Source organism: Amphiprion ocellaris, chromosome 3, assembly GCF_022539595.1.
Source record: "Amphiprion ocellaris isolate individual 3 ecotype Okinawa chromosome 3, ASM2253959v1, whole genome shotgun sequence".
Taxonomy (NCBI): Eukaryota; Metazoa; Chordata; class Actinopteri; family Pomacentridae; genus Amphiprion; species Amphiprion ocellaris.
Window position 1 is genome coordinate 30,658,733 of NC_072768.1, and position 59,787 is coordinate 30,718,519.

The 59,787-nt window shown below is 39.2% G+C and overlaps 3 protein-coding genes across 5 annotated transcripts; 1 reads left to right on the top strand and 2 right to left on the bottom strand.

Moving 5' to 3' along the window:
• Nucleotides 1–2,849: 2,849 nt before the first annotated feature.
• LOC111566196 (cytosolic 5'-nucleotidase 1B) lies at nucleotides 2,850–10,431 on the bottom strand. The gene is made up of 7 exons (XM_035946587.2): nucleotides 10,291–10,431; nucleotides 9,942–10,204; nucleotides 8,242–8,355; nucleotides 5,968–6,103; nucleotides 5,724–5,846; nucleotides 4,112–4,242; nucleotides 2,850–3,434 (listed from the first exon to the last, which is right to left on the bottom strand). Exons 2-7 carry the CDS (start codon nucleotides 9,975–9,977, stop codon nucleotides 3,189–3,191), a joined length of 786 nt encoding a protein of 261 aa, XP_035802480.2. The 5' UTR covers nucleotides 9,978–10,204; nucleotides 10,291–10,431; the 3' UTR covers nucleotides 2,850–3,188.
• Nucleotides 10,282–34,391, top strand: LOC111566195 (GRAM domain-containing protein 4-like). 2 transcript variants are annotated; one of them, XM_055009189.1, is made up of 20 exons: nucleotides 10,282–10,422; nucleotides 13,555–13,799; nucleotides 13,894–13,999; nucleotides 16,886–17,006; nucleotides 17,557–17,624; nucleotides 17,747–17,879; nucleotides 18,189–18,214; nucleotides 19,600–19,691; nucleotides 19,827–19,918; nucleotides 21,574–21,622; nucleotides 21,888–21,959; nucleotides 22,050–22,093; nucleotides 22,204–22,313; nucleotides 24,160–24,314; nucleotides 24,538–24,555; nucleotides 26,606–26,753; nucleotides 27,809–27,902; nucleotides 29,055–29,145; nucleotides 30,288–30,356; nucleotides 31,201–34,391. In XM_055009189.1, the coding sequence occupies exons 2-20, from the start codon at nucleotides 13,614–13,616 to the stop codon at nucleotides 31,309–31,311; spliced, it is 1,785 nt and encodes a 594-aa protein (XP_054865164.1). In that variant the 5' UTR covers nucleotides 10,282–10,422; nucleotides 13,555–13,613; the 3' UTR covers nucleotides 31,312–34,391. The 2 variants fall into 2 exon arrangements, with proteins under 2 accessions (XP_054865164.1, XP_023122436.1); XM_023266668.3 differs by lacking the exon at nucleotides 24,538–24,555.
• Nucleotides 34,392–38,940: 4,549 nt separating this feature from the next.
• On the bottom strand, nucleotides 38,941–54,620 carry cdhr5b (cadherin-related family member 5b). 2 transcript variants are annotated; one of them, XM_055009361.1, is made up of 16 exons: nucleotides 54,483–54,620; nucleotides 52,350–52,528; nucleotides 52,190–52,246; nucleotides 50,761–50,850; nucleotides 50,506–50,595; nucleotides 50,242–50,343; nucleotides 49,946–50,125; nucleotides 49,463–49,553; nucleotides 49,249–49,346; nucleotides 48,359–48,562; nucleotides 47,348–47,458; nucleotides 47,187–47,253; nucleotides 44,785–44,875; nucleotides 44,549–44,721; nucleotides 41,966–42,135; nucleotides 38,941–40,317 (listed from the first exon to the last, which is right to left on the bottom strand). In XM_055009361.1, exons 1-16 carry the CDS (start codon nucleotides 54,568–54,570, stop codon nucleotides 39,760–39,762), a joined length of 2,349 nt encoding a protein of 782 aa, XP_054865336.1. In that variant the 5' UTR covers nucleotides 54,571–54,620; the 3' UTR covers nucleotides 38,941–39,759. The 2 variants fall into 2 exon arrangements, with proteins under 2 accessions (XP_054865336.1, XP_023122440.2); XM_023266672.3 differs by lacking the exons at nucleotides 44,549–44,721; nucleotides 44,785–44,875.
• Between the last annotated feature and the right edge of the window lie 5,167 nt (nucleotides 54,621–59,787).

Sequence of the window (59,787 nt, forward strand, 5' to 3'; positions counted from 1 at the left end):
ACAATCCATTGCCTGCGTGCGACTTGTTTAGCAGCATTGCGGCTGGTGTGGGGTTCTTGTCTTGCAGTTCTCACCCCAGTGTCTCCTTGAGACCCACGTCGTTGCAGAGCAGCAAAAAAGTGCTGCACATTGTGTCCTTGAATTTCTGGTGAATCCAGCGTTCTTCGATACTGGGCACGCTGTTCATGTCTGCGATTTGCCCACATATCAGAGGAATTTCTGTTGGGCTGTTGGTTTCTACGACGGCTGAGATGGGACAGCTCGTCAGTCATTCTTCTCTTAAACAGAACGATGTGATTCTGTTCTTTATTTTCAGTTGCCCCATTGTCTTTTTTTGGCTTGGATCCATCCTCTTTTTCTTCATTTGTCATTTCAGTGTCTTCCACTGAATCAGAGATTTGGCGGTAGCGGGCAAGTAGTTCATACCTGCGATATTTACGCCGTGCTTGCAAATCCATGGAACCAATAGCTCTTCTATTGGCTCCTCTCATGTCTGGGTCTCCAGAGGTGCAGCTTCCTGGGTTGCTGCTCTGAGTTGTTCCAATGGTAGGTTTTGCCTTGGAAACATCGTCTTCCTCATCCAGTGAATCAGGGATTTTTCGGAAGTTGGCTAGCAGTTCATCTCTGCGATATTTACGTAGTGTCCACAAATCCATGGAGGTAATAGCTCTCCTGTGTGAGCCATTTGTCTCAGCAGCTTCAGAGGTGCAGCTGTTTGAGTCTCTTGTCTGAGCTGCTTCAGAGTCGGTTTGTGCCGCAGGTTTAACTTCTTCATCATCTTCCACTGACTCTGAGATTCTGCGGTAGCAGGCCAACAGCTGGTATCTTTGTTGTTTTGTAGCTTTGCTGAAGGTCAGAAATGACACAAGGCCCAAGTGATTAGATTTTGGCAGTGATGTGGCTTATATCAACTGATTTGTTAAAGATTTCTGTATCGCTGCCAGATAGCGGCAATAGTACAGTGTCACTGTAATTATGACTACCAGTGAACACTACGTTACCTACTGACAGTCACATGATTGCAATCCTAGTGCAAATCAACAGCTGTGGACCACGATTTTTTTTGAAGATTTCATCTGTCTGAAATCATACGACTGAGCAGCCTTGGCAGAGTACTGCGCTCTCTGAGTGCTTCTGTTTTGAAAATGTGGTAATGCTGCTGGTTAGCAGGGAAAATCTCAAGAGAAGTCGCTGTCTAATCATAGACTTTTAAAGTGCACTAACCTATCACCACAAATGAACCCCTGAACACTATCACTTTAAAACACACAACAAAAAGAACTGTGAAACAGACACAACTTGCTTCAGGTGTGAAAAAATATATTTACAACTGAGCCACATATTGACATCTTTCTGCAAAGACTAATGTTTTTTTGGGGGGGTTTTTTGTTTGTTTCTTGCTGTTTAGACTTCTTTGAGATTTTTATATTGATGTCTAATTTAATAATAAAAAACATATAATATGAAATATTTTATTAGTGGTTTTAATTGTGTTACTTTATTAATTAGTTGGGGCCATGATGGCAGATACACTCTTTCCACTCTCTTAAACATATAAAGACTAACCACCTGTTTATAAATAATTATTAAAGTGTTTCTATGAATGCAAAACAGACTGGTAGTTAAAAAAAATCTGGTATGGAATCAAAATATAATGGTTGGGTTAAAATAATACCCTGTTAAGGACTGGAATATGTCTGTAGCGACTCAAAACTTGAGTGTGCCTATGGCACATAATGGGGATATTTGTTTCAAAATGTAGAATATTGTCAGAATCAGTGGAAGACACTGATTTTGTGAGGAGAACCACAAGGTAAAATTAAAGCTGCAAGCAGCGTTGGTCGGGTCCTTGCATCCGAGTGGCCCAGCTGTCCCACGCATATCCACCAGGTGGCACTGCAACTGAGAGTGTATATCGGCCTCTAGATGTGATTGTGGCCGCCAGGTGGTGCTATCACTTTCACTGTATATTGGTCTGTGGAACTCATCAGGGCTGCACTCTGATCACACATGTAAAGTTTGAGGCAGATTGGAGCATGTACAGGCTAGTTAGACAGCACTTCCTGTTTCATGGGGAGACATCCAAAATGGCCACATTCCGCTGGTCACCATGGCCACACCCTCAGACTTTCGCGGAGCATTTTGATAACCTTTGATCAGCCATGACTGTCCATCCATGTCCATCCTGACCAAGTTTGAGCTCTCTCGTGGTTACGCTGTTTGAGTTAATAATTTTTGAAAATGTCCAAAAATGACAAAATATGAATCATATTTCAAAATGGCCGCATTCTGTGGCTCGCCATTTCCACGCCCTCAGACTTTTGCAGAGTGTTTTGATAACTTTTGATCAGCCATGATGGGAGTACATCCAGGCCAAATTTCAGCTCTGTTGGGGTTACGCTGTTTGAGCTCATAGATTTTGAAAAATGTCCAAAAATGACACAAAATTGTCCAAAATATGAGTCATAATTCAAAATGGCCGACTTCCTGTTGGATTATGGGTAATGATGCAAGAGGCTTTTTTGTGCGTCTTGACAAGTTAAATATGTGTACCGAATTTTGTAGCTCTAGGTCAAACACGGCCCGGGGGCTGAATTTTCTTAGTTTTCTAGGGGGCGCTATTGACGCACAAAACCTCAATCCCTACACTTTGCAAAACTAGTAATCAGTTCATACAGTTGGAAATAAAGTGAAATAAGAATAAAATAAACATATATATTAAAAAAAGCTACATATTTAACTGGCAAAACATTTTTTTAATGTTTGCAAAAACAGATGTCTTAAAATCTTGAATAAAATCTGAAATATTATTTTCGCATTTTTATTTAGAAACAAAAAAGCAAAACATGTAAGGAAAGCAACAAATACCTTTATTTAAACTAAACACACAAACTAATTCCAGTTTCTCCTTATATGCACAAACCAAAAGAAACCAATTCCATATCTGCCATCCCACCAATCACCAAACAAAGACAAAAAACAAAACCAAAAACGAATAAATCAAATTAAATGGCTGTCCCTCTCCGTTTCAGCAGTGCCCGGGGATCCTCTCTGGAGCCCTCACTGGCTCTTTAAGGCTGGATGAGATTTAAGACTTAGTTCAAACTGGTGTTAATCTCAATTCAGTCTGAGGACTCAGTCGCTTGTTTCAAAGACACTAAAAACTTGTTCCTCATGTCATCACATCATCAGTCTTCCAGGCCGCTGAAGCCGTCGCTGAGAAGAAAGTGAGGTCTGAGCACAGACAGGATGGGGCCCTGAGGTGCCCCGGCCAGGCAGTATGCTTCATCTGCACTTATACCAAGAGACCGCAATGTCTGCAGAGCACCACCACAGCTGTCCCGGCCACCACAAGACGTCATTAGGGTGATGCTGAGAGGGCTGTCGGACATACCGAACCTCTGCCGCATCTTTCCCAACCGAGCTGAGAAGCTCTGTGGAGAACAAACACATGAATTACCCTTTAAGGGCCCCACATTATGACAGTCAGAGAATGAATATCTTTTAGCGTTACGGTATCCACGGAGCTCTGATTTGTGAGCATAGAATTAAAGCTAATGGTACCTCTAGGCACATAAGCCACTAAGGGTTTTCTTATCATTGTTGAGATATTGCCATTATACATCAAATCAGCGTGCTGGATCTTTCGTGTTCACTCTTCCTGCCAGCAGCAAAACATCTCATGTGCTCTGAGACATTTTAGATTTAGCAGAAGCAGCTCTAGAAAGTAAATGACTCAGAGGAAGCTGCTTATTCTGAATGGCTCACCTGGAAGCAGCAGGCAGTGAGGGGACAGGATTATACAAAGTATGAGCTAGATATACTAGATATACAATATAACTATTGGTTGCATAGTTGGAATGCAAAAGTTCAGTAAAATTCTCACCGGCTTGAAAAGTGGAGGCTTGACAACTGGCAAAAGTAGATGTCTTTATATATATTAACTTTCATTTTACAACTCCATGTTTATAACATCCCCAGCAGACAAAAATAGCTGTTCACCAAAGGAGACCTAAACATTTAAATGTTTCAGCACACAGCTTTGGAAACATCCTCAGCTACAAAAAAACAACAACAAAAAAAAAAAAAGAGTAAAGAGTGCTGTTTGTACCTGAGCAGCCTGTCTGCTCGCTGGTGTTGGGTTGGTATCAGGTCTGATGACGGCGTCCCCACAGAGCAAAACTCTCAGCTGTTCAGATGGACATGAAGCTGTGTACTCATCCAGTAGCGCTGACAGAACACCTGGACCAATGACAAAGAGGACGATACACCCTCTGGCATCTCACTCACATGGATTTCTATCTATATGCACTGAATTCTGGTTAAACTGAGACCTTTTACGAGGAAGATATGACCAGCTCAATGGTGTCTTAAAAACACAAAGTCTGACATTTTGACACTGAGAAAGTTTTGAGATAAAGATCTTATATTCTGAGGATGAAGGACAGCTAAAATAGGCCCTCAACAATGGAATGAATTGCTGGACACCTTTATGCAGATATTCATGATTTCTGGAAGGAGACTGCTACTGACATCCTGACAGACAAGGAAAAGTAAATGAAGATCACAATGCAATCAGTAAAATGGCTGCTCCAGGCAGCAAATTTTTGTTTACTGTTGGCCAGATTTGAAAATGTACAAAATAATTTCTTTAAGAAAACACTTTTGAAAGCTGCAGGGAGCTTGGGTACATAATTCCTTTACAGTTGCCGTACAGGGTGCAAGGTCAGCACGATCCACAGAGCCACATTACTCAGAATGCAAAAGTTTGTAATAAACAAGAATTACCCTTCACGTTTTATTGTAACACTTTCATCTATTACATTATTAAATCTGTCTTACACTCCTTTGTGTGAAGATCCACTTTATAACCTTGTTAACATGTCCATATGTTTATTATATTCTGGAGACACATTATTAGTACAACAAGCAGTCAACACAATAGCTAAGTATTTCTGCCTTCAAACTGCAGTGTACAGATGACAGTCTAAAAAAACACAGATCTACGGGGTTTCTTATGTAGCAGACATGTAACAAAAATACTTTGAACATATATAGCTGAAGTACTCCAATATCACAATTTACCATCGTGTAGAGTAGATTCACAGTGTTTAAGTAAAGTTATAGGTGAGCTGGTGAGCTTGAGCTGCAATGGAAAAAAATTTTAAAATATATGACTTTTCTAAATAGAGATGAAGCTTTAAGGTTTTAATCAATGACTGGGGAGAATCTTTAATAGATCCACTTTATGCACTTTGTGTTTAGTGCTAGTTAGCAAATACTGACATGTTAACACACCAGACTAAGATCTAAATAAACATCAGTATTTTAGCATTGTCATTGTGACAATATTGGTATTGAAGACTTAGAATTTAGCACAAAGCTCCTTAGCCCAAGGACAACCTTATAGTGACGCTTCTAGCTAACTACCAGAGCTATCCTTTTATTATCTTTAAAAGATGACTATTACTAGCAATCAATTTCACTGATCCATTTAGAGATATTAAGCAGTCATTTTGAGTGCATGTTTTTCTGAGGAAAATGTGCTTCAGTGTACTTACAAGAAAATTTTATAGCAAGATTACATTTCAAACTGTTACCCCCATATTAAATCCTAAACCAAATTGGATATTCATTCTACAAGTGTTGCTAGCAGTAAAAACTCATCAGGCTTAGTCCCTCCCAGTTCACTTGTAATAGGTGAAAAGACAAAACATCCTGACCTTTTTGTGACGTCTGCGACACCTCATTTCTGTCTGTCGACAGAAAGAGCTGCACGTTATTTTTCAACAGACTCTCACTGAAATCCTCCTCAGTGGAAAAACAGAACCTACTGACTTCAAGACCTGCAACAGAGCAATGAAGACATCACAACAGGAAGGCAGTGCTGGCATCAACAAGATGACAACCCTAACCCCAATCAGCGGTAGACTGTTATCTGTATCCTGAAAGTTAAAGTTAGATTACCATAGTGTTTGGTGCTGCTGATAAGCTGGGAGCTCTGCTGCTGCTGCTGGCTGTCAGTGGTGATCAGGACAATGTCAAACAGCAGCGACTCAGCAGAATTTTCCTCCAGCAGACGTTCATTCACTTTCTGCAGCGCCTGTAGAGAACGACATGAATGTAATTTGAGGTCAGAATTTTTACAAACTTTTTAAATGTTTTTCTTTATTTCAAGAAATTAATTTCTCAGTATTGTTTCGTTTGACTACTCTATCAGCCAATCACATCATTTCCTACTGAAGACATAAAAACACCTCTCATATACAGTATACACATTTGCCTTAGAGAGTTGTCCTTTAACATCACTATTTGCAACATCATTGTGTTGTAGATTTCATTTTTAATCAATAAAATACACCAAGTAACACATGACAGTCAAAATAAGTCAAAATTGGTGTTAGAAATTCATCAAAAACCAAAAACTGAAATCTCTCATTTACAAAAGTATTCAGACTCATCACTGTGTCTCCAAGCTGTGGTCAGGTGAATTCTGTTGTAATAACAAATGTGATGGGTCCAAAAATTGTCCTAAAATAAGTCCTCTGCAGAGACTGGAGAATGTGCTTGAAGAACAACAATCCAAGAGGCACCTATAGTAAGACATGAAGCCACAACAACCAAATGACAGACTGTAGTTTACAAAACGACATCTAAAGAACTCCTTGAGCACAAAGAAGAAAGATTCTCTGATCTGATGAGACAAAATCAGAACTCTTTTGACAGACCTCCATCACCTATGAAGCATGGTGGTGGTAGCATCATGCTATGAGGATGTTTCTCAGCAGCAGGAACACGGAGACTGATTAGAATGGTACGAAGGGTGAACATAGCAAAATGCAGAGAGGTTCTTGAAGAAAATCTTCTCCAAGAAGCAGTGACCTGAGATTGGAGAATCACTTCACCCGTCAACAGGGCAATTAGCTGAAGCAAACGGCAAAGACTGCACTGATGCAGGAGTCAAAACGTGCATTTAGTTTACTTGGATTGCACACTTTCTGGTGGTTACTATCACTTCTAGTAATGGGCACAGGGGCTGTGGTTTCACATGATTTACTTGTTCATTTGTATGTAGCTATTCAGACAGGAGGGTGTGCAAGGCACCGATATTTTCTGGAGATTATCATGTTGTACATCAGTTATTCCAACAGAACTGTTAAGAGGATGAAACACATTTGGGCTTCAGTTGAATTCACAAGCATGTCACAGTAATAAGCCTTTTTAACCTCTAAGTGGCTTTTTATTCCCCCAATGGTAGTAGTCGCTACAACTAGGCTAGCTTCAGCACAAGTATCTGGTTGTCCTCAAACGGTCCAGCCAAAGCCCAGAGCTAAATTCCGCAGAACATCTGAGACATGAAAATTGACGTTCTGACACTCTGCACCCATCCAATCTGACAAACCTTGAGGGAATCCACCAGAAAAAGTGGGGTAAACCTACAACATCCAGGTGGGTAAAGCCTATAGAGACTAATCCATTCTCTAGACAAAAACTTGTAACTGTTACCAAAGGAGCTTCTACAACTACTGAATTAAGGGTATGAATACTTTCGCATATGAGAAATCTCAGTTTTAGATCGAATATATTTTCAGAAATATTAATAAAAGGTTTTCATTTTGCCATGGTGGGTTATGAAGTGTAGACTGCTGGGCAAAAATGGCAAGTTTATTCATTTTAAATTAAATTTATAATATAATAAAGTTTGCAGAACATGAATGGGCCTGAATACTGTCTGAACTGACAGAGGTTCCTTTTTAAAAACAAAAACTGATTCAGCAACTTTCTAAAAACAATGGACTACTGAAGGTTTTAGCCAAAGCTAGTCAAACAGGAAGAAATTTGTTGGGTAGCATTTTCAGGTGCAAACTAATCCATATTTGATGCTCTAGTGAGTATTTGGGGCAACAGGATGGTGTATGTAGGACTGAGCCAAAATTAAGTACAGTGTGTGTGTTCATTGTAATGACGGTACCTGTCACTCAGTGAAGCAATGTCACTGACTGATGTGTTTTAATAGGTTTTAGACAACAGTGGGGCTCTGTGGTTATCTGGCTGTGTCAACTTAAAACTTTTCACAACAGATGATAGGATTTAGTTGAACCATAGAGCCCATCTGGTATGAATTAATATCACTATTCTCACATACAGCCATCTATGTTTGTTAGTATTATTTTATCTAAACACAGGAAAAAGACACCACTTATTGACAGTTTTAATTTGATATCAGCATTGTATTCTGACCTGCAGCAGTGGAAAAGCCACTCCTTCTGCGTACACACCATCACCACCTCCTGCTCCTGGTTCAAACACTGCACGAGACGCTACTGCCACAACCACTGCATGGTCCGAATCTTTCTGCAGAGGAAACAGAACATCATCATCTGAACTGTATTTTTAAAATTCCATCTATAAATCAGACAAGAAGGCCTGTGGACATCTGGTCTGGAGAGAGTCCTGACCAAAAACTAGGAGGCTGTTTGGGTTGGAAGGAGTGCTCATAAATCTGAAAGTAGGTAAGGAACTCCTAAATAAAGTTATCAGAAAAATAAAATATACAGTATCTGCCTTGAAATGGAGATGGCCATGAATGAATGAAAGTAAGAGTCATTCCAGAATTTGAGAACATTTTATGACCCACCCATCAAATTTCACACAATCCATGTACAAAATACTAAAACATGCAGTTGTGTAAATTTACTTGTCCTGAGACCAAATCTTAAAAAATAAGGAGAAAGGAATGCTTGAAAGTATTTTGAAAAATACCAAATAAGTCTGGAGTTCCCCCTAAAATGCCATTTTTCTCTTGTCCCACCCCCTGATGACCAAACAGTTAAACTGAAATTTAAATCTCCTTTAATTGGCATTATTTTTTCATTGATGTTTCTTGTAATTGTGGGAGCATTTTTTTTTTTTAAATCAAGATAATATTTTAAATAATAATTAGTATGCATGGAACATGTGTCCCACAACATCCATGAAACCGTTAACAAAACCTTTTTAGCAGGTAGGAGAAGAAAACAGTTAATCACATGATACACTAGAATTTACATCATCAGTTTCCCAAAAGAATGGGTAGAGCAAATCTATGTCCTCCCTTCTATTTTTCATATTTTCATAACATTGTCAGCCTTGGTAGAATGTGTCACTCTACCTCATATTATCAGGATAAGACAAATTCTTTTTACTTTTTTCTTTACTTTTTTCCATCAGTCAGTTTGTCCTCTTGGTCAGCAGTAACAGCTAGCTCAATATCTAGCTTCTACTCCTGAGAAAAAGCTAACATTAGCATGGATTAGCAACCCTGTTACTGTGATTAGAGTAGGGTTAGCGAACAGCAAATAAAACATGTAATGAAAATTGTATCACTGATGTGTAAGCTGAGCTAATCAAGCCTTTGAAAGTTTATTACCGATTACTGATGAATATGTAGCAGAAAATTGTAAAAGAGAAGGTTTATTTTTTCAAAAATTTTGAAGCCCAAAAGTCCTCCAATTTTGCAATGACCTATAAAGTAGCAGATAATGGAAATACTCAGCGCTCATATGCTCTAGTCTGAATCTCTATAACAAAAATATGCAATGTCTGCATTGCCTCGTAAATGACGTAAGTTGTGTTTTCAAATCGTATTTGCTGGTCATCAATTTGGCACACGCCACACTCGTTTTAAATACTTTTTCATCAAGGTTGTTTCAATTTTGTCCCATTCTGACGGGACGTCAGGATGGGTTTGAAAAAGTTAACCGTTTCAAATATTGTGTAACACCACTGTCTCGAATTATAACAGTTGTGTGATCTTAGATTGACAATGAAGAAGATGACATTTAAATACAGAGTTGCCTGAATGCAGCCTAATTTAAACCACAGAAACAGTGGGACATTTCTCATATTGGCTGGGTGTGTTTTGCGACATTGCTGGATAACAAGCTTCAGGTGAGTCTTACCTGCTTTACATCAGTGTTCTGGACGGTGGAGACCATTTCCGCTGCACAGCTTAGGTTCTAACGGGTGACTTTACGGACCCTCCACCCACACTTAACAGTACCTACCTACCAAAAACACTGAAACTACTTTATAAAGTTCCTCCAGAAACAGGGCTATCTGTTTTGGTTCCGCCCTGAACCCCGACGTTCGCTTTAAGAGCGCAGCGTGATGGCGTCACTTCCTGGTCAGGCTGCCGCTGGTCCCCCGCCCACAGCACTGATTACTGTGTCAGGTGGAGAAACACGGTCAGTTTGGCCCCTAAAACCCCTACATCTGGATCAGCTGTTGGGACAGAGGACAGAGACAGACCTGGAACGTGTCTCAGAGGAGTCTGATCCAGCTTGGAGCAGCTCCGGAGCGGGTTTCACCCGGTTTCCAAAGGGCTTGGACCGCTCACAAAGACAGGAGGGGAAAGTTTCCTTCTTCATCTTTGGTTTCGCGGTGAGAAACTTCTCCTCTATTCCCTCTGTCCTTCCTTCTTCACCGCCGATGTCCACTTTGTGTTGATCAACTGAGGTGTCCAGGTGTGTTCAATCTGGACCCCGCGGACCAGCCGGGTTCTTGTAGGTCCTCCTTGAGGTCCTCAGGTGGGCTGTGGCTGATTGGCTGTATGCTGTTCAGGTGGGAGGGAATCTCTGAAAGTCTTAAGAAGCTTTGGAGCTGTGACCATTTGTTAATTAATCTACTAGTAGGTGGACGCTAATTTAACTCTCAACTATTTCACTAATTGAATAATCCCTGTTGTCATTTGCTCAGTAAAATGCCAAACATTTACTGTCAAGTGTGATGATTTGATGCATTTTTTTTTGGTTATACAATAGAAATATGACAGACATTATGACTATTTACTGAAATGTAATCAAGTAGTTAACAGAGACAATAACCAGCAGATTCATTAGTAATGGAGCTGATTGTTAGTTACAGCACCAAAAAACAAAAGAAGCATTTAATTGCATTTTCTCTATACAGGGATTGGAGGGAATTTTAAAATGTTGGTACCATCTTTTTGTGTTATTATGTATATTTATACTATTTACTTTCTATCTTTATTTGTAACATTTCCTTCCATGTGCTGCAGATGAAAATACAACTTGACAATCATTTATGGAGTTTATGAGCTATAATTAATGGATTTGTTGATGGCATTATGAAACCTTCTACTAATACTTTATAGATCAGTTGTGCACCACTGATGAGATGAACGTCTGAGCTGCCAAGTCGTGGAAAATCCTCCTTTTTATCTTTTTAATTTATTAGAGATCTCCTAAATCCAGTGTTTGACCACTTTTCTTATGGAAAATGGCTGTAAAGATTATATTAGAAATTGAGAAACCTCACACCCTTATTAATGTGTCACACTAACATATAGAACTGCAAACCTGACAACTTAGTAGAAAGTGTGAAACCTAGATTATTATTAATATTTTAGCACACCGTGTAGCCAAAATATGGCTACCCTGAATGCTTATTAATACATTATTGCTAATCTATAAAGCATTTGTTACTGATTTATTAACCATTAATGTAGCCATATTGATTACACATTAAAAACTAAAAAGTCATAAATCTGGTTTGCAGAGATCCTGAAGGATTATTCAGTTTTGTTTTAATCTGGTGGATTTCCCACAAATGTGTCAGTTATAGCTGTGTAGCTGTAGTTCCATATTGACATAATCTAAATCGCTGTTCTGGTTGGCTAATTTCTGTGTTTGCTTTTGATCAGACTCAAAAGCAAATTTTTAAAATTAGTCATGCAAAAGCTTGCTGGAAGGTGGAGAGTGGAAAGTTAGCACGACCTGTATGAAAAGTCACCACAGCCACATTAATGGGAAATACGCTTGGTTAAAATAAACCGTAATTCTTTTCTAAATGGGTCAATCCATTGATTTTCTGCTGCTTATCCAGGTCAGGTCACATAAGTTAGAAAACCTGGAAAAATGTGATATAATACAAAATAATTCCAGGCCTTACACCTCCTAGTTTTCCTTTTGTTTGAAAGGTATGGTATTTAATTCGATCTGAAATTAAAATACTTAAATTTCACTTTGTAAACCTTGGCCAAACCTTGGGGTGAACAACAGAAACAGAAGCAAACTGTTTCCTGAAATCAGACTAACAGTCAGTCAGTAAAATGATGATTTTGTAAGATAAGCAATTGGCTTAAAGTCTGTTTGTGTTCAGTTTTTCAGTCAGCAGTCTATCAGTTTAAAATAGCTCAGTAAATACTCCCATGTCCAGTCAACAGCAGTCAGTCTGGCTTTCTGCCAGTCACTAATCTGTCAGTCAGTGTCAGACAGTCAGTCTCATAGTACAGTAATCATTAGCAGCAGTCAGACCAGCCAGTGTCTTTATCTGCCTGCCTGTCAGTCAGTCAGTCCTACCTGTTCAGACAGTAACTCTCAGAAGCAGTCAGACCAGTCTGACGACTCACCTTTAGTCCTCTACAGGTAGCTGTGTACACTGCCAGGATTTCAGAGCAGCACTGTCGCTATTGTTGAGGACGTTCAATGCCATGAAGTCAAACTGTATTGAAGTGAATGAGGAAAAAGCTTACTTCTGGAACCCAGAGCTTCTGGTTTTACTTTTTTCTGTTTATTAAGGCGTAAAGCTGTAATTTGTAGCTTCTTTAACCCCTTGATGCCTGAATTTATTTAAAGTTAAATTTAAAAAAAAAAAAAAAAAATTGTGTGTTTTTGCCTTTCAGCTGATGCTAAAATAAGTGGAGATTGTTAATTTATCTATTACACATAGAACAGATGTATAACAATAACAGATATGTAATTAGGTCCCACTCAGACCGGTCCTATGAGAAACCAGTTCTTGCAAAAGGTTCCGAGGTACGTATTGAATAAGCACAAACCGGCATTGTAGGAATGGATACACTATCTCAGCTGCAGTCTGAATGAACGTGGTATGTTGCAAATTCACGACAATTGGCATCAAGGGGTTAATCTCACCTCAGTTCTGTCAGGCATCCTACCTGCCAACATTTTCCCAACAGAAGAACGATAGTCGCTGATGTGACACACATATGAACTGTTGTTTTCTGTTTCCACTAAGTTTTGTCAACTTTGCATTCTTCTTACTATGACTTGGAGTGGCAGAAGCTAGACATTGGTCAGTTCTTAGTCAACGTTGGTCTTAAGGTTTTAAAACTGACCTAGGTCTGAGGAAAACTGACGTCTTATGCAGTTGGTCAGTCAAAGCAAGAAAGTCACTATTTATGGTGGCAATAAAATCAGAATCTCATCAGTTTCTGACAGAATTTGTGTTAATTTCCTGCTAAGCACCAATCTTTCACACTACAGTAAAATTCAATATAGCCTTTTTAAATCTATTCAATGGTTGAGATATTTACCAAAAAACCAACACAATTGTTAGCTTCATTATGGAGTTAGAGAAAGAGAAAAGGCTTTTCCAAATGCAGAATTGAAAATGAAGAATTACATGCTGTAATAAGTGTGAATCAAAATAAAGACAATCCAGCCTGACTTATGTTCACCATGGAAACAGTCACTTTCAGTTTCCACCGTTTCTCAGTTTGTCTGTTTTCCTCGTCCTCTCTGCTTCTAGTCTCTGCAGCTCAGGCGTCGGTCATGTTCAGGTAGAGACCTGATTCAGTGGCGCCCACCATGCTGAAGCGTCTGGACAGGATCCGGTTCCGGGGCCAGAGACGGGATGAGTTCCTGGATCTGGCCGAGTCCCCCAACACCTCTGACACGGAGTGCAACGAGGAGGCCATGATGAAACCTCGCTTGTCCATGAGAGAGTCAGAGGAGCTGAGGGAGGTGGAGGGAGAGCAGCAGGGTGATGCTCAGGTGCAGATCCACACACAGGGAATCTTTATTTTTAATTTATCCTAATTTAACTAGTTCACTGTTTCTGACTGTGTTTATTGTTGTCGTCTCTAAGGCTGGTCCTGGATCATTTTCTGCAGCTCTCCAAGATGATTCAAGGACAGATTTGAATGAGGTCAAAGGTCACTTAGAAATTGCTTTGTTAGAGAAACACTTTTTGCGTGAGTATTCCGTCAATTTTATCTCCATATTTCTTAAGTTCTGTGCTCTCTGTGAATTTTTTGGGTGAAAAACAACCAATACAAATCACTTCAGCTTGGTCAGATTGTTACCAACCACTCAGACCCAGAGTCAGATTTCTGATTAGGTCCGTCTCCTCTTACTCAAGTGACTGTGACTTCTGATTGTTTTAGGCACACTGTCTTTCATGTTTTGCATTCAAAAAAGAAAATTCAAATAATCAAAGTACCTTTAAGCTGTGCAGAAAGTACTGATTAGATACTGAGTTATCACAGCTCCTCTGACATCAGTTCATCATCAGTCAAACATCCCACGGCGCAGTGACTGGCCTGGTAGTCTGTCAATATTTGCGCTTTTATGTAACACAGAGCTAATAATAACACTGCTGGCCTCATTTGACATACACGCAGACGTAGCATCAAATAAAGCAGCCATGTTTCCCTTTTCAATTAAAGTATTAATATTTTTGATAGAATGAAAGCTTCATGCCTGCATCTTTTAGTGCATCATCTCTGGTGCTAAGTTACCCACAGCGTCTAACTTGTCTACCTGATTTTTCTATGGTGAAAATTTTCAGCAGCCCTGAAGTTAAATGTATTAGTACAGGGATACAGGTTATAGTTAATTATTTAAAGTGTGAAGTAACAAGGTGACTTATACTTGAAAGTATATTTATAAATATTTATTTATACACAGAGTTGCTTCAGAAAGTATTCAGAATCTGTCACTTTATTGTGTTGTAGGTTTAATCTTAAATTGATAAAATTGACAGTTTGTCCCAGTAATCTACTCTCAATAAAACATGATGATGAGCTGATAATGTGTTTTATAGAATTTTTTGAACATTTAAGAAAGTCAAAAAGTGAAACTTTTCTCATGTTAAAGTTTCTGTATTTTGCTGTGGTACTCCAAACTATGGTCTGATGCATCCTGTTTGCTTTGATGATCTCTGAGATGCCTCAAGGGCTTGACTGAGCTTGATTAGCAAACCGAATTGATTGGCCATAATTCAGAATGGCACACACCTGTGTGTGTGTGTGTGTGTGTATAAGGTCCAGCAGTTCACACTGGATGTCTTGACAAAAACTAAACCACCAATTCCAGGGAACTCTATGGAGCAGGGATAAAATTTTGGTGATGCATGTATCAAGACAAGTTATAAAACCCTGTCAAATGCTTTGAACGTCCTCAGGAGAGCAGTGCTCACAGCAAGTGTGAAAAGTCTGGACCCATTAGCGCTCTTCCAAAAGCTGGGTGGCTGGCCAAACTGAGCAGCTATATGAGAAGGTCTTTGGTCAGAGAGGAGACCAAGAACCCAGCAGTCATTCATAACAGAGCTTCACATGTCCTCTGCAGATGACGAACTACCATCTCAGCAGGACTCTATCAGACAGGTCTTTATGGTGGAGCAGGCTGCTCTGAGGGATATGATGGACTGCTTTGAGTGAAGAACATTGCAGAGCATGAGGAAATAGATGCTCTATTCTCTAGTCTGATGAGGTGAAAACTGAATGCCCTGGGCAGAATCCCAAACATTGCTCATTACCTGCTGACACCTTTCCTCCAGTGAAGCATGGTGGTGGCAGCATCATGCTGTGGAAGGCCGTTTCATTGACAGGGACATGAAGACTGGTTACAACTGAGGGAACGATGAAAACACCCAAATATAGAGGTCTCTGAAAAAAAAACTGTTTCAGAGTGCAGAGACTAAGGTAAAGGTTTACCTTTCAGCATGGCAGTAAACAAGCAAGCCAAGACAACACTGGAGTGGCTTTAGGATAAGTCTCTGACTGCCTGTAAGTGACCTAGCCTAAGCTCAGACATAATCCTCATCTGTGAAGAGACCTGCAGATGGCAGTTCACAGAAAAATCACATATAATCTGACATACTGACAGAGAGAACATGTTTTTACTTTGTTAACGTGGGTTACTGACTGTAGATTGATTGGAAAAATGCCAAATCTACAGCACAATGAAGTGTGAAACAACTAAACAGGTCTGAGTACCTTCTGCAGCAACTATATGCTGACACTGATGAAAAAATGATCCTGCCACACAAAATGTAACAGTGAAACGGACTGAGTGAGTCTCCACGGGACTGCTCTGGATTAAGAAATATTTTGCTTTTCAACAACATTCAGACAATTTCTGCTTCTACATCAAGTTGAGAACCGATATAAAAACAGCTGCGGTGTAAATTGATTTTTGTCACACTGCCGTAGATAAAATCTCAAATTTTCTCCCACCTTTGTCACACCTGCACACTGTTTTTACACCACCAAACACATATATCAGTCTTCATTATTCAGTAAGTGATGAAACCAGAAATAAAATCCATCAGTGGTTTGACTGAGAGCAGAGGAGCTGAGTGTTCGTCTTGCTCATGATGGTCATTCGTCAAAGGCTTGATATGATTTATAATCTGTGTGTGATACAAAGGCTGATGCTGATTCTGAATTCATGCTCTCTGCAGCCAAGTTTTTTAACACAGCCTTTTACCAGCTTTTTGTTGCTGTGACAGTTCCTTTATAAAGAGGACCCTTCATAATGTAATGTCAGCATAGGTAACTGGCAGCAGAATCCACACATCAACTTTAGTAAAAAATCCATAATAGATGTGCTTTTAGACAGTGAATGATCTGCGTCGTTTGCTGTGCTGTGACATGGGATATTCTCAGCTTTGAACTTTATTCTTCCTTAGCTCAGGGAGATATTGTAGTTTTATTCCACTATTTATCTGACAAATTTATCATTTTTTTCAATTTATAGTAAGTAGTAAATATGGTGCCTTTTAAATTTGAAAGTACCAAATTATATATGAAGGCAGAGATCAGATTCTTATTATCTAACATATTTGTTTGTTACAGAGGAGGAGCTGAGGAAACTTAAAGAGGAGTCCAATGTGGATTCATTGAGGCAGGAGCTGGAGAAGGAGCGCTGCAGACGCACTGAGCTGGAGCAAAAGATGAATGATGCCCTCAGATCCAGGTGGGTTTACTGACTGTATGGAAAAGATGGCCAAACTGTCTGTTCCACCACTTGAAGCTCAGTGTGGCGGCTCTGGCCATCTGAGTGCCTGATTCCTCCTATCATCTGGAAAATCCAAAATGTGCACAGAGGTGGAATATAAGTAGTTCTGAGGTGGTTCATGCAGACATCTCTGGGTCACCCACCTGTCACTCAAGACATAATTGTGTGTAATTTGAATTTATAGTATAGTTTTAATAGATGATTTATAAAGAAATATTTTTTTGTACCAGGATATAAACATGTTTATTTCTGCTGTAACGTCAGACATTTTAACATTGCGGTCTATGGGGATTGATGTACTTCTGGAGCCTGCCTCAAGTGGACATTTGAGTTTTTGGCGCTTCTGTTTTGACTTAATTTTTAAGCCTCATAGGTTTAGACTTCGGTGGGTTAATTAAAAAACTTTAATTAATAAGCTGCTCTGTCTGAACCAGACTGGAGACTGTGGGAGAGAAGACAGATCCGCTTGTTCCAGTAAGTAACTGAACACATTTCTGTTTGTTAACAGACTTGAAGACTCACCCTCTCAGACACCTAAAGTCCAGCCCCCTCCTCCACCTGCAGGTGGCAGCACTGGTGAGCTACACCCTCTGACTCTGAAGTTTGTTCACCTCTGCTCTGTGCTCAAGAGAAATAGTTTGAAGAATAAAAATAGAATTAATTGAACTGTCTGTAATTTTGTCTTTTTCTCTCCTCAGACAAGCAGAAGGAGACTCTGTCTAACAGCTTCCTGAAATGGCTTTACGATCGATTTGGGGTTTATATAGAAGATTTCCGCTTCCAACCAGAGGAGACGACGGTGGAGACGGAGGAGCCACTGAGTGCCAAGAGGTGAGGAGGAATCCAGAAACTGTCTGTGCAGAGATTCTCCAGTACTCAGCAAAACAGTGATGTGAAGGAGCTTTGCTTAATGAGCTGCTGTTTGAAAACTCAGCCAGCAGACATGTTTACTATCACACTGACCACAAGTACCTAAATCATTAACCCTAAATCACCACCTTGTTCATGAATTCACTACTTTGTTCTTCTGTGGTAAGACAGTAAATAAATGTTGTAAAAGAAAAAATGGAGATTTGAAAAAAAGAAAAGATTTTAGATACAATCTGAAATCTAAAGGATTATCTGGTTTCTGATCCACAGACTGACTGAAAACATGAGACGACTCAGTGAGTATTTCTTGAGCAAATATAATGTGTGATGTTATCTGGAGGCAATGAGATGTACAGCTGGGTATCATTTGTGCAGCTATGGTTACAGATTGCATGTGGGAGATGATAGAAGCAAGTGGATACAGGTTGAAAGAGTTGGGATCTATGAATGGAACCTTGTGGGACTCCATGTAGCATGTCAAATCATATCACTAGAATCGGATTTCTGAATATCTGTCCATTTAAAAGCTAGTTAGTTACACAGTATGCCTGTAAGAGGGAGCGTTATTTTCTGAGCTTGTGGAGCTTTTCATACGCCACAGTATTAATAGTTTGAGTTTGGGGCAGAATACATGTTTCCTCTCAGTTTTATTATGAAAAGTTATGCACCTTCTTTACAATTTTTCTATAATGTGATGGGAGTATCACTTCGGACATCCCATGTTCCGATACAGCAGAAATACACTACCGTTCAAAAGTTTGGGGTCACCCAGGCAATGTCATGTTTTCCATGAAAACTCACACTTTTATTCATGTGCTAACATAATTGCACAAGGGTTTTCTAATCATCAACTGCCTTTCAACACCATTAGCTAACAAAATGTAGCATGAGAACACAGGAGTGATGGTTGCTGGAAATGGGCCTCAAGGTCAAGGTTAAGGTTTGCTTTATCTCCTCCCAGGTGAGACATTTGTTTTAGACAAAGCTAAAAACAGCTGCACAGCAACACATAAAACAGAACACATACTGCTAAAAATACATAAGATACATGACATACAATGAATAAGTTAAAATAATATTTTAAAAAAACCTAGAATACACACACACACACATACATACATACACACACACATACATACACACACACATACATACATACATACATACATACATACATACATACATACATACATACATACATACATACATGCACCCATACATCACTACGCACCCACCATTTGGCTGCCTCCCTTTGGTAGCTGCACCTAACTGCTCATTGTTGCCTCTGTACCCCGATGTAGAAATATTACATTAAAAATCAGCCGTTTCCAGCTAGAATAGTCATTTACCACATTTACAATGTCTAGACTGTATTTCTTATTCATTTAATGTTATCTTCATTGAAAAAAAGGCTTTTCTTTCAAAAATAAGATGTTTTTGAGTGACCCCGATCTTTTGAGTGGTAGTGTATGTAATTGGGAAAGACAAACCTGGACCAAATGCTCAGTGCTTTCTGCAATCATTTGGTCACATGCTTAACCCAGAAAAAGCACTTTAGTTGACTTATTTAACAGTTTTACCTCAAAACTTAAAAAAGGGACATCTGGACAGAGCTGATGTTTTTTGTCATGATATATTGTCCATCTGTGATTGGTCAGTCACTCTGCTGTCCTTTTTCCAGAACGAGGATTCAGACCTGTGACCAACTTCATGAGGAACCTCTCTGCCTTATCCAGCTGGTACTCCGTCTACACGTCAGCCATCGCCTTCATTGTGAGTCCACACAGGGACAGATGTTCAGCCATCAGGGTTCTTCTGAAAATGGATCTTAATACACCTACCAGTAATGGTTAAACATTTGTAGACATTCTGCCTCAGAAATACACTTCATGTGTGCGTCTTCCACAGGTATATATGTATGCAGCATGGCATGGCTGGGCCATCCCCATGTTCCTGTTCCTCGCCATCCTCCGTCTCTCCTTGAATTACCTCATTGCCAGGTCAGTGCAAGTTCTGACCACTTCCTGTCAGACAGCCACAATCAGAACCAGACTAAAGACAGGGATGTTACAGCCCTGTCTGACTGTAGATCAAGTCCACATTCAGATTCTTTGCTGTAATAATACAAAGCGCATCACTCTTGTTTAATCTTTTTTTAGCTCAAAGACTGCAAAACCCACTTTCGCTGCCTTGTTTCTGTTTGAAATCAGATAAAATTGGTGTCAAAGCAGTATTTGTACTACTGCTCTATTTAACTTGAAATGGGCAGTGGTTTATATCATCAGCTTATTCTCCAAATTCATTTGATACATAGTCTCCCTTGCTGCTTTGCCAAATCTGGTGCAAATGCAGTCTAGTCGTATTCTAAATTTTTTCTATATACAGTGTTCAAAAGTTACTTTGTTAGGTAGGCCTTTCTAGTTTTGCATTCAGTACCATCATAGCAAATCTAACAACAGATGCTGCTATATTGCTCTTGGCTTATCCTGTGTTAATTTGAGCTCACACCATTAGCCCATATTAACATTATGAAATACAATAAATGACTGTAAAGAGTTGTTGTACACTCGAGTAACGTTTTCTTCATGTCACCTCTCTCCTTTGCTCTCTTCTGGCCCATGTGTGTCTGTTTCATCCATACAGCAACGGAAACACACACAGTACTGAGAGCAGACGACAATGGAGGAGAGCAACAAAACAGCAATAGAAACTCTCACACTGAGCTTAAATAATAAAACATAAATAAAGCAAATACTTTCTGTTTTTTCAGACTCTGGCTTGAGCAGCACTTTTGCTTTATCAAGGCAGTGTCAGAGGTCACTCTCAGTCTGTCAAAGGTGGGGAGGACCAGCTGTTTCAGTGGGAGGAACACACTTGCACTAATGTGCACTAATATGCACACTCAGCTGGCCCAGTTGATATATAGAACAGAGACACGTATTACAACACACACAGAGGGAGTGCGGCTTTATTTTCTCCTCGGGACATCATTACTCCACTCTGTCTTTATATAGCAGATAGATGTTTGCTGCCATACTAAATACAGCAGGAATTTATTACATTCCTGCTGTATTTATGTTCAAAACTTTGTATATAGAAACTTGAAGTAGTTAAAGAGGATGTAATAAATTTTGAAAGTTAAATAAAATTAAAGGAGTAACATGCTTAAGTTAGGGGAAAAAATCTTTTCAAGAAGTGATTCATTTACAAAAAAGGGATTTGTTTAGTTATTTTGGTACTGACTGCTAGTTTTTGCATTTACAGAGTGAACCGGTGAGCAGTACACATGAACGATTCTAAAACACCTCATGACTCTGATCACTTTAGGTTCTGAATTTTGACAGTTTGACATATAAGTATTATGGCCAATTCCAGAGCACTGATTATCTCATAACAATGATGCGTGTTTACATACCTGAGCTACTTTCTCAAGGTTCAGATAGTTCTGTCCAGATGAGATCAATCAGAACATCTCACAAACAGAAAAGCTTGTTACTTTGTTACAAGACACTTTCAGGTCACAGCTGTTCTAGTGGCACGCAAAGGACCAACAGCATTCTAGGCATTGTTGGTCATAATATTTTGACTCAGTGTAGGTATGTAGTGAGTCTGAAATGATCTCATCTGTGCCTGTATGTTCTCATGATACTCTAAGGGGCTGGAGGATCCAGTGGAGCATCGTACCTGAGGTCTCGGAGCCAGTGGTGAGAAATCTCTTTACCTCTGCAGGATCTTTATTTTAAGTCCACTGTTTACTTTTCTGCATGAGAGTTTAGACTTAAGAAGGAGCCACATGAAACCCTATCTCCCAAATGGACAAACAGCTCCATCTGCTGGACAACTCACTGCATGTTCAGTAAAACAGAGGAATTATACTTAATTGTGTATTGCCAGGGTTTTCTATAATATCAGGTGTGATGTAGCTGGCCTCAGTGTTTTATATACTTACAGCTCTATCTTGATTACCAGGAGCCTCCGAAAGAAGACCTCACAGTGTCTGAGAAGTTCCAGCTGGTTCTGGATGTTGCTCAGAAAGCTCAGGTGAGACAAGATGGACATTCAGAGGCTTTAAGTCACAGCTGATATCTCTCATCACATTTTATTTAGTTTTTATTTATTACATTGCTGCAGAATCTGTTTGGGAAGATGGCCAACATCTTGGAGAAAATAAAGAAGTGAGTTTGCCACACACACTTCTTTCCAGTTTGAACTGATCAGAACTATCAGTTCTATGCACCAAGTTGCCTAAAACACTGTGTGTTTGTGTGTCTGTGTGTGGACGCAGTCTGTTCATGTGGGTTCAGCCGGAGTTGACTCAGAAGCTGTACGTTGGTCTGTGGGTGGCCTTCATATCCTCGTGCCTGCTGCCATTCAAACTGCTGGGATTCATCATAGGTACGTCATATATTAATATACAGTTTTTCGTTGTAGTGTGGCCCTCCAATGTAAAATCTCCATCAAACTACTACTACTAGGTATCTGCAAGAAAAAAACCAAACAAAATCGATGGTAGAAATGCAGCTGGGAGCTCTCCAATCATACAGACAGAAAATTCTACGTAAACATAAACTCCACACACTTTGTGAATCGGTGAGAGATCAATAAAGCTCTTAAAAATCATAGTTTATCTTATCTACTCTCAAAGAAATGAGACATCATACTTCCTTAACTTAGTTATGTCAATCGGTCTCATGAAACTAGGTTGAATAAATGGGAAAAAGACTAGTAAACTAATTATTACTACATCTTTTTAAGTAAATCTTAACAAACTGTCTTACTTAAATACTTCATCATACAGTTATGTTGATTTTACTAAAGACAGTTATGTTAAATGTAATGATTGTAATTGTCCTGATTTCAATAAACACAATTATTTTTAATGGAATAAATACAGTTATGCTGAATTGACTACACACAACTATTCTGAAGTTACGCAACACAAGCAAGTTGCATTTATATTGTAGTACTTCACTGACTGTACTAAACATGACTCCATCTTACTTGCTCTGTCAATGTGAGTAATTTTTTCGGGGTTTTTTTTGAGAAAAAAATTGAGAAAAAATAAAAAGACAAATGTACAAATACTGATCAAGCTTCAAAAACATTACTCTTGGTTCCTTTAAAGTGCACTACTCATGCATGAATATCATTGACTTTAAATGAAATAATAGCTGAAAATAGGGCTGCAGCAAATAGAAATTATTTTCATTATTGATTCGTTTTATTTTTTTGATTAGGCCATTAATCATTTTCAAAAAAACTGTGAAAAATGAGTAAAACTTTCCAGAATACAAGGTGGCATCCTCAGACTCCTGTTAAATTGACCGTCCAAAACACAGAGAGCACACTCAGCAAAGCATGACATTTTGTGGGTCGCTGCAGCCCGATTTGACTCCACCCAGTGAAATAAATGTGTGAGTTTTAAAATGATTTCAACACTAACAGTAAATGTAGATATTGTTAACAATAATCCCTGCAATAATATAAGCAAAAAAAATGTGTTTTTTTTAAATTTTATTTTTAAAATCTTGAATCCACTTGTTGTTCTTATCACACTGTTCTATAGTGTACAAGCTGATTTGTATTGTTTATATACGTGTTGCCTCACACCTCCACACTCTAAATAACATATGTAAAATGTCTTAAAAGCGTAGAACATGGATTTTATATGCCACGTTTCTGTTGTTGAAACATTTGCCTCGATATAGGCTGTGTGACTGCTTACGTCTTGCTTTAGATCTGTATTTTTTACATTTTGGCAAATTAGTACCATTGAATCTATGCTGAAGGAATTTTTAGCAGCTCCTGTTTCCTGTTTTAACATTGTACTGGCAAACATCACTGGATCACTGCAGAAAACCTTTAAACTCTGACGTTTTGTTATGATTTCTAAGTGGATTTACAGACATGCTTACCGATGACCAGATAACGCTACCAGTTTTTTTTTTTGGTCTCAGTGCATTCTATGAAAACCAAGTAGCAGGGACTTGCTAGATTATGTTTTCATGGAGGGATTTTTGACCATTTCTGTGGGAAGAAATACTCCAAAATACAATGACAGACTCACAGGCAGCTTTGACATATTATCATCTTGTTGCACGTCAGCAGATTGACACAGACAAAGTGATCATCTGACCGAAGTCATGTCTGTGCCCAATATCACACAAACTGTGGATGAATGTTACTGAGTGCAGGTTTAGCACTGCTGAGTAAATCTGACTCGAGTCTTTTTCCTTTTCAGGCGTGTATGCAGGTATCAAATTCTTCATCATCGATTTCATCTTCAAGAGTTGTCCCAAGCTGAGGCAGCGCTACGACACCCCCTACATCATCTGGACCAACTTACCCACCGACCTGCAGCTGAAGGAGCGTAGCAACACCACGCTGAGCAGACGGGTCAGTCCAAACCCTGAGACACATCCACACACAGCTAACAGAGCACAGCGCCAGTCTGAAGTCAATCAGTGTACTGTTCGATTCATCTGCGAGTTACATGACAGCAGGAATTCCTTCATGTGCATCTTTGCCAGCACATCAAACCAGCACAGACTGGATCAGTGTGTTACTGGCTCCAATTTCTTGGTTTGTCTGAGCTGATGTTGGTGTCTTTCTCTCTCAGCTGTCTGAGTGTGAACAGGTAGGATCCTGCTGTGTGTGTGTGTTTTATTTACAGTCACGGTGTGTGCTGTATTTAGAGATGTCATCAGCTGTGACTGACATCACTGAATGTAACCAATCAGCTGCTGTTTTACTTCTGACAGAATCAGTAGTGATTGTCTATCTGTCTGTCAGCTGTAGAGGAGACATCCCCACACCTCCTAGTCAGACTATCAGTACAACGTGTCCTGATCTCAATCCTGCTTCTCTTTAGATTGAAATGACCCCATGACCTTTCCTCGTGCTCCACCCTCAGGACAAACGTAGGTTAGATTTCTCCTGAATTTGTAGATTTTGATCAAATTTGCACAGATTTTTGCCTGTGTACATAGATGTTAGGATGCAGCTGTGGCAAGACCTGATGCCTAAGTCCAGGTAAGGTAGGATTCGATGAGTCAAGATTTGTCTTCTTGTTTTTATTGAAGATTTCCTTTAGCCCAATCAGTATTTAAGACTGATGACAACTGTATATTGATATTTACATTTAGTGCTAACACGAATCAAATCATGATTTGATTAGATAGTTTGCCAGCATTAATTTTCCTTGCACAATCCGTAATACATATAAATGTTTTGATAACATTTGTAACACATATGCACTGAACTGTACAGTTCACACTTGAAAATAAACTAGTCACTATGTCTGGTGGACAAAATGTTGGAGTCAGTAGAGCGCTAACGTATCTGATGACATATCTCACTCTTCAAGCTGTTTTCATTTTCATACATGATGTTCCTGACAATTCCGATTCATCCATAGATATTATATTCTTAATTTTTCATTTCGTCGCTAACCTAAAATTTTCTGGTTGGATTCTACTTTCATGCTCCTAAAAGTTTAAGTTTTTTGTCCTAAAACACATATTCACAAATAGAAGTAAATTGTCAGTAGAACAATTAAAAATCAGTCAGCCAGGGTTTATTTCTAATCCTATTGTAACAGTATTATAGAAAATTATCCATCTTGTTTTCAGGGTGGTGCATCCCCAAGTCTTCGGTCTGGTTCTCATTTTAATTCCCCTTTGACCTTTCTTCTATCACCACCTCAAGACAATATTTTTTTAAAACTGACATTTTTCAAGTTTATATCAGAACTTAATTTGTTTTGTTAATTTTCAGGTCAAGTTTTACGCCAATATTTTTCCCAAATGGAGGTTTTAAACTACATGTTTGTGCTGGTTCTGTTCTCCAGCACAGGACAAAGGTTACAGTTTCATCACAGAGAACATACACAGAAAACCATTACACTTTTTCAACGGTGAGTCGCTGCAGCCCAGTTTGACTCGTTCCAAAGTATGGAATCACCCAGGCAATTTCATGTTTTCCATGAAAACTTACACTTTTATTCATGTGCTAACATAACTGCACAGGGGTTTTCTAATCATCAATTAGCCTTTCAACACGATGAGCTAACACTGTGTACTGTTAGAACACAGGAGTGATGGTTGCTGGAAATGTTCCTCTGTATCTCTATGTTTATATTCCATTAAAAATCAGCCGTTTCCAGCAAGAATAGTCATTTACCACATTAACAATATCTAGACTGTATTTCTGATTCATTTAATGTCATCTTCACTGAAAAAAATGCTTTTCTTCCAAAAATAAGTACATTTCTAAGTGACCCCACACTTTTGAATGGTACTGTATCTGAGTTTTAAAATGAGGAACAAATCTTAGCACTAACAGTAAATGTAAATGTTGGCCAGCAGTAATCACTGCAGTCACAGAAGCAACTTCTTTCCTCCAGCCCACCCATGTTCAGGACAAAGGCAGCTTATACTGTCTGAGATAATCACTGCAGCGACATTACCAACAACACAGGAACGGCATAAAATCATAGTTATCATAAACACTGTGGCCCAGTTCGTCAAACAGCTGTGAACACACCCAGACAGATGAGTTGTCAACTCAGCTGTGTAATGCTACACTGCTACATTTGACTGCATTGATGCTAAGGATGCTACCACAGCAGCGCCTCTCCTCCTGCCGATGTGCTGATCTATCACCTGCTCCTTTGTCCACCTGCTCAGGTTCCTACGGCCGGGGGTCGAGGCAGCGTCACTGCAGCGGCTCCTCTGGGCGTCAGCCGGGACGAGGACGGGGGACGATACTACAGCACCAAGAGAGGAGCTTTTCACGAGGTGTTCAACCTGCCGGAGAGCGAGCGTCCTCTGACAGGTGTGTGGGGGAAGGGGGAGGCGGTGCTTGAAGTCAAAGAATTTAGTTTTTATCCTATCATCTTTGTCTTCTTGATTTAAGAGTCCTTTAAATGCAGTTTGACAACTCCAAGCAGCTGTCATGTATCTTTTACCCCTGAGCGGCTTCTGTCTAGACCTGATTGGTGGAGTGCTGATGAGACGGTTGTCTCTCAAGCTGGTTCTCCATCTCAGCTGAGGACTCCTGAAGCTCTGTTAGAGAGAACATTGGGATGTTGATCATCTCCCTGACAAAAGACCCTTCTTGCTTGGTTCCTTAGTTTGCCCGAATGACAGTCTCTAGCATGAGTTTAGATGGTTGAGGACATTCAGCCCAGTGTTCTTCTGAAAGCGCTCAAAGCTTCAGAAGTGGTGATGTCATTGTCTCGTTGTATGTCTTGCTATAGTTTTATCATAGAGGTTTGTAGAGACTTCCTTGGACTTTATGGCTTCAGTGAGAAGTGTGGGATTTTTTTTTTTTTGCTTTTTGGCTGTAGAGAGAGCGAGAAAAGTGGGGAAATAGAGAAGGGGAATGGCATACAGCAAAAGACTGGAAACTGTTAATTTTAATTAAACCTTTGATGCATAGTGAGGGTCAGGAGATACCCATTTTCCAGTGGATTTGGGTCACTTTTGACCCATATTCTGCATCATAAGGGTTAACAGCATTGTAAAGGGCGCAAAAATTGAATGGGTCTGAATGCTTTCCAAAGCAACAGCCTGTGTTGTATTTTAAATAATTAAGACAATTTCTCCATAATCAGAGTAACCTTTCAAGCTTTAGAGCGGAACTCCTGTCTCTTTAAAGTTGTCTGATATCATCAAGTTTCTATTATACATGGAACCTCTGTGGCAGCTTGATGTTTGAACCTGGTCCTGCTAGTAACAGTCAGCGTTGTAGCTGAGTGCAATATTTATTCAGTTAACGTGCTGTCTGGAGATTTATCTTCACTGTAAAGGTCTAAATGCTTTCCTAAGGTCTTCATATTGTCAGGAATTTAACTGTTAATATCGGGAGTGTTTTAATAATTGTTTCAGTGTGTGAGAACGGCTGGCGCTGCTGCCTCATCAACAGAGACAGGAGGACACCGACAGACTACATCCGCAACGGAGTGCTGTACGTCACTGAGAAGTAAGTCCCCCACACATTATGTGAAGTATTGCTTAGGAATGGTTAATGGAAATGGCAAAAACTAAGATTAAAAACACCCAAAAAAACTCTGCAATTCTTCAAAAAAGCTTGTTTGAAATGATAGGTGCCATTTTTGAAAATGCTAATGTGAATAGTGGAATTGCTGCACTCAGTATAGCAGAAATTAAGCAATAGGAATTCCTTTATTTGTGTACGCTGTTGGTTTTTCGTGGTTGCAGGTAAGGGTCTGCTGTCCACGAGTTATGAAAAACAGACTAAAAAGAAAGAAAATCAACTCCCTCTTCCTGTTGTAGACCTTATTAGACCTTGTAGTAGAGCTTGTAATAGGGCTGCCAGTAAACACAGTTTGAGATTGAGAAAAAGAAGTCTGGGAAGGAAAAATCCAATTTGTTGGAGTTTGTTGGAATATTGGTTAATTATTAAGTGGTTGCTCAGCGTGAATCCATGACGCTGAATAAAGCTAGAAATATACTGGTATGTAACAAAAGCCTCCCTGCTGATAGTGAAGACTGTAAAACATTATGACATACTGACAGGACTCTGAGCTTCCAAGAAGTAATTTAATGCTGTTATTAAAGGTGTTTATTAGCAGTTGCAGAGAAGAAATGATTGTGCACATGATGATACTGTATGCTAATAAATCCTTAAACTGAGGAATGAGGTGGTTGAAAAACTTCTTTAACAGAATTCTAAAGAAAATGTTAAAGCACTGATAGTTTAACATACAGTGCCGTGCAAAAGTATTTGCCCCCCTACAGAAATCTTCTATTTTTGCATATTTATCACACTTAAGGTTTCCAGATCATCAAATGAAATTTTCAGCTGTTGCCAAACACCTGGCTACATTTCAAATCATTTGCTTTTTCTTTCCAGTTGAAATACATACTGCAGCTGTCCTTATAAATACAGAATTAGAATTAGAATGGCTTCATTGTCATCATACATGGCATGACGAAAATATAAATAGCTTCCGCTGGACGGTGCACAACAAGCAATAACAGATAAATTATCAATGTTATGTTTGCTGCAGTATGCATACAATTGGGATATACTGCTTCATCTTAATATTTTGCTGTCTGGCATACTGCGGTTGTATGATAGGAGTTAACAGAGTCTTCTGTGTCTCCTCAGTTACCTGTGCTTTGAGAGCTCCAGCTCCAGGTCGGGATCCTCAAAGAGGAACAAAGTCATCAAATTGCTCGACATCACCGACATCCAGAAGGTATGTGTCGGCTGCAGGAAGATGATACTTTAAAAAAAGCGATATAACATTGTCATGTAACATTATATATTCCGTTGGATTTGCTCCTGCTGTTGATAATCATCAGGTAAAGTCTAATTTGTGTCCTGCTAGTTTCTGGATGTGATCTGTCATTGATTGTCTTTGAGGACTGACTTCCAAATTCTGAGACAATCCAGCTCCACTGCAGCAGCTACTATCATAGTCAATCCACAGCTCGGCAGCAAGTCCTTACACAATCGCTGTTCTTTTTATGTTCATACATTCAGATGAACAATTTCTTCTAATGCCTTGTTGGTTCAATTCATAGCCCTTTTAGTTCTCTGTAGTGTTTGATTGTCTATGCTGCTGTTATAAGACATGTGACACTTAAGTCATGGTGGTTTAACCTTTATGGGAAATTGTGTGTTTTAAAGATCACTAAGAGACAGAAGAGTAAAATACACAACAGTGTTATATAGTGTTTTAAAGGTACCTTTCTTGTGTAGACGTGTCAAATGAGCCACATGACCTAATGCTGAAAAAGTCTTTGTTGAAGGCAGGAATTTAATTTATTAGCGTAGTTACAAATGTGGTATTTTGAGCAAGAAAAGCACTCAGAGAGCGCAGTGCTCTGCCAAGGCTGCTCAGTCGTACGAATTCCGACAGATGAAACCTTTAAAAAATTAGCGGTCCGCAGCGGTTGATTTGTAGTAGGATTGCAATCGTGACTGTCAGCAGGCAGCTGATGTAGTGTTCTCTGTAGTCATAGTTACAGTGACGCCGTTCCGCTATCTCGCAATGATACAGAAATCTTTAAGAAATCTGTGGATCCAGACTATAAGCTGCATCACTGCCAAAATCTAATCACTTGGTCCCTGACCTTCCCTGAAAATTTCATCCTAATCTGTGAGTCCGTTTTTGAGTAATGTTGCTAACAGACAGACAAACAGACAAACCAGTGACAGTCATCACATAACTTCGCCGAGGCTCTGCCTTCTTGGCGGAGTAATAAGGCAGGCCCTGGAATTCTGGTTACACTTCAGCTGTCTCTTGTGTGGTGTTGTAATCTTCTGTAACGAAAGGTGATGCTGATTAATTAAAGTTAGTTTTAATGTGAACACTGTCTTCTCTGTCCCTCACAGTACAAAGTTTTGTCAGTGCTTCCAGGATCTGGGATGGGTATCTCCGTAGCAACGCCGTCCACCCAAAAGGTAAGAGCTCAGAGAATGGGGGCTTCAGAGACACAGTGGAAACAGCAGAGTCTTTAATTTGTAGTGCAACTAGTCAATACCACATGGAAAATCAGTCATATCTTCACGTAAACCTGGAAATACCCGAAATGTTTGAGGGTTTAGAAACATTTAAAACACAAATGAAGACGAAATATTTCAGTTCTCTATTTCTAGATCAGAAATTAAACTGAAGCAGATTGATGGCTTTGTTAAATGCTAGAAAAGGCTGAAAAAGTAATCAATACATTTAAAGATCAATACATCAAACTTTATTCTTTGAGACATAGAAAAGCATCGTCACCACAGATACAGAATTTGCTAAATATATAGCACAGGATTGCCGTCAACTGTTAAAAGAGGCTGTCTATCAGTGTTTTAGAGGAGGAGGATTTTCTTAGGAGGGAACTCTTGGAGTGGACTAGGACAGGGCAGCATTTCACAGTAGATGGTGGAAAAAAAGTTTGATTTGCTGATGAATTCCAATGCAGATTTGTGGCAGTAATAACAGAGGGCTGTGTGTAAGAAGACCAGCAAGAGAGAAAATGATAGCGCACTGAATCAAACTCACAATGAAACATGTTGGTGGTGACAGGCCAAATACTAAAAAAATATTTAGTCATCCGTTTATCTGTAAAAAAAAAAAATTTAAAAAAGGTCTAGAGGAGTAAAAAAGTACAGTAGTTATTGTTATTTTAAGTCACATAAAAGAGCATCTACCTAAAATTGTTCCTACTTGAGTAAAGTGTCCCTGCATTGACAAAAACTCCCTCTTTGTTGGTGTTGGATCTCGTGTTCTTCTCCTCTGTCTGCTCTGCTGTTACAGCCGATGGTGTTCGGAGCGATGATACACAGAGACGAGGCATTCGACGCCATCTACACTCAGTACATGAAGATTGTTACCATCGCTACAGCCACCAACCCAGAGACACAGTAACTCCTTCAGCAGAGGGCAGCTTTAACACAAACACTACAACTGCTACACTTCATTCACCAGTGGCGTCTTCAAACTGCTGCTGACTTCAGTTTCAGCTGCTGGTATCCTGATAGTAAATCAGCTGATTCCACCCAGACACTGATGTCTTGACAGAATCAACCAATCCAAAATCAATCGCTGTTCCTGAATAGTTTTACAGAAAACTGGACATCATGCTTGAGTGTTAGTTTACCGTCAGTTCACAGCTATAAGCTGGTGGTCAAACAACAGCCGGAACAAACAAAAAAGTAGTGTACTCTCCAGTTACATCTACTTTGCTCTTATTTGATTGATGATAATGCAACTCCGCTTTTTCTGTATCGATATTATATCAAATTAAAAGCTGCTCAGGGGGCTTACTTAGTGGGATTTAATCTGAGAAATTACCACCACTGCAGCTCATCAGTCAGCTATGTTACATGACTAGTTGCAGTGCGTGTAACTCCCACTGAGGTATTCTACACCAGAAAGTTAACTTCACAGTGTAGGTGTGCTGAAATGGTTACCGGACTAACCAAAATTTTGATAATATATCAACAATTTGGGTCACTTATCAGTCAAAAACTGAAATTATTATCTTCCTGCAGCTTTACCAATGTGAAGATTTGTTACTTTTCTCTGTTTTGTATATCACTGTAAGCTGAATATCTTTGGGTTTGGGACTATTGATCGCACAAAAATGAGTGAGAAACTGGAATGGACATTTTTCATTATTTTCTGATGTTAAATAAATAACTAAGCAATTAGTTGCAGCTTAACAGTCTACTGCACACATCACAGAGGTGTGAAACAGCAGCCCAGGACTGTACACTATAAACTATTATGCATTTCTGCCTACGTTGACGTAACCACTGGTGTTACTTCATAATCCTCTCGCAGATAGGCAGCCTAAAAGCTGGTATATTTCGGAAAATAATCATCACGGAAAGGCATTTTACATGTTTTTTGTCATTTTTCATAACAACAAAAAACATGAGAAACCAGATGAAAACCGAAGGACACAAAGATTTGTCTTGCTGTTGTCTTTTGTCAAAGATGCGTAACATTAATGGCGTGAGAATATCAAAAACAATTTACAACTAAATCAAAATGGAACTTAAAAGACCGATATAGTGAGAAATGTCCATCAGATGTTTTGTTTAGTTTGAAACACCAACTTATTCAGACCAGAAAGGAAAAAAAGCAGCATTTTCCTTATTTTAAAGAAGCTATAATTTTTTTTAACTTTCTGAAAATTCATGCCAAGAAATTCATATAAGGCAGAACATTTAATTAAATATTACACTCTTATTAGGTGAACATATTTAAACCTCATTAATGTACATTAGTGTCTTCAGGGAATTATACACCTTCATTATATGGCTCTGTATTGTATTACTGCAGCTACGCCTTACTGTCAGTTCATGTTACAGTGCATTTTTTATGTGATGGTCTAAAGTGTTTGTATTCTAAATGAATGTTTAACAACTATTGTATGTGAGACGTTTAATTAAGTGGAAACCACAAATTCCAGCTGATCTTTTATCTTATTTTTTCTCAGCTGAAGGGTGAAGCTGTAGCTAATGACACAGATATGAACTGTAAACCTTTTGACATTTTGTCTCATTTGTTTCTGCTTTCTCTTTAGTTTTCTTCTATAATCAGTATGCCACGGAAAACTAAAAAACAAAACACAAGCTACATATAATGTACTACCAGTCAAAAATTTGGACACACCTTCTCATTCAGTGGTTTTTATTGAATTATTTTGTACATAGTAAATCAATACTGAAGACATAAAAACTATAAATGAATACATATGGAATTATGTTGTAAACAAAAAAAAATAATCTTCAGTATTAATCTACAATATAGAAAATAATACAAATAAATAAAAAGCATTGAATGAGAAGGTGTGTCCAAACTTTTGACTGGTAGTGTATAACTATGGAATGCAACAGTCCGAAATGCACATTTTTTCTAGCTTTTTTCTAGCTTTAGCTTTCTTTCAGAATATGCCAAGAAGTAGTTTTCATATTTCTTTTTTTTAAGGCTATTGACTAAAACTAAAGTTTAAAAAGAAAAAAAAACTAACAAGGAAATACAATTTAGCTTGTGTTTATTCACTAGTTCATTTTATTCAGCCCAGAGGTTTCACTGAATAAAAATGAATCACAAAAATACTCATTGTTGCTCTCTGCAGGGTGGGTACTTCTGAGTAGCCTTTTAAAACACTGCTGTCTGCTGAGCGACATTTTTTCTGCCCTCACAACGTCCAATCTTCTCTTTTATTTGATGGCACAAATTAGCCAAATATTTTTTTGTCCATGACAAACATGCTATACAGGTTTGTCGGCTTTAAAATGGTGTCTCTGCTCCTGCCGACCTTTAACTGTGTTTTCTGTTCAGTGGAACATGTATCTGAAGTTGGTCACACCAGCGTTTATTACTTTTATTGCCCATCAGATTTCCTTGATTTCACTGACTGATTACAAATGTGACCTTTTTGATACTGATATTAAACCGTCCAAAGCGTGGCAAGTTGTTGTTTTATTTAAATCAATCTAATCATAGAGCTAAAGTAAGAATAATATTTTGTCTTTTTTTTCACATATAAAATTGCACATGAAGTCAACTGTTTGAATAAATTGTTCTATGTGATCAGCATATCTAAAGCTCTATCATTGCCAAATCTTTTCCTCTTTTGTAGTTTTTCCATTTTGTTTCTGGGCAAAAGGTTTTACTGTTCTCATTTTTGCAAAATTGATACCAGTTGATCATGCCACGTTGCCTCATTTAGCTATTTAGCCGTTGTGTGTTTTCTGACCTGTCTTTGCTTAATGCAACTCATTTTCTTTGTGGTTTCTCAGGTTTCATTTTTGTGTTGTGTCATCACTATCAACATTTCTCCGTTGAGTTATTGTGTCTTTTGGATGTGAGGGTTTTATTAAACGGTGTAATTGTACAAATATGTGTAAACTTTTTAAATGATGTTGTTTCTGTTGTTACAATGTGATGTACATTCTTTTTTTATTTAAGTAAAATCAAATATCCTGTGCTAACTGTATGTTGTTGTGTCTATGATAAAGACAAAATGTATATATATAGTAAATGTTTCTTTAATTATAGTTTCGCACAGCTGGACCTATCTCCACAGCACCGTGTCCAAGCTGGAGAATGGTCTGACTGCACCTGCTTATGTTTCTGCTTTTTTGGAAAGAATGCTCTGACTTGTTTGTATTTCTTTAAACCAATTGTAATCGTGCTCTGCAGAGCTAAGCCAAAGATACCTTAGTACCTCTGCAATATAGTGACAGGGGAGTTGTTTTGGGGCAGCATTTATGTGCAGAGAGATAGTGCTATCGTTATGATGACTAATTCACTGAAATGACCAAGCGGGCCTGCCTTGCTGCACAATTCTAATATATATATATAGATCTCTCTCTCTCTCTCTCTCTCTCTCTCTCTCTCTCTCTCTCTCTCTCTCTCTCTCTCTCTCTCTCTCTCTCTCTCTCTCTCTCTCTCTCTCTCTCTCTCTCTCTCTCTATATATATATATATATATATATATATAAAAAAATAAAAATTTACTGGGTTTTGCTTCTCAGAGGCTGTTGTTTCTGTTGTGAAGAGAATTTTGAAAATGGTTACAGTGCCTATAAAAAGTTCATTTTGAACCTCTGTCTATTTCTGAGGTCTGTAGTGCACTAAAAAAGTTGATTCAAAAAAATCAGCTGGTCCTGATAGTTTGGATCCATTTTTTTCTAATACTGGCTGCTGACTTCATTGCTGAGCCTTTAACTTGTATTTTTAATCTAAGCCTCAGGATAAACAAACGTCCTAAAGTTTGGAAATCCGCCTTTGTCCTCCCACTGCTAAAAGGAGGTGATCCCACAGTAGTGAATAATTACAGGCCTATTTCTAAATTATGTATTCTGGCCAAAGTATTTGAAAAATTGGTTTGTGATCAACTGAAGGAATTTTTAGAATCCAACAACATTCTTGACCCCCTTCAGTCAGGTTTTAGGAAGCAGCACAGCACTGCAACTGCTGCACTTAAAGTTTTAAATGATGTGTTTGAGGCACTGGACTCAAAAAGGTTTTGTGTTGCTCTGTTCATTGACCTATCCAAGGCATTTGACACTGTGGATCACAGTCTTCTGTTAGGAATTCTCCTCAAGACTGGCACCTTCAAACAAGCTGCCTCTCGGGTTGCAGATTATTTGGCAAGTAGGACACAGTGTGTTCAAATGGCTGGAGTTAGTTCTACCTTTCTTGAGGTCACAAAAGGTGTACCTCGGGCCTATTCAATTGGCGGCCCGCGGGCCCCTGACAACTGGCCCACCCCCCAATGACCCCTTTCCAACCATCTAAAGCAGCCCTATTCAACTAGCGGCCCGCGGGCCACATGCGTCCCGAAAGCAACCCTCGAGACGACAAGTTCTTACAAAAATTCCAACATTATTGCGAACATTGAATGCAACACTTGCCGTAACCTAGCAACTAACCCACAATGCATTGTGTTGAGGAGACGCGTTTGAAAAGTTAACATTAGCAGTTCTATACAGGCGAAAATAGCAGCATGTCTTTTTCTATCCTGAAACGACAACTCGGCGAGGAAAACCGTCGGTTTAATCCTGCGTGGACTGACAAGTATTTATTTATTTACCACCAAGTCCGAACGCCAAACCAATGCGTTTACTCTGCAACGAGTGCGTTGCAGCGCTGAAAGATTATAATGTCCGAAGACACCACATTGAAAAACATGCCGCGTTTCGGACAAACTTTCCCGAGGGATGTCATGAGAGAGCGGCTATAATTCAAAGTTTGACTGCATCTTACAACCGGAGCTGTACTACAATGAAGCGGACCTGCACAGCTCAGGAAAGGGCCACGAAAAAGAGGCCGTTCACAGACTCAGAAACTGTGAAGGACTGCATGTTGGCTGTCGTGGATGAAGTTTTAACGGACGATACAGTTAAGACGAGTGTGACATTGCTATCAAACAGGTCTGACACGTCAAACATTCTGGCCACAGATGTCTTCGAGACATGGTAAGTGCAACAAAGCAGCGTGCTGTAGCAGACACTAAAGGTAGTTTTATGTATTTATGTGACTATTTTATGTTCACTTATTATAAGTTTAATATTTAAGAAAGACATTTTGTTTTGACAGTTATTTCACTTAGTTGCACTTTATTATGCACTTTGATGTCAGCTTTATTTCATTTCAAAGGGATATCACTGTGCCTACTGTTTATTTTTTTATTATATGCACTGAAGATGCGACTGTCTCAGATGAGACCAAATATGGACAGGGACAAACTCTGTTTTTTGTTATTTCAAAAGAAGAAAAATGTCTCAAGTTCTGAAAAGTTACTGTTAACCAAGTTACTTTTTAATGCACTTTGAGATGTGACCAAAACAAAAGATGGTGTTTCTAATCGGCACTTAGTTTTTGTGTTCATATGCACCTTAACCTGTGCTTATATTTACCTATCAAAATGTGTTGAAGTTGTGTGTTTGAAATGTAAAATTTAAAGAAGCAGTATTTCAGCACAGGTTTAGTTTAAGTACTGCTCTTCTATTATGTTTATGTCCTTTTGGATGTGGCAATACGTTAATAAACATCCAGTGTCTTTGTTATCTGTTTGTGTTTATTTTAAATGGTTAACTTCGCTCACTGTCTGCTAAAAACGTCCGGCCCAGCTCATGTTCTTAATCTGAAAATCCGGCCCCAGTGAATTTTTAATTGAATAGCCCTGGTCTACATTAATAATCTGAGTGCAAACTTCCCAGATGCCTCATAACATCTTTATGGGGATGATTCTGTAATTTACTGCTGTTCACACTCGATTGCACAGGCAAACTGATGCTTTTTTTCAAATTATTCTGTTTGCTCGGAGGATATCCCCTCAATTAGAACTGGCCATGGTAAAACTTTAGAGCTGGTCACCAGTTACAAGTACCTGGGATTAACTATTGATAAAGATCTTTCTCTCAAAGTCCATGTCAAAAACTTGATTTCTAAATTAAAGGTGAAGCTCGGTTTCTACTATAGAAACAAATCATGTTTCTCACTCAGAGCTGGGAAGCTTCTGATGTCAGCTACTTTTTTGCCGATGCTTGACTATGGCAATGTTGTGTATATGTGTGCTTCAACCAGCTGCCTACAGTCCTCGACTCCTATCTACCACTGAGCTCTGAGGTTTATCACTGGTTGTAGCCGCCTCACTGTGAATTGTATGCTCAAGCTGGCATGCCTTCCTTGAATGTAAGGCGAGATACACATTGGATGACTCTGGTTTACAAGGCACTTCTTGGCTTGGGTCCCACTGATTTGTGCACTCTTCTTCAGAGAACTGGAAGCCGTTATGCCCTACGATCTCATGACATTTTGCATCTCTTGGCTCATCGTGTTCGAACTGAAATGGATAAAAAAGCTTTCAGTTACTCTGCCCCTTCTGCTTGGAATGCCCTCCAATCCGAACTGAAATTGTCAAAATTTGTTTCACTGGAGGCCTTCCGCTCAATTTTAAGATATCGACAATGTAAATGCTTTGAACACTGTCTGTGTTCTTAATTATTACTGTGAAAATGACTCCTGTATTTTATGTATCTAGTTACTTGTATTTCATATTTTAATGTTTGTTATTATTGTTTCTGTCTGTTTTTTGCTTACTCTGATGTTTGCTGCTGCTTGTCTTGGCCAGGTCACCCTTGTGAAAGAGGTCTCGGTCTCAATGGGTCTTTTATCTGGTTAAATAAAGGTTAAATAAAAAATAAAAATAGTGCACAATATTATACCAACAACATTCTAGAAAAGGTACTACTTGATGGTGCCCCTTCTCACAATGCCCATATGACTCTGCAATGATGTTCTGAGCATCTACCTTGCTTTCTGCTTCAGGAGGAATGGCCACCAAACTCCCCTGACCTTAACCCAACTAAGAACTGTTGGGGAATCCTGAACAGATACATCTTTACCAGTCCACCACCGACCACCATGAAACGGCTCAACTCTAGGGCTGTGCAGGAGTGGTGGAAGACTGAACCACCCACACTCAAGAACTCTGTGTCATTTCTGACCTTCCCTGAAAATTTAATCCAAATCTCTTTGTCCATTTTTGAGTAATCTTGCTAACAAACAGACAGACGGACAAACAAACCAACGTCGATCGTCACATAACTCCACCGAGGCTCCGCCTCCTTGGTGGAGTAACAAACATTTAACTTCAGTTGTTGCTGCCAAAGGATGAACCGGTTATTAGGTTTAGAGGGGCAATTACTTTTTCACAGGGGTGATATAGGTTTTGACATGTCCAGAGTGTCTCCTGCCTTCACCTTAAGTCAGCTGGGATAGATTCCATCCCCCTACAACTCTAATGAGGATTAAGCAGTGTATAGATAATGGATGGATGGATAGATCTAAGTTTTCAATAATTCTTCAACAAACCATAATTTAAAAACAGGTTTTTGTGTTTTGTGGGTTATCACTGACTAATATTCAATAAATGTAAATAGTTTGATGATCTGGAACATTTAAGTGTGACAAATTTGGAAAAATGCTTTAAGATTTTCTTTAGAATTCTGTAAAAAGTTTTTCAGCCACCTTATTCCTCAGTTTAAGGATTTATTATCATACAGTACATATATACAGTTATTTCTTCTCTGCAACTGCTGATAAACATTTGTGACAACAGCATTGATTTGCTTAATGGAAGCTCAGCGTCCTGTCAGTATGTCATAATGTTTTACAGTCTTCACTATCAGCAGGGAGGCTTTCATTACATACCAGTATATTTCTAGCTTTATTCAGCGTCATTGACTCATGCTGAGAAACCAGCACAAACAGTTAATAATTAACCAATATTCCAGTAACTCCAATAAATTGGATTTTTCCTTCCCAGACTTCTTCTTCTCAGTCTCAAGTTGTGTTTACTGGCAGCTGTACTACAAGCTCTACTTCAAGGTCTAATAAGGTCTACAACAGGGACAGTCGAGCAAGTTAAACATACTGTGAGAGCTGATTTTCTTTCTAGCCTGTTTTTCAAAACTCTCGGACAACAGTAATTCCTATTGCTTAATTTCTGCTAGACTGATTTCAGCAAATTTCAACTGCCTCACACACAAACAATATCATCTCTGTAATCAGTCTATGCTATATTTTGAGTCACAACATACTTAGATGAAGGGTACAGCTTGCAAAAGGTTTGATTTACCTAAAATCTAAGTAAATTAATCTTTTACTTACACACTTGTAGTTAATGCTTCTAAGATAAATAATGAATGCTCAGAAATGACTGTACAGCCCTGGTTCTGTGTGACTGATCCTCTGTAATAGAATGATAAGATAACATGCTGAGTGTTTCAGGCCTGACTGCAGATTTATCTTCATTTAATTTTATTCTGGGTGGTTCCATTGAGTCCTCTCACAGAGCATTATCCATTGATTCGTCACTGTCTGAGTCCTCTGGTGGATCTTCAGTCTTAACCCCGATTCCACTGTCCAGATCTGAATCAGCGAAGAAGATCTTTTTTGTTGGTGGGTTGTGGTCTTCATCGTCTTCTCTGCTGCTGCGCGATGGTTCCTCATCTTCTTCCTCGCTGTCGTCCTCTCTGCTGTCTGGGATGATGACCACCTCCTCTTTGGCAGCTGGGTCAATATCCTCTTTAAACCAGACCGATTTGTATCCCTCCTCCACACGCCTCTCCTTGGTCAGGATGGGTTTCACATCCTTCTCTGTATCGGACTTCTCTGATGACGTGTCGCTGGAGTTATCAGGCAGCAGGTCATGTAGTGGTGCAGAAGACCTGATGATGGCCTCTTCGCGTTGAATGCTCCATGATGTTTGTGGTGACTCTTTACTAGCTATTACACTTTCCCTCTCAGGACCACCTGAGCCCAGGCTGCTGCCATCCTCGTCTTTCTGGAAGGCCTCATTGGTGTACTGGATGCCCTCCTTATGACCACCTGAGCCTTGACCCAGCTGTGGAAGGACAATCAGGGAGAGAAAAGACAATTATTCACCATTATTTATTCTTTTTTTCCTAACAGCTTTCACCAACATGTAATATTATGCGTATGGTTTGTGTTTTGGCATATATAATCACTTTGTAGAAAGCTCCAGCTGTGCAGTATCCTGGTTAGAGAAGAGTTCCTCCCTCACTGACAGAGCATGCTGTGTTTTCAGCGGCAAGCTACCATTATTTAGCAGCTGTGAAACCAGCTAACAGATGCCTGTCATTTGTAGTTAGAGGCTGGGCTTTATGCCACATAGTAATAAAGCTTGATATGATAGGCCCCAAAGTCCAGGTCCACAATGTCATGGAAAATGTTGGAGTAAATCCAATTTGATATGTAATGTGGACAAGGTAAGGTCTTTATTTGTGCTCCATGAGATTTTGGCCTTTGGAGTCCACCTGATAGTATGTAGAGCTGCTACAATTAATCAGTTAGTTGTTTAGTTGTCAGCTATTAGATTATTTGCCAACTATTTTGATCATCAATGAATCAATTTCTTTAATTTTTTTTAAAGAAGTACCAGTCAAAAGTATTTGATGATGGTGTTTTGCATGCAAACATTTTCTGGTTTCTCTCCTTCCCTGTGACAGTAAACTGAATTTGTTTGGGCTGTGGACAAAACCAGAAATTTTGAGGACATTATCTTGGGCTTTGGCAATTACTGACCATTTTTTTGACATTTTATAGGCCAAACAACTAATCAGGTAATTAACAAAATAACAGATTAACTGACAATAACAATATTCATTAGTAGCAGCCCTAGAAGTAAGTGGGCACAGGCTAAAACTATGAACAATACTCAGATTTAGGCAGATTAAGAAGATAAAAGAGGAGTTAAATGGCAATATCGATGAGAGGGTCCAGAAAAAAAACAAAAGTAGATGAGTAAAGATTGCCCGTTACCACTACTGCAGTGGTTTTAGCCTATAATAACTTAATAATAGAAAAAAAGCCTTCACTGAAGCCCAAAGTTTAAGTCACAGATTAGTGGAGCTAACAGTCAAGGGAACTAACTGAAATTGAAGCGAGCAGCCAGAAAATTGAAAAATACATTTCATCTTAAGATCCACTTGTTAAGGGGCCATTCCCAATGTTCAGAAAGAATGGTCAAGGTTAACATACCAATAATTCAGTTCTTTTTAGGGACATCCCAGTCAGTGTTTATTTGCCCTGTCGTGATCCAAGTCATTTAATGTTTCACATCTGCCAATACCCAATACCATTATACGAAATGATAGACATTTAAAGTCTTGTAGATCAGCTGTTTGTGTCATTGAGTGGCGTGCCAATACATGTGTGAAGTTGAGTCAGGATGAAATGGGATGTCTTTCTTTTTTCCAGTGGCGTAATGGCTGCTTTTGTAGCCTGGACTATATGCCTGCAGTTTTGACAGCAGTATCAATCAGTCATTGATTAATATTACTGCACATACCCACATGCACATGAGAAATTACTCTAATTTACAATATGACTGTAACGGATGTAAACACAGTATCAGATTGAAGTTCTTGTTGGTACCAATGCCTATAGTGGTGCTAACAAGGAACAGTTTACCCTTAAGCGGATGCCCTTACTCTGAAAACTTTAACAACTCTTGTAAACGTAGAACTTACAGAGCTTCTAAACATGCTGGCCTCGTAGATCTTCCTCCAGTCTGCTTTGCCCTTCCGCAAGCGACAGACGAGCACCCCAATGATCACCAGGCAAATAAGCAGCAGTGCACTCAAGACCGCACCGAGCACTGCCATGCCCACTACATCACTTCCACTAGATGGGTTAGTCACTGCAAGAACACAGGTCAGTACATTCAGACATCGACCAAAAGACATCAACACTCAGCTTAGCGTGAGCTTAATGTGAAGCTAACAGCTAGGAATCTACAGTGGGTACAGAAAGTATTCAGACCCCTTTAAATTTTTCACTCTTTGTTTCATTGCAGCCATTTGCTAAAATCAAAAAAGTTCATTTTATTTCTCATTAATGTACACTCAGCACCCTATCTTGACAGAAAAAAACAGAAATGTAGAAATTTTTGCAAATTTATTAAAAAAGAAAAACTGAAATATCACACGGTCATAAGTATTCAGACCCTTTGCTCAGTATTGAGTAGAAGCACCCTTTTGAGCTAGTACAGCCATGAGTCTTCTTGGGAATGATGCAACAAGTTTTTCACACCTGGATTTGGGGATCCTCTGCCATTCTTCCTTGCAGATCCTCTCCAGTTCTGTCAGGTTGGATGGTGAACATTGGTGGACAGCCATTTTCAGATCTCTCCAGAGATGCTCAATTGGGTTTAGGTCAGGGCTCTGGCTGGGCCAGTCAAGAATGGTCACAGAGTTGTTCCGAAGCCACCCCTTTGTTATTTTAGCTGTGTGCTTAGGGTCATTGTCTTGTTGGAAGGTGAACCTTCGGCCCAGTCTGAGGTCCAGAGCACTCTGGAAGAGGTTTTCTTCCAGGATATCTCTGTACTTGACCGCATTCATCTTTCCTTCAATTGCAACCAGTCGTCCTGTCCCTGCAGCTGAAAAACACCCCCATAGCATGATGCTGCCACCACCATGTTTCACTGTTGGGATGGTATTGGGCAGGTGATAAGTAGTGCCTGGTTTTCTCCACACATACCGCTTAGAATTAACACCAAAAAGTTCAATCTTGGTCTCATCAGACCAGAGAATCTTATTTCTCATAGTCTGGGAGTCCTTCATGTGTTTTTTGGCAAACTCTATGAGGGCTTTCATATGTCTTGCACTGAGGAGAGGCTTCCGTCGGGCCACTCTGCCATAAAGGCCCGACTGGTGGAGGGCTGCAGTGATAGTTGACTTTGAGGAACTTTCTCCCATTTCCCTGCTGCATCTCTGGAGCTCAGCCACGGTGATCTTTGGGTTCTTCTTTACCTCTCTCACCAAGGCTCTTCTCCCACGATTGCTCAGTTTGGCTGGACGGCCAGGTCTAGGAAGAGTTCTGGTTGTCCCAAACTTCTTCCATTTAAGGATTATGGAGGCCACTGTGCTCTTAGGAACCTTGAGTGCTGCAGAAATTCTTTTGTAACCTTGGCCAGATCTGTGCCTTGCCACAATTCTGTCTCTGAGCTCCTTGGGCAGTTCCTTCGACCTCATGATTCTCATTTGCTCTGACATGCACTGTGAGCTGTAAGGTCTTATATAGACAGGTGTGTGCCTTTCCTAATCAAGTCCAATCAGTTTAATTAAACACAGCTGGACTCCAATGAAGAAGTAGAACCATCTCAATGAGGAGCAGAAGAAATGGACCGCAGGTGAGTTAAATACGAGTGTCACAGTAAAGGGTCTGAATACTTATGACCGTGTGATATTTCAGTTTTTCTTTTTTAATAAATTTGTAAAAATTTCTACATTTCTGTTTCTTTCTGTCAAGATAGGGTGCTGAGTCTACATTAATGAGAAATAAAATGAACTTTTTTGATTTTAGCAAATGGCTGCAATGAAACAAAGAGTGAAAAATTCAAAGGGGTCTGAATACTTTCCGTACCCACTGTAGTTGATTATAAAAGTTAAAGCCAACAGTGTGGTAATAAATTTAACAAAGCTAACAAACAAGTAGCTAACATTAGAGATACAACAACTTTACTGAAGTTGAAGCTAACAAAGCAGACAGCTGATAACTTAGCTAACAATGTAGTAGCTAAATAAATGTTAATCGACTGTATTTAAGGTGTTTCACCTCCTGTGCTTTCAGGAGGAACTTAACCACAGATTTAGGCTTGTTTTGTAAAATTTGCCTTGGTTAAACATAATCACCAGCAACTTGACTTTATTGTCAGGGAAAATATGACAGACAAAACTCTTAGATTAGCTAAGACATGCTAAGAGTCCGTCTTGACATACAGACTCATTTCAAACTCCCCAAATATGCTGAATATTAAAAAAACAAAAAACGACCTGTTGAAATGTGGTCAAACCTTTTTGCGAACACTGCATAACAAAGAAGTGCTCTGTGGTTGGTTGCTTTTAATGTACACAACAAGATCTTTCATAGTCCAAGCAGCCTGGTTTAGTTGCCACTTCGGATACACTAAAAATGAAAGCTCCTTCCAGTTGCACTCTGCTTTGTTTATTTTGTTAATAACGTGCAATGTTAAATATTGTGCTCGCAGTAATTGCTAGCTTGATTTTTCATAACATGACAGTATTCAATTTGACTAAGAGAAACGTGAGCACCTGGTTGGCTGCTGGTAGTGGACCTTTCTCCATTGGGATCAGTGGTTGAAGAACTGCCTCCAGTTGGCACAGTGGGCACCATGGTGGAGATGCTGCCCTCACCGGTTGTGCTGGCTTTGGTGGTGGAGATACTGCTGTCAGTTGACATACTTGGGTCGGTGGTGGATACAGTATTGCCCGTGATCTTGCTGTCAGTGGTGGATTTCTCTGTGGGTGTCGTGATGGACACAATATTGTTGGTGGTCCTGCTGTCAGTGGTGGATTCTCCATTGGGTGTTGTGGTCATAAAGTTTGTTGTGCTCAGAGGCAATTTGGTGGTGGTGAGACCTGAGAGGAGAACATACTTTGAACCTCCACAGATTTACCTCTTGTTCCTATTTTCTTTGAACCTCAAAAGTTCCCTCAGATGGGATGCAAAACCCATTTTCACCATGATTTATTTGCAAAAACCTGAATGCTGATTTTTTTTTTTTTAATGCTGCAAACAGGTAGTGAACTCAACAATACATGTGATTTAACCAACAGATGAAAGCGCTGCCAACTAAACTAGGATTAGATAGTGTGAAAAGGTCTTTGACCACATTCAGGTGAACTCCGTTGTGGTATGTGACATCAAAGCAGACCAACCACAGAACACTGTCACAATGAGTATGTGAAACACCCCAAAAGAATATCCAAGCCAAGCGTGCCAGATTCATCTCAGAAGTGGAGAGGCCAGTAAGCAGTCTGTTTGTTTCCACATGTGATTCTGTGCACAGCTTTCCATTCGGTGTGTGCTGGTGCTGGAGACGCCACATGTTCTCCAGAAAAAATACTTTTTCCTTGTTGTAACAGCTGCGACTGAGTATATGAAGAGCTGAGCATCATGGTCTTTCCGTCCAGCTGATGTTGAAGAGGTGTAACACCATCTCCAGGATGTTTATCAGAGCTGCAAAGTCATTAGTTGTAGTTCCAATAGAGGGATTACTGGCAGTTACTCTAAGCCTGCCATCAGTTTTTTCTTCTAAAGCCTTAGTAGCAGCCAGTAGTCATGTGCACCCATTTGACCCATCCAAAGGGTCAAATTCACAAAAATATGCCTGGTTACACCAAACATCTAAAACTGTATCTGTCATGGCTCCCTAAAAATACTTAGTAAGAGAAGGTTTGGTGTGTAGGGTGTGTTTTTAGTAGAACACATGCTACTGAATGATCATCGACATACATAGTTTATTAAAGGATTAATATTATAGAATTGCTACATGCAGAAACATGTTTAGATCCTCTTCTGCAACTGCATGATGCTAATTGTCAATTAAAAATTATAGTCTGTGTGGGGAGAGATAAGTAATAGATGATGGATACCTTATGGTTCAGTAATAAAGAGAGATGACAGCCAGGGCATAAGAGGACCTGAACTGTCCATTGCCTGCATTTGTGTGTTAAGTGAGAGAGACAGATGGACAAAGGAGAAAAGATAAGGTGGAGGGGAGCATAGCCAAGCAATGTTCAGGTTACTTATTTAAAACTTAGTGAGACTACTGATTTGTCAGTTTTTGACCCAAACCTATTTTCCAAAGCTACTGTGCTTCTCCATCGGTCCAGCAGATAGGACTCATGCATCACTAACCTCCATTTTCACATTAGATGACATTTTGTAGTCCTTCTGCCTATGACTCCATCCTCAAAATCCTGTCTTCATTTGATTTATTTCCTATAGACTCTGCTTCCAGTGAATACAGCTGACCATCAAACTGAAATGAGCTAGGCCTTCGGCTGCTAATATAAGAGTCCAATGGGCTAATTCACCTCTGCTTTTAGGGTTTCCAGAGAGTCAGCTTCACATGTGGAAACAAATTGATTTGCAGCAGGAAAAATATGCACGTGACAGATTAAGTATGAAACTCAATGTGATACATTTGTCCAAAACTTAAAAAGAATGTGGGGCAGGCATAAAGTAGGGAGGCCGTTCCCTTGAACTCAACCCTTTGTGGCAAGGAAGAGGCCTTTATCTCATTCACAAATCTATACGTAGGTACTACACACATAGCTTGGTTCCTCTGGTTGAAAAGCAGTTTAATTCACTGGGTTAGTAAAAAGCTTCTGGAAAGTCACCTAAAACTAAAATGCATCCATGGATCTTTCAGTCTAGGGAGCTACAAGTACCTAGTCTTCCAGCAGTCTGGCTCTGGTTTGTTTGCATTTACATACCAGGTCAGAATCGTCAAGGATGCAGCAATGGAGTCCCCTCAAAACTGTTTAATCGGTGATTGTTTTTGTGAAACATTTGCAGGCAGGAAGGCAAGAACTGTTACTACAAGTAATAATTTACCAAAAGTAACCAGCAATGCTGCCTCACTACATGGTCCAAATCCTCAGCAAACTTTCAATTTTTACTGTGGTAGGTTGCTGCCTAGAGATTGTTGCTGTTTTCTGTAGTGAAAGGGAAAATGGTACATGTAGATAGTAGAAGGAGAGGAGAAAGCTGCATGAAATTTGCAGGTAATGGCTGGCTTAGATGTGAAGCCTACATCCTGTGAGTCAGACTAACAAGTAGCAAGCCTTCATTCCATGATAGCAGGTAGTACAATATTGAACACTGCTGCATTGAACCACCAAAGAACGAGAGATGGATGTTTTGTGAGGGTTGTCTTCCTACCTGGTTTCACCTCCACTGAAAGCTGACTTGTGGCTGATTCATCATTAGTTGTGTCTGTTGCCACCACCTGAAAATGCCAAGATGTATTTAAGTGCTTGAAGATGACCATTTGATCAATCACTTTAACTTCTGTAAACTTTGAGTTAGATTTGTATACTCACCTGCAAGGTTAATGTGTCCTCTGGAAGGTCCTTGGTCATGAATAAGTAGCCATTAATAAGTAAGAAATCACTGCTGCCGCTGATGGAGTAAGTGATGTAAGGATTTAGACCCTGTTTGAACACATATAAAAAAAGTTAATGTATCAGTTAGACAGAAAGCTTCAGAAAGACCTTCTCAATCATCAAACACACAATGGATACAATGCATTAAAGCTACATTATTTCAGTCCTCATAATAGCCATAATTCTGAGAGCTTTTGGGAGTTTCTAACAGCAGAATGGCTGGAAATGCACTGCTGACAGCTGCCTCAAAATAAAATGCAATATTAACACCAATGCAGTCCATTCAGCTCATTTCATCAGGGCTATACACTGTTTATTTTCTATCTGTTTTCACTTAAAAACTGGTACAAGTACATACCACAACAAAATAGCAAATTTAAGAACTTTATTTGCTAAGACTACCTTGGAAAAATGCATGAAGTATAGGCCTAGGAGCCTATCCCAGCTGACTTAGGGATAAACCTACATGTGGAAGGAAGCCAGGAAGCCAGAACACGTGGTGAGAACCCTTACAGGCACAGGGAGAACATACAAACTCTACACAGAAAAACTCCAGCAAACCCAGAGATTTAAAACCAGTACCCTCGACCTGTGAGGCAACAGTAATAACCACTTCCCACTGTGCTGCCTGCAAAAGCTCAGTCCAGTTTTTAATTGAAATCTATTTTCTGATGCTTCCAGGTAAAATAACAAAAATTATAACAGAATTTCCAAGAAATATACGAAACAAATGCTTGGTTTATTGAAATAAGCAGTTGGTGGTGGTGCTACCTTTCCAGATGGATGCCATTAAATCATATCACCACAGAAGGTTGTGTGTCCTCCAACTCTGTTTTTTTTTTGTTGTTTTTTTTACATTTATCACATTGATCAGCTTTTCCACCTCAGCCAAGCAAAACAACTTCTTTTTACTGAAAAGGCTTAAAGTGTCTCAATTCAGTGTTCTACCCCAGTGGCAGCGTAGTCCTCATCTGTGGCGAGGATCCGCAGCGGCTGGTCTTTGTTCATCAGGTCCATCACCATGGTGCCAGTAGAAGTGGCGAGGCCTTCGTACAGAGGCTCCTGAAACACTGGGGGATGGAGGCTCTTCACCTGGACACTGATTGTGACGGTGGTGGTGGCAAACTGATAACTGTTAATTGCCTGAGCAGCCTAAAAGAGAAAATAAAGCATGGTGAAAGTTTTAAAAGTAAAAGCGTTGAGTAAAAGCATGAAACTGGAACAACAGGATCTGAGAAATAAAGAAGTGAGTTCCCCCAGCAGCACCCAACTAAGATTCTGACCAACCTATTTTTTCACCAAATGACACAATTTGACATTTAATTGATTGTGCAGAAATAATTAGTCAATCCATTGTTTTATCATCTGAAAATAAACCAAAATGTCTACATCTGCAGATGTCTGCAGAATTGCACTGGACTTTTGTTGTGAAGTGGGAGTTGGGGTCAGGAGACAAAGCTTTTGATTTGCCAGTCAATATACAAGAATACTTCAAAAAGTTCTCACAATGGACATAACTCCCATTTAGGACACAGCTCTGTCCTAAATGTGATAATCAAATTTTTAAAAAACTCCAACATGCTTAATCCATGTTTACACAGTGAATGCAGAAAATGATCTTAGAATCTCAGTAGCAGCAGTATGGCCTTGGTGAAAAGAAACTGTAGATATCTAGATTGGAGTCAGGATTCATTTGATGTTTTGTTTGTTTAGGTTACATCCTAAAATAGTGTGTTCGTCTATTATAAAGCCAAAGGCTGGTTTGATTTCAGCATTAAGCACAGGAGAAATTATCATTTGAATGAAGTAGATAAAAGCATGCGAATGTGTTGTCTTACCAGCACTGACAGACTGATTGTCCCCAACACGTCAGTCGCCCTCAGCATGGTGATGTTCCCCGTGTTCGGGTTGATCTCAAACAGACCATCTTCATTTCCTAAAACACAGACAGACTGAGCTGCTTCTACCTGCCAACAACTAGTAATGTATTTCTGCAGATGTAGACATCAGACTGAAAAAAGACCATTGTTTGTTGTAATCCAAGCTGCTTACCACTTAGGAATGAATATGTTATCGCCTCCTTTATTCCAGAGTCTCCATCAATGGCATATAGAGGTCCTGGTTCCAACGGCAACACTCCAGTCTGCAGAGGAGAAAACATTCTTATATTCTTGTCATGTGCCTAATAAAGTTGTGTAACAGCATCTTAAACCTCCTACTGACTGGCAGAACTAAACTGCATTTGACAATTCCTTTTACCTAGAAATCTGACAGTTCTTGTACATTTAAAGCTTTTCATCCCAGCTTCGAGTATGACAATCAACAACAGATACAAACACCTCAGACAGAGTTCAGACATGGTTGGACAGTACAAAAAACTAAGCATATTGCGATATTTATTCAGCAAGCTCTCTGATTGGCTGCTCATAATAAAGTATTCCACTTGAGACAAAAATGACATTGCTTTCCTCCATCTATGTGTATCAGTGAAGAGTTCAGTATCAGTGTTGAACTTCTGAGATGAAAGCAACCCACCTCTTGTTCATTTAAGACAACCCTGCCGGTGTATCCAGGACTCTGGCAGATCACGTTGCCACCGATTTCAAGCGGGGTGCAAGGCTGAAACCACGGCGGTCTGTTGTCCCCATCTAAGATGGTGACCATGATAGTCGCTGTTGCGGTGAACAATTCATCCTCTGGTGTTAATTTTGCATCCTAAAAAAGACATTTGAGAGAAAACGGCTAACTTCTAGAGACTAAAAGGAACACTGGATCTCACTGAGCTAGAAGAAAGAAAGAATGTTGCATAATGAAAAGTGAGCACTACTCACGCTAGCAGTCAAAATCAGCTCCACATTTTTGACTTTGTCATAGTCAAGTCGTGTATTAACAAGGATGTCTGGAACAGTAGGTGACCTTAGTGTAAATTCGTTCTGTAGAAATCAGACGAAAAAAAAGTTCATAGCTAAACACAGCCTTGACCTAAACTGGTACTGGAAATAGAACTACTATTCATCTCGTTCATGACTCTGAGAAAAACAAACAAGGATTTATGTGAATACAAAGACAAAAGGAAAATAAACACAAAGTCTTACAGATGGAGATGTTAGGGTATAGAACAGTTGAGGATGTTGGTCTAAGTCTTTGGCAGGGTAGCTGCCCACACTTGTGCCCACAGGATCCATCTTAAAGGCAAAATTTACACCAAAATGTTAGTTGGTAAAATTTAAGATTAAATTGATCATAATAATATGTGAGTATCAGTTTGAATTAATAAAAATAAAAAAAACAAATCACAACATTTACAATGATGAATAATGCATCCTGTTATGTTTTTGTCCAACTCTTACCTCATTGAGATTGACTTGGTAGGAAGTCGGATCAAAGGTTGGAGGGTTGTCATTCTTATTGGTCACAAGCACAATAATGATGAGGGGCAGCTGGAAACAAAACAACGTCCTTGTTTAAATTACTTATTTGTGCTAAATACAATGTTATTTCTTGTTACTTTTCTTGCATCGTTATTAAAACTTAATAATATATGATCAAAAGGCAGACATGGACTCTATGCGAAAAGAAAATACAGGACCTGAAGATGTTCTGTCTGCATAACCTTTAAAAACGTGAAACAACAGACACCAGAATCTGAAAAACATTCTCACACAACTTTCTCTGAGAACCTTTTGAAAAAGGGAACCTTCTAAAGAAAACCACCAGTCTTCTCAACAGAATCTACAAAACCTAAAAACTACAAAAACACTTCTTCTATCTGGAGAACCTTTTTATTCATATGCCACCTCTTCAAGAACCTTCAGAAATGTGTACAGTTTCCACAGACACTTGTAGGTACTTAACTACTTAGAGGACCTCTGAAAAAAGAAAAACAATTTCCTAAAGAGTCTCTTTGGTCCATTCTCAAACACTCCTCCAGCCTTACTAGATGCCCTTTTTCACCTCCCCATGCACTGTGTAATGGAACCTGTACAAACGGAGTACCTTTCCAACCTTTTCAAAAACCTTTAGAACCTTAAGAGACTGTACAACATCCTTAAGCATCTTGTCACTTTTTAAGACACCTGTTAAACCTCTTCAAACAACTGGTGAGTCTCAACAAGAGCTTGTACAACTTCTTCAGTTGCTTGTACAACCACCTGAATAACTCTTCAAGCATCTGTTCAACCTTTCTGAGAAGTTGTACAAGCTTAATCAACACACTCAGCTCAGGGAGCTCCTTAAGTACCCTTTGCAACTTCTACAAACACAGTCTATTTAAGAACCTGTAAAACCTCCTCTTTAACTACTTTTACAAGAGCAACTTTCCTAATAATCTACATCTTCTTAAAACTCTCCCAAAAACCTTGCCAGGGACCTGGAGAACCTCTTCAAGAACACACACAACCTTCTGAGACCCTCCTAGAGAACTTTCTGAGTTCTGGCTTTCTCTTTGTACATCCTTTACAATCCTTCCTAGACCAGATAAAATCCTGAAGAACCTGCTCAGTCTCTTCAAGAAGCTTCACAGCTTTTTTTTTGGCTCAACCCATAGACCTACTCTAGCCTTTCAAGAAGTTTCATAACAACAGGATCCTTGCTCTGTTTTTTATATCAGTAAGCTGCTCCCTCAGTTATATTGGGAGTTGGTTACAATTTAGAACATTACACACATTCATTCAGTGAATGAGACATGCTTGCCTATCAAAACCTCACTTTGTCAGTTTTTAGTATGAACAGAGTGAAAATCAAAATGAATATTGTGCAGATTTTATCAGTCAGTTTTACCTTAGATGCTGTTGCTGTTTCAGTGCACGTGATTTCGACCTCATAAAAATTTGCACTCTGCAAACAAAACAAACTTCATGATCAACAGGTTTTATTGAAGAATCTAACTTGAGTTGTGGGTTTGGATGTCATTAGCGCTACAAGTTATGACTGGTCACACCTCAAAGTCCAACGCCGTTGCAGCTACCAGGTTGTTTCCGTCGAGAATGAATGGATTGTCTGGGTTTGCAGGAGGAGGACTAAACTCTAGAGTTACCCCGGGCTGGGTAATGATTGTCTCCACGACAGCATTCACAGCGTTGTTTTCTGGGAAGTTCACAAGTGCATTTGCAGAACACACTGTTGGGAGAAAAAGAAAAATGTTGTTGCAATTAAAAAAAATGATGTACAGTCAAATTAGAGAATGGAATTATTTCTGTGTATTGAGCACCAAGATAGTGCTGCTAAACTAATGGCATAAAACTGCTGATTTTGATCTGTATGAAAAGGAATGGCTTCTTATTCAAATGTAAATTTACTCATTCTGTGCTACATTTTCCAGAGATGCTTCCGACTACTACACTTTCTCATCGTCTTGGAGTCTACCATAAGGACTGGTTCCATACATGCACAGTAGATCACTGTCTATATATTTCAACCCATCTGCAGTTGGTGCCCTTGTAGTGTAATTACTGCACAAAAAAGTGTGAGTATGTGCGAACGTTCACACACAGTCCTCACATACATCCTCTGATGATGATCTCCCACAGATCCAGTACACTTGCATACTCAGGGATGTGGAAAGTACAACACCAGTCTGTATTGGCTGCTAACAAAACTCCAAGATTCAGTTGTACACTGTTAACCAGAATGTGACCCAGAGCAAGGAAAGACTCCAAAAGGAGTCACTATAATACAAAATACAATGTTTTTTATACAGTGGCATTCCTTTAGCTTTACAGCTTTGGCTTGAGCGGCATGTGATCAGAGTTAATGTTAACATTAGCCACATTTGCCACGTAACGTGCTAATGATTTTTCTATTGTTGTAGGATTGGGTCTTCAGTTCCTCAGATGCTTGTAGTGCATGAAGACTCTTGTGTTCACTCTTGCAGCCAACAGCAGAACATTTGGTGAGCTTTGTTCATAGATGAGATTCTTTAGAGTTAGCAGAAGCCATTTCAGTCAGGAATTAATATCCACTGGGGATTGTCAGGCAGCTGCTCGTTCTTTGAGTGTGTGCTGAAAAAGCTGTTAGGCAGGACCTGGTGACTTCGATAAATAACAGAAGAAATGTGTAGACCTCAAACAGGGTGTTTCAACCAAGTAAAGAGCAGTTTTATGTGAGACAAAGTAACTCCTTTGATGTGGACTTTAGACTTTGTTAGTTTGTAAACCTTTTACTTGCACAAAAAAGCTAAAATACACATTAGAAAAGAGAAAAACCCAAAATGTGTAGCATGGGTTTTTAAATGACATTTCTTCTTTTCTGGTGCATGTAAAATCTAAGTTTTTTTTCTATTGAAGTACGGAGAATATTTTACACCCTGTGTAGGTCTTTTATTCCCCTTCACTTGTCAAACATGTATTTCAATCCCACTGTATCAGAACAGCATCACTTTATGTGACTTGACTTCAGTCAGGTACAGCCAGTAGAACTAAACACAGTGACGAATTAATTGCTTAATGAGTTTAATGTTTTGAGAGTTGTCATCAAACCTGAGAATCAGTTGGTGCAACAGGTGGCTGCCTATCTGCATATAAGGGTAATAAAGGCACTTTATATGTATTTTTGAACTGGCAACAGCACATTTGTCAACTGACAAGATAAATAATTAGAATTTGTACTTCTACATTCAACGTCAGCACTAAAGATAAATGTCTCCACCCCTCATTACACATACTTTCCACTGTTCCACTGCTTCCATGTCAACTACTTCCTGGTTCAGTCATTGCCAGTCTCACTCTGGCATTAACACATATAGTTATTGACAAGATACATGGTCAGAATTTGTACTTCTAAATTCAACATCAGCACTGAAGATGAATGTTGTCTCAGCTATCATTTTTACTGTTCCACTGTTTCCATGTCAAACTACTTCCTGGGTCAATCATTACCACTCTTTCCGTTTCTATCCATTGTCATAATATTTATCCAAAAACACACAAAGTGAGCTTTTAGAATTGACCTTGTATACGTACTACATGTACAAGTTAGCATGTTGTTACTGAGCTCATTATTTTGTGTGGGACGGACACCAGCGGTCGGATAAAACAAACAGTCCTCAAATGGAGCAGCAGACATCAATACTCACTCTGAGCCTCAGTGGATGTCTGAAGCAGAATCAGAAGAAGCAAACTGAAGGTTTTGCTCACAGTGAGGAGTGGATGAATCCCGTCCATGTCTTTGTCTGTCCTGTCGTGCCTAAACTGATCCTCTTAGTGTCTTTCTTCTGCTTATCTGTTTGCCTTTATGGCTGCAGTGGACTTTTACCCATCATAAAAACCTAACATGCACGTCTGTTTGCTGGGAAGTCATAAGATTTTTTTTTTCTACAACTAATTATCTTTTATTTGATTAGTTTCTACATTAGACGTATCATGGTTACATGTTTGCACATATGGAACAAGGACAAAGAATTGATAGCACTCCTTCATCTTGTGTTTTCGTATCAGCAGGCACTCTATGGAATCTCTCTACCCAGAGATCATATTTCTTGATTTGCATTTATGGCTGACAACGATGAAACAAACATAGCACAAATACATCACAAATGCCTGAACATTACAAGTACAGTTGCTTCAGATAGTGGTGAGACGTCTTTACTTTTAGCACACTTTAGAGGGTTGCAAATATAATATTACCATCAACTAAAAAGTATTCAGTCTGTTAATTCGGTTCTTTCTGGAGTCAGACTCAGTCAGTCAGACTTTGTTTGAATGGGTCTTTTCAGACAAGTGAAATGTAACACAAAGTGCTTGACAAAACAAAGGGAACAAATAAGTAATAAAAAACAATCTCAGCATCAGCAAGGAGTATTTAAGTATTTAAGTCCCAGACATTCTCAACAAAGTATTTAGTATTTTACTGCTCATCATGTGGGTGTACTAAACCCAGATAACAGCTGCTCAAGAACCGGTTGCTTTAACCAAATGGTTCGAGTGACACAAACTGAGCTGAAATTAACGGGAAACAAGATCAAAACAGAAAATAACAAAACACTCTTTTCTCTGTGTAGTTTTTTTTTTTTGCTTAGCTACCAGTGGCAGGCTTCTATGTCACCTGAATGAAGCACATAAGGTAAGCAGAATGGGTTGTATAATATTGTTAATTTCACCATGGTACTTGAGTTAGCAGCACATTTAAGGTCTATGTGTTCATCTAGACTGGTGTACAGTGTTAGAGTCACTGGTTGTTACAGCTCTTCGTCTTCTTTCCTAATGATGGAACCTGGCTCAGGTCCTCCTCCTCATGACTGTTCCACTTTTATATCAGATGGTGTAGTGTTACTGGTGAGTAGTGAAGTGCAGTGAAGTTCTATTTCATATTAAAAAGGTAAAGGAGCATCATATTTGTTCATTTTGGAGTCTGTACGCAATACCCTGTGGAAGTGGTTATCTACGGCATGAGCCTGGTCTCTTTCTCTTCCTTTGCACCAAATACCTTAATATGTGGTTTTGCTGAAGGTGGGCATTGGTACTCAACCCCAACAGCCAGGAGAGGGATGCAGATAATACCTGGTAATGATTTAGCAGGTGATAAGGATAATAGGAGCGTAGTACTAGTACAGATGATTCTAAACACATGGCATAAAGTTTTGGCTGAAGCTAATTGAATGATTTTTTTATTTGTACAGTTAAATAGCAACTTCCCCCTTTGTTGCTTTTTAATTCAATTTTTCTTCAATAATTTGTTAGTAACAAACCGCAAATCTTCTCTGATTTATTACCACAGTTCAGAGACATGTTAGGTTAATTGATTCTAATTTGATTCTAAAAAGCTTGGTGTCGGTCTCTCTGTGTGGCCCTGTGATGGACTGGTGATCTGTTCAGACTGTACATTGCCTTTTGCCCTTCGTCAGCTGGGATAGACTCCAGCCCCCCTACATTCCCTGATAAATCCAGCTAGATTATTATTATTTTTTTGGTTCTGAAAACATTCTGAGAAGATTCTGCAAAGTTGTAGTAATGTTTTTAGTGGGAGTTTTGTCTGTTATGACTAGAAAACATATGAGATACTTAAAGTGCTTTACAATGTGTGCAAGGTACCTGCCTGCCATCAGGATCAACTTCCAGTTATGTGTCTTGCCCAAAAACACTTCAACATGTGAAACCCTGTGATTAGTGAACACCTGCTCTACCAGCTGGACAACAGCTGCCCTAAAATGTTTGGTGATCATTAGGAGACCACTATAGTGCCAGTCAAAAGTTTGTACACACCTTCTCATTCAATGGTTTTAATTTTAATTTTAATTTCTTTCTACATTGTAGATTCTCACTGAAGACAGAACTATGAAAGAACACATGGAATTATGTTGTAAACAAAAAAATGTGAAACAAATCAGAAAATGTTTTGTATTTTACATTCTTCAAAGTATTCCCCTTTTGTTTTGATGACAGCTTTGCACACTCTTAGCATTCTCTCAGTCAGCTTCATGAGGTAGTCACCTAAAATGGTTTTCCAACAGTCTTGAAGGAGTTCCTAGAGAAGCTGAGCACTTGTTGGCTGCTTTTCCTTCACTCTACGATCCATCTCATCCCAAACCATCTCCATTGGGTTTAAGTCAGGTGACTGTGGAGACCAGGTCATCTGACACAGCACTCCATAACTCTCCTTCTTGGTCAAATAGCCCTTATACACCCTGGAGGTGTGTTTGGGGTCATTGTCCTGTTGAAAAATAAATGATGGTCCAACTAAATGCAAACCAGATGGGATGGCATGTCACAGCAGGATGCTGTGGTAGCCATGCTGGTTCAGTGTGCCTTCAATTTTGAATAAATCCCCAACAGTGTCACCAGCAAACCACCCCCACACCATCACACCTCCTCCGTGCTTCATGGTGGGAACCATGCATGTAGAGACCATCTGTTCATCTTTTCTGTGTCGCACAAAGATACGGTGGGTGGAACCAAAGATCTCAGATTTGTACTCATCAGACCAAAGTACAGATTTCCACTGGTCCAGACAGTTCTGTTCTTCTTGTTGTTCATCCTCAGTAGTGACTTCTTTGCAGCAATTCCACCATGAAGGCCTGATTCACACAGTCTCCTCTGAACAGCTGATGTTGACATTTGTCTAACCCTGCAGCAGAGGTGACTCTTGGTCTTCCTTTCCTGGGGTGGTCCCCATGAGAGTCCGGTCCATCATAGTGTTTGATGGTTTTTGCCACTGCACTTGAGGATATAATCAAAGTTCTTGAAATCTTCTGGACTTACCGACCTTCATGTCTTAAAGTAATGATGGATTGTCATTTCTTTTTACTGAGTTGAGTGGTTCTTGCCGTACTATGGATTACAAGGGTACTCAGATAAGGATATCCACTGTGTATTAACCCTACCTCTGCACAACACAACTGATGGTCTAGACACATTAAGAAGACAAGTATTTCCACAAATTGATTCTTGACAAGGCACACCTGTTAATTCAAAACCATTCCTGGTGACTGCCTATGAATCTGACTCAGAGAATACCAAGAGTGCACAAAGCTGTCATCAAAGCAAAAGGGGGCTACTTTGAAAAATCTAAAATATAAAACATATTCTGGTTTGTTTAACAGTTTTTTTTTTGCTTATTGCATAATTCCATATGTGTTCTTTGATAGTTTTAATTTCTGCAGTATTAATCTACTGTACAATGTAGAAAACAATTGAAATGAATAAAAACCAATGAATGAGAAGGTGTATTCAAACTTATGACTGGTACTGTATATTAAAGACATTCTTAAAATGTTACCCAAATGTTGCATTGAGACTGTCCTATACATTCTACAACATGTGACCTCGACAACATCCCCCCCAATGTCCACAGAATGTAACATGCAACATGTTCTACCTTTGTTAATTTAACATACAGGAATGTTTCATGAGGAACATGCTGCCGTAGGAGGCTTCGATAACTTCCTGATTGTATTTTTGAATGTTGATTTGAAAAATTTCTTAGTTTTTATGTGACATAATCTGTGACCCAGACATATCCTCAAACCGTTCTCTGATCACTGCAGTTATGTATTAGTTAACTTTAGAGTCATGAAAAGAGTTTAACTAACGGCCTCTTTGGATGAGAGTCTGCACAAATCAAAAACCAGCTCTAGTTGGATGAGTTGACTTCTATAGTGTATGTGTACATAATGGTTTGGATGACTAAGAATCATGACAGAATCTGGAGATGGAGATGTTGGTTCTTTGTTTGTGCCAACTTCAGCACAAACATTGTCCTCGATTAGACCTCTAGCCTCAATTTCTTGTTTTTTTTTTTATTAACACCATACTTGTTTCCATCAAACTGAATACAGCATATTAGCAGTGTGTGTAAAGGTTAAATGCTTTGTATAATAATTAGACACACTGAAAATACTTCATAAAACGTATTTTAATAACAAAGATATCTGTGTTTCCACATTAAATATGATAACAGCTGCACATACAGAGATTTATTCAGAACATCAGTAACACATAATATCAGATTTATCTCTCTGTCTTTGCTGAGGGTCCTCTACAGGTCGGTGGGCCAGTGGTTGTAGACTAATGGACACATGTACTGTTTCAGCAGTAGGTTCACTCTTTCCATGTCTCCTCCCACACCACTGTGAACAAAAATGTTGTTTTAATAAGGAACCAGAATTTGAGGTTCTAAAAACAAATCACAATTAAAAAAGAGCTTGACATCTGGAAAATGTCATATCAGTCCTCGAATAGTGTCTGTTGCCTTTATTTAACTTCTTATGCCAGGAAAACAGAAGTTTATTTGATCATATTTTTGTCAGATGACATTTTGTAATCACTTCCTGTTTTCTTTGTTTTTGACGCAAACTCAACACATCCTCCATGTTTACCTGTTTATCTGTCTTATCAGCGGAGTCAAATTTGATATAATCAGTGCATAAAAACATCTACATACACTTCATTGTATTATTTATTTTAACTATTTTCAGTATTTTCTAGTTTACTGTTATTTTGTTAATCTTTGTGAAGCTACTGTCAGTGACAAGGGGAAGTGACTGTAGTCAACAGTAAATGGAAACAGTGTCAGAGAAAGAGAGGAAGTGTTTTCAGTAGATTTGGGAGTTACATGACCCTGTGAATGCTTCTTTCTGCATTTATACTCTCATGACTTACATCACTTATTACTCTAATTCTAGCAACCAATGCAGCTCAGACCAATCTCCACTTCTCCTGAACAAGGTCATAGAAACATTATTGTCTAAACAACTTAAATCTTATCAGAACGAAAACTGCATCTCTGAGAATTTTTAACCTTTCTCCACAGTACAGAAACATCACTAGTAAAAGTGACCTTAGAATGAACTAGAAAAGCGCTGAGAGAGCGCAGTACTCCACCAAGGCTGCTCATTCCCCCATATGGCATTGTCAGAAGTGTAGCATTTGTTTATTGGTTATTGA

What these genes read in the sequence shown, in the direction of transcription:
- LOC111566196 (XM_035946587.2), bottom strand. Translation starts at nt 9,977, where the DNA reads ATGGTCTCCACCGTCCAGAACACTGATGTAAAGCAG. An exon ending in CAGCAGCACCAAACACTATG is followed by an intron (nt 5,847 to 5,967) that starts GTAATCTAACTT and finishes GCTCTGTTGCAG; the next exon opens with GTCTTGAAGTCAGTAGGTTC. An exon ending in CGAGCAGACAGGCTGCTCAG is followed by an intron (nt 3,435 to 4,111) that starts GTACAAACAGCA and finishes TGTTCTCCACAG; the next exon opens with AGCTTCTCAGCTCGGTTGGG.
- cdhr5b (XM_055009361.1), bottom strand. Translation starts at nt 54,570, where the DNA reads ATGGACGGGATTCATCCACTCCTCACTGTGAGCAAAACCTTCAGTTTG. An exon ending in GACATCCACTGAGGCTCAGA is followed by an intron (nt 52,529 to 54,482) that starts GTGAGTATTGAT and finishes TTCTCCCAACAG; the next exon opens with TGTGTTCTGCAAATGCACTT. An exon ending in ACTGACAGCAGGACCACCAA is followed by an intron (nt 44,722 to 44,784) that starts CAATATTGTGTC and finishes GATCACGGGCAA; the next exon opens with TACTGTATCCACCACCGACC.
- LOC111566195 (XM_055009189.1), top strand. Translation starts at nt 13,614, where the DNA reads ATGCTGAAGCGTCTGGACAGGATCCGGTTCCGGGGCCAGAGACGGGAT. An exon ending in ACCTGCAGGTGGCAGCACTG is followed by an intron (nt 17,625 to 17,746) that starts GTGAGCTACACC and finishes TTCTCTCCTCAG; the next exon opens with ACAAGCAGAAGGAGACTCTG. An exon ending in CAACGCCGTCCACCCAAAAG is followed by an intron (nt 30,357 to 31,200) that starts GTAAGAGCTCAG and finishes CTGCTGTTACAG; the next exon opens with CCGATGGTGTTCGGAGCGAT.